The sequence below is a fragment of the Phyllobates terribilis genome, unplaced genomic scaffold (genome assembly GCF_046119375.1).
Source record: "Phyllobates terribilis strain yellow unplaced genomic scaffold, ASM4611937v1 Scaffold_12__6_contigs__length_324123572, whole genome shotgun sequence".
Lineage (NCBI taxonomy): Eukaryota > Metazoa > Chordata > Amphibia > Anura > Dendrobatidae > Phyllobates > Phyllobates terribilis.
In genome coordinates, this window is record NW_027362772.1 from 196,051,710 (window position 1) to 196,123,798 (window position 72,089).

The window sequence follows — 72,089 nt, forward strand, 5'->3', positions numbered from 1 at the left end:
AGAATGGTACCAGAATGTCCTCCAAGAGCAACTTCTTCCAACCGTCCAAGAGCAGTTTAGCGCCCAACAATGCCTTTTCCAGCATGATGGAGCACCTTGCCATAAAGCAAAGGTGATAACTAAATGGCTCATGGAACAAAACATAGAGATTTTGTGTCCATGGCCTGGAAACTCCCCAGATCTTAATCCCATTGATAACTTGTGGTCAATCATCAAGAGACGGGTGGACAAACAAAAACCAACAAATTATGGCAAAATGCAAGCATTGATTATGCAAGAATGGACTGCTATCAGTCAGGATTTGGTCCAAAAGTTGATTGAGAGCATGCCAGGGAGAATTACAGAGGTCTTGAAGAAGAAGGGGCAACACTGCAAATATCGATTTGCTGCATTAACTCATTCTAACTGTCAATATAACCTATTCTTACTCATAATATGATTGCAATTATATTTCTGTATGTGATATAAACATCAGACAAACACTAATAAAAACCAGAGGCCAGCAGATCATGTGAAAATATAATTTTGGTGTCATTCTCAAAACTTTTGGCCATGACTGTACATAGGAATCATGGGGCCCCATAGCCGAAGTTCTTATTGGCCCCACCCCCTCCCACAAAAAAATGTAAATAATTGTCGGGGTTACAAAAGAGAAGATCTCACAACTTTGCATTCTTTACACAGTAATTTTACTCCTGCTGAAGTCCTAGATCCCTCTTTCATTGCCCCATAAAGTGTGATGCCAACAAAAGTGCCCCCCAAACACAGTATGATACCCACATGGTGAATTCCTCCACATGCGCAGTATAATGACCCTACTGTACCCCACCTCAAATCCCAAGGCATAGTATGCGGACCCCAACACAGTATGATCCTCCAACTGTGACCCCCTAGAGCTAGAGAGGATGGTACATAATAAGGGAGGGTGTTACACATAATAAAAGAGGAAACTATATAACTAGGGATGGCGCTATACATAATAAGTGAGTACACTATATACTAAGGGAGTATGCTATACTTAATAAGTGAGTACACTATATACTAAGGGAGTATGCTATACATAATAAGTGAGTACACTATATACTAAGGGAGTATGCTCTACATAATACGGCTACATTCCTGCATCTGTGTGCAGTGTCGGTGTGCTGCCCGCTTTTACAGACGCAGTGAGCATGTCCTATTCTAATCCTCAAAATCGGATCAGAACAGGACATTCTCTGACCCTCACAGATCTCATTCTCAGATCCGTGATTTTCATGGATGGGTGAATGGCTCTAAAAAACTCTACGAGTCCGTGGACCATCCGATAAAAAAATCTGGCAGCACACAGACATTTCACTCAAATGTGAGAATGCAGCCTAAGGGATTTTACATGTAACATTATCACTCCAAGTCACACAATACAGACACAGAATAATATTTACATCCAGGCACTTACTGCTGACGTCTCATCTGAGCAGAGTCGGTTTCTGCTGCTTCTTCTCCATCTGGTCAGACCTTCATGTCAACATCTCCCAGCCACGAATCGTCTTGTCATGATGATCTCCAGCCTAGAAAATAACAAGGTCACATATATTGCATACATACATGTGTCTCAACCACACTGTGCCCCTGAATACAGATATGTACCACCCCCCATTAATATACAGTTAGGTCCATATATATTTGGACAGAGACAACATTTTTCTAATTTTGGTTCTAGACATTACCACAATGAATTTTAAACAAAACAATTCAGATGTAGTTGAAGTTCAGACTTTCAGCTTTCATTTGAGGGTATCCACATTAAAATTGGTTGAAGGGTTTAGGAGTTTCAGCTCCTTAACATGTGCCACCCTGTTTTTAAAAAATGTTGTCTCTGTCCAAATATATATGGACCTAACTGTACTTGGAACTACAGAACATGAGAAGGACTTAGGTATTCTGGCTATAAAAAAGGTAAGCAGCAGTTCTCAAAGTCAGACAGCAATTGCAAAAGCAAGCAAGATTTTAGGTTGTATAAGAAAAGAAAATTCTGAGATCTCAATGTATTGTTATTAGAGATGAGCGAACATTTCAATGTTCTGTTTCCGTTCGCCGAATTTGCAATATTTGCCGATTAATTCGTAGAACATATCTGAGCACCATTGCATTCAATGGGAGGCAAAACCAAATGCATACACAACACCTTCAAACAGGCCCAAAAGCTGCCAAAACAGATCAAATTAGGAGCAGACACCAGGAAAGTGGTCTCAATTGACCACAGTACAAATGTTATAATGGCACAGCAGCAATCAGCCATGGGCCATACATGAGGTATCAGGGTCTGGGCCACAGTTTTGAATTGAACTTCAAATTAAGATGAGGTTGGTGAAGGATGGGTGTAGGTCTGCTGTGCTGAGAGCCCTGATACAACATGCAACAGCTCAACCTGGTTTTCTGCTCAGCCACACTCAGAAGGCAGAAATCAGTTTCATAGATTAGTATTGGTACAAAAATGTAAGGATAGTAACATAGGTAGTTGAATGAAAGTAAGTGGAAGCATGCCAGCCTGGGAGGCCTACTGCTATAGGCAACACACATGAAGGAGTTCCAATCACGAGTCTCCCAATTTCCAAAAATTAGAGGCTGACACCACCAAAGTGGCATCAATTTCAGAAGCATAGAAATAGTATAATTAGGACCGACACCTCTTCCGCTACAGCCAACCCAGCAGATGGACACCCAACCAGGAGTGTTCTCATTTCCAAAAAATATTGTTAACATCTGCAGCAGCAACAGCAGGCACAGAAGCCACGCTAGAGATATCACAAACTGCAATTACGCAAGATCAATGCAGCACACTAAAAACTACACACTAAAAACTACAACATCGCCTAGTCTGTACAGTCTGCAATTGGGGTGCAAAAGTCATTGGAGATCCATGACTTGTTCATCTTGATGAAAGTTTGGCGGTCTACACTTTCAGGGGACAGCCAGCTGTGCTTATCCGTCAGAACACCACTAGCAGGGCTGAAGACACGTTCTGAGACAACGCTGGCTGGCGAGCATGATAAAACCTCCAAGGTGTGACAGGTGAGCTCAGGCCACTCTTCCATTTTTGAGGACCAAAATGTAAAAGGGTCCAAACCCTCTCTGATGGTATTGATATTGAGCTCTAGATACTCCTGCACCATCCTCTCCAGTCGTTCACCACGTGTCAGACTTGTACTCTTTTGTGCTGGTGCACAAGCTGATCTAAAAAATGTGTGAAAGGATTCACAGAAATTGCTTTTGCCACTTACACTGCTGCTGCAGCTAATGTTTTGGCGTTGACGAATTGAAGTGCCGGACGTTGGAAGTCTAGAGCTGCGATGCAAACTGTGTGCCCCACTGCTGTCTTGGGGAAACCCCTCTTAAGGTTGTGTAAAAGCGTATTTCGATACTCCAGCATTCACGGGTCCCTTTCCCGGGATGGAAGCATCTGGCAAAATTTACTCTTATAACATGGATCTAACAGAGTGGCAACCCAGTAGTCAGCACTATTTCGACTCCTAACTATACGGGGATTATGTTGCAAATAGTGCAGCAAGAAGGTACTCATCATATGTTGAGCTCTTCCATGAGGTCCAAGCCCATGCTGTGTTGGTGGCTGGGTAACACTGATGCTTGTTTCCTCCTGCAACCACGAACAACAGAGAGGGGATGATTATCCCCTTTATCTCCTGACTGTTGCTCGCCCATCACCTCTTCCTCCTCCATTTGTTGCTCGGCCCCTGCACCTTCACTATTAGTTTGTCTGCTATCACCAGCCCCCTTCGATCGCGGTAATCCACCCTCCCTTGGCACACGGTTTTGTGATGAAGTCTGGAACTTTGAGATATTATCCTTTCCGCATACTCCTCTGCTTTCTTCTCTTCCTCTGGGACCACCACCTCCTTCCGCAGGCTATTCAAAGTCTGCTCCAGCATGAAGATGACCAGAATAGTGATGCTGATGATGGCATCGTCAACACTAACCATCTTAGTAGCCATTTCAAAACTATGCACAAGGGTGCAAAGGTCCTTAATCTGTGCCTACTTCGTAAATGTGATATGCCCCACGTCCGTACTGCCCAGGCTATACATCATGACATACTGCGTCAGGGCTCATTGCTGCTACCACAGTCGCTGCAACATGTGCAAAGTGGAATTCCACAGTATCAGCACATCGCATATCAACCAGTTAACTGGCATGGACAAAGACCTCTATATCGATGCAAATAGATGACCTGAGGGATGCGAACAGCGGAAGTGAGCACACACCTTCCATGCTTTCTGCAGCTGCGCATCCAGGCCAGGATTCTGATGGAGAAATCGCTGTATCACCAGGATGAGGAAGTGAGCCATGCAAGGCACGTGTGTGAGGTTGCCTCAGCGTAGGGCCGCCACCAGGTTTACACCGTTATTGCTCATCGCCTTCCCTGGCTCCAGATGCAGTGGAGACAGCCAATGCTCAAACTCAGTGTGGATAGCTGTCCACAACTCTTCACCTGTGTGACTGCGATCTCCAAGGCATATTAAGTCTAAGACTGCTTGATTGTGGTGAGCCATGGCTGTGAAGTACGGAGGTGGTGGGGATTCGCTCTGCACTGTTGTAAGGTGTGTCTCATTAAGGCAGAGGTTGAGGGCACAGGTGGAGGCCCTAGAGAAGGTGGAGCAAGCAGAATCAGTGGAGGAAGTGTGAAATACAGAGGTTTGTCCTGCAAGCATTAGGGATTCCAAGACTTGTAGAGCAGACCCTTCCCCGCCTGCCTCCACAGCCACCAAAATCACCCAGTGCCCAGTCAGTGAGATTTAATGCCCATGGCCATGCTTACTCGTCGAGGTGTCTGTGGGGAAATGCACCCTGGCAGACATAGATTTAGTCAAGGAACGGGTGATGTAGTCTGCGACATGCTGGTGTAGCACATGTAGCACAGGCACAGCTTTCTTAGAGAAGTAATGGTGACTGGGCAACTGGTACTGGGGGACTGCGATGACCATCAGCTTTCGGAAACCATATGTATCTACCAGGTGAAAAGGCAGCATTTCTGTGGCCAATAGATTGAAGATGGTGGAGTTCAACCTCTTAGCTTTGTCATGTGTAGGAGGAAACAATCTTTTACGTGACCACAACTGCGAGATCAAGGGCTGGCTGCAGTGCTAAAAGAGGGCACAGTACGGTGAACCGGACAAACTGCTGGACCGTGAGTGAGGTGCAGGGGGAGCTGTTACAGTGGATTGAGAAAGATGCGGTGTGCTCGTTCTCTGAGATCGGTCAAAAACAGCAGGAATGTCTGTTTCCGTTACAGCTGACGGGCTCTCACTCAGCGCGACTGGAGCGGGTAAACAACCGGAGGTTCTGCGGTCAGAGACCGGCATGACAATACCTGGCACGGAAACAGAGGAGGAGGAAGAAGCAGTAGATGCGGTTGATGGGACGGCTGATGGTTGTTGAGGTCTGCTCGTCCTCATTTTATCGCAGTGAGATTGCCAGAGTAACGCATGTTGATTGCGCATGTGAAGGTTCAAGCATGTGGGTACCTGAGTCTCATCAGGATCACCTCCCCCCTGGGAGTTAAAGTCTGGTGACGAGGATCAGGATGCTGCTCAGACCCTACTTCGTCCTTCCCCAGATCTATCCTAAAAAAAATGAGTCTGTGAATCTTTGGAGCAGACTTCTGATGTCCATGGCATAGAATGTGTGAACAGCTCTTCAGACTCACCCATCTGTGGTTCTCTACAGTTAGTTGGAGAGTTATGACGCGGGGGGGGAGGGTAATTGTGATGCCACCTCTGTGGCCTTTACTGTGTGTGATGTTGAGGTGGAGGAAGAGGAGGAGAGACTACTTGATGCAGTGCTTGCCATTCACTGAAGCACCTGCTCTTTCTGGCCCTTATCAACAAGGCTTATTGCTGTGCAGCTGGCAAAGAAAGGGAGTGGAGTAGCCTGTCCAGTAACAGAAGTTGTCAACTGTATTTGGATAGGACGTGACGGTGTTGGTTTCACTAACATTACCACCTACCCCACGTATACCTTGAACACCAAGCCTATTCACCCTTCCACCACGACCTCGCTTTTTCCCACTCATATTGCTCAGATAGTGTGGTAGGAGCATGCTGCTGGCAACAAAAAATTAGTTGTTTTACTCTGCACCAACTCTGCACACAGCTGAATTTCAGCACCACAAAATGACAAGGTGAGATATGGCGTGCTGTATCACGTTAGGAACAGAAAAAAAATCTGTTTTTTTTACTCTGCACCAGCTCTGCACACAGCTGAATTTCAGCGCCACAAAATTACAAGGTGAGATACGGCGTGCTGTATGACGTTAAGAACATAAAAAAATTGATTTTTAATGGTGTACTTGTGCATGGAGTACAATAGAAGCAGTGCACAACAGAGTTCTATGAAATGAGACCTCACCAAAAAAAATGCTGGAAGGTCGATTTCACAGCCACACAGGACACTAGCTATGTAAACTATCTGACTTAGAAGCAACCGCCTAGCTAGCAAGCTAAAATCTCTCAGTATCCAGGACCAGACCAGGATCATCCACTCTGATCGATTAAAGTCACAAAATGGCACTAAAATAACATGTCTGTTCTTTATAGAGGGACATGTGATTTCAGCAGCCAACGGCACAAGCCCTTGTGTCTGGACATTGTGGATGGTTCCTGTGCCCTAACTGGCTAGCCGCGATTAGCACACAAGGTTAGGGGGGAAAAAAATGGATTACAAGCATGCCGCTCCTCTTACCTCTCCCCACCCCCTCCCATCATCAAACAACCCCCCCCCTCCCATCATTAAACACCCCCCCCCTCTCATCTTACACCACCACTATTCTAGGCAAAGTGATAAAAATACTTTAGTGGCAACTAAATAATTTCCCGCACTTTAAACAAATTTTTCCGATTTTAAGAAAAAATGTGTCATATTCGTGCCTAATTTGAAATTGGCGATCATTTTTTGAACATATTCGCCCATCTCTATAATTGTTATCCCTCTATAAATAACTTTTAAGGCCAGATTTTAATACAGAAAGCAGCAGTATAAATATACTCCATAAATCTGAACACAGGCGCAAGAGCCAGCAGTCAACCAATTGAAGCAGTGATGATGGAATACCAAATGTACTTATTGTTGTAGTCCCATGAAAGTACGATGCATATCAAGGTAAAAAGACCACCTTATAAAGAAAATAGAAGTGAAATACCGTATTTTTTGGACTATAAGACGCACTTTTTTCCTCCAAAATTTTGAACCTACAGGTGCTTCACAAAATTTTAAAACATTGGACCGTGAAAATGAAAAATTATGTTTTCCCCAAAAAATGTTGCTTTAGCCCCAAATGTTTCATTTTCATAAGGGTAACAAGAGAAAATGGACCACCCAATTTGTTGTGCAATTTCTCCCGAGTACGTCGATACCTCATATGTTGGGGAAAACAACTGTTTAAGCACACGAGCGAGCTCCAAAAAAAAAGAGTGCCGTTTTGGGAAGAAGTAATCCCCCACAAATGACCCCATTTTGGAATTCACAATCTTCAAGGAATTCATCTAAGGGTGTGGTGAACATATCGAATTCATAGGTGCTTCACAGAATTTTATACCATTGGGATGTGAAAATGAAAAATTATGTTGTTGTTTTTTTAACACAAAAATGCTTTAGCTCCAAATCTTTAATTCTCACTAAGAATAATAGGGAGAAATGGACCCAAATATTTATAAAGCAATATCTTCTGAATTTAGCAATACCCTTTATGTGGTCCTACACTTTTGTTTGGGCGTACGGCAGGGCTCAGAAGAGTGAGAGCGCCATTTGGCTTTTATCGAGCAGAGTTTCCCGGAGTAGTTTGTGGGCACCATTTGCCCACCCCAAGCTTCCAAAACAGCAGAAATCTCCAAAAAGTGACACCATTTTGCAAATTAACTCATTGAAATTATATAGGGGTGTAGTGACTATTTTGACCTCAATGGCGTTCTCCAGAAAATAGTGTGCAATTGATGTTGCAGTGAGAAAATTCCAAATATGCCATTTTAGTGGCCAATACATAATGCCCGGCTTGTGCAGCATAGATTGTTAAAAGGGTTGTCAGGACCTAACCATTGACAACTCATCTCTATATAAGATTGGTGGGGGTCCGACACTCTCAGAATCACCTAAACCTCCTTTGTCAGCGGCTTGAACTAAGGCTCTCTACTAATTCGCTTCCCTCTTACTAAACTCTCACCTCTCCAATCCGTCCTGAATGCAGAAGCCTGGATCATATTCCTTTCCAACCACTACACCGATGCCTCTACCATGTCAGTTGTTGCACTGGTTGCCCATCAGCTAGAATTCAATATAAACTTATCACTCACATCCACAAAACGACCCACAGTTCAGCATGTCTCCTCCCTCGTCTCAGTCTACCACCTTACCCGTGCCCTCCGTTCTGCTAATGGCCTAAGACTAACATCCTCAATAATCTGAATTTCCCACTTCCGTCTCCAAGACTTCTCTTGTACTGCTCAAATTCTTTGGAATGCACTACCCAAGACAATTTGATTAATTGCCAATACCCATAGTTTTAAGAGTGCCATAGAAACTCATTTCTTTAGACTGGCCTATCCCCTCACTTATCTAACTATTCCTGTTTTGCCCATACAAAAATTTCTTCAAAGTAAGGACCCTCGTAGCATCGGTTCACACACTCTACATGCACTTAATATAGCCCTCTGTATCTGTACTGTAGATACTGGCTGGTGACCAGTTCATGCAGCATTATGTGAATACCCTATTTATTATATTGATGGCTGGACCATACAATACAAACATTTTTTTACCATTTACCTTTCCTGTCTCCCCTATCTCCTCATAGATTTTAAAGAGGTTGTCCACTACTATAAAGATTGCCCATATCGATTCAAACGGTGGAATTTTTTGTAATTACCATCTGTTGTGATTATTGCCTGTGAGCGGCGCTATTGCTGACCACTCAGCAGGAATCACATGACCCTGGTTGCAGCCGGCACTGACATCCGCTGATGTCACGTCAAGTTCAGACTGCACCCATGCGTGACCCAGTGACGCGCTCCCCCGATTGATGGGCTGTGGGAGGGATTTCGCCGCACATCACAGCCCAGCATCCACCGCACACTTTCGCTCTCCTCTGCATTCATTGGGAAAGTGTGCACTGGATGCTGGGCTGTGACATGCCCTCACTCCTTGTGGTATCTGATTATTTACAGAATTAACATGTCTTTATTGTCTGTACAAATCCTCTCTAAAATGTAAAGTGCTGTGGAATATGTTGGAGCTATAGAAATAAAAACTATTATTATAAGGCTAGGTCCACACTGCTCTTATGGACATCGTTGGATGCATACACTCGAGAGGAATGTGCCCATCAGTGTGCACTGTCAGGAAGGATCCAGGAGCATCCGTCCACCATAGGGCCCCACTGTAAAGAGACGTATATCACATGGTATAGATATCTTTGTAGTGTTCCTCTGGATAGGAAAGTGCAATTTGCTAAGCTTTCCTATACAATTACATAAGTGTATGCCGGCTAGACGGAGGCCGAGAGAACTCACTTACAGCCAGTCTCTGGTGAATGGTCAGGCATGGTGACGTTACAGAAAAGTTTCCAGACGTATACTGTAGGCTAGGTGCACAGACAGGGTGAAACTAGCCTAAGCGATGTAGGGCTATATACAGCAACCCCATACACTGCTTGGCGGCCACTGTCTGGGTTTTGCAGTACATTCACTTCAAAGTGTAACCAAGCTCAATACTCGTGTACTAAGCAATGTACGGGGCTGCTGTGTTTTGCCCATACATCGCTTAGGTCCGGCCGATACTGGAGCAGTTTTCATCTGAGTGTACTGGTATCGGACTCTTACTGATTTCATATTAAAGAACTAGCCAGCTGATAACCAATGATTAGCTCCGGAGAACCCATTTGAGTGCTTTCTCCCCTCTGCAGTAATCTAATACATGTTAACGTTAAGTGTGGTTTGGGCACGCTGCGGGGCTCAGAAGAGGGGGCCATATGGCTTTCCAATCTTGAATTTTACTGGCTTTATTACTTGCCATCCATGTTGCTTTTTCAACAGCTCTGAATTACTAGGAACATGGACAACTTCTATTTTTCAGTTGACAGACAACAGATCTGAGTAGGGTCTTGTTTTTTGGGGGATGAGATGAAATTTTTTATTGGGGCCATTTGGAGGCATATAATATTTTTTTATTTGATTTTTACTCCAATTTTTGAGAAACAGAATGAACAAATAAAAAGCAATTCAAGGTGTTGTTTTAAAGTATTGTAATTTACTGAGATAATGACTTTTGCTTTTCATTGGCTGTAAGCCATAATCATCAACATTAACCCCTTTACAGCCTGGGACGTATTAGTAAGCACCAGGCTGTAACCCCCGGTTCAGTGAGGGCTCCGGCGCCGAGACCGCACTTAACCGGGCACATGTCAGCTGATTATTACAGCTGACATGTGCCCGCAACAGCCGCCGGTGGAATCACGATCCACCCGCGGCTGTTAACATGTTCAATCGCTGACAGCGGCATTTAACATCGCCGCGCCGGAAGCGCGTCACTTACCCCGCGGGTCACCGATGCGTGGGCATGACAACCCTGGGTCTGCAGCAGACTCCAGTGGTTGTCATGTACTGCTCGCTATGAGCGTCACCTAGTGGTCGGCGCTCATAGCACAGGAGCATTTCTACTACATAGAGGTGATCTGCTGATCACCTCTATGTAGCAGAGACGATCAGACAAGTGCTGTCTCTAGTCTCCTATGGAGACTATACAAGCAAGTAAAAGTGAAAAAAAAAGTTTTAAAAAATATTTAAAATATATAAAAGTTTAAATCACCCCCCTTTCGCCCCATTCAAAATAAAATAATAAAAAAAAAAAAAACACATACACAGATTTGGTATCGCCACGCTCAGAATCGCCCGATCTATTAATATAAAAAAAATTAATCTGATTGGTAAACGGCGTAACGAGTAAAAAATTCTTAACGCCAGAATTACGTTTTTTGGTCGCCGCAACATTGCAATAAAATGCAATAACGGGCGATCAATACATAGGATCTACCCCAAAATGGTATCAATAAAAACTTCAGCTCGGCGCGCAAAAAATAAGCTCTCACCCGGCCCCAGATCCCGAAAAATGGAGACGCTACAGTTCTTGGAAAATGGCACCATTTTTTTTTTTTTTTTTTTTTAGCAAACTTTGGAATTTTTTTTCACCACTTAAATAAAAAAGAACCTATACATGTTTGGTGTCTACGAACTCGTAATGACGTGGAGAATAATAATGGCAGGTCAGTTTTAGCATTCAGTGAACGTGGTAAAAAAAAAAAAAAAAACATCTGTGGTATTGCACTTTTTTTGCAATTTCACCGCACTTGGAATTTTTTTCCCGTTTTCCCGTACATGATATGGTAAAACCAGTAATGTCGTTCAAAAGTACAACTCGTCCTGCAAAAAAATAAGCCCTCACACGGCCATATTGACCAAAAAATAAAAACGCTATGGCTCTGGGAACAAGGGGAGCAAAAAACAAAAATGCAAAAAACGGAAAATCCTAGGGTTGCGAAGGGGTTAACAGAAATAAACACTTGAAATAGATCACTGTAATGACTATATAATATATGAGTTTCACTTTTTGTATTGAAGAACTGAAATAAATTAACTTTTTGATGATATTCTAATTTAGTGAGAAGCACTTGTAGCAGCTCTGCAAATCTGCTCTATGGAAACAATGACTTTCTCAGCTCAGGGAACAGATACCGCTCTAGTGGAGTGAGCCGTGAGCTTCTGCGGAGGTGGCAGGCCCTGGATCTGGTATGCTTCAGTAATCGTTCTCTTGATCCAGTTGGCGATCATGGATTTCAACGTCTTCTTCCTTTTATTCTGGTCTCTTCTACATTTCTACGTTTCTTGGAGACAATGAAGGACCAGTGTCCGAATGTCCAGAGTGTAGAATTCTTCTTCTTTGTCTTTTGTCGAATTCTGACAGAAGGAGGGAAGAATTATCTCTTGAGATCTGTGGAACTCCGAGACCACCTTGGGAAGAAATGATGGGCCCAGACAAAGAATGAGTCCGTATGGTTCGCTAACTGAGAGAGACTGTAGTTCACCCACCCTTCTGGCTGTAGTTATAGTTACAAGGAAGGCTGTCTTTCAGGAGAGTCTGTCCAGCCTTATAGATAAGGGCTCAAATGGTGGAAGTGTCAGCCCTTTAAGGACAATATTAAGGTCCCAGGAAAGGACTAGGTTGGCTATTCTAGGATGAAGGTGAGAAGCTGCCGTTATAAATCTCTTCACCTGCAGGCCAGGCTCTGGTCAAAATAGGAACTCAATGCTGCCACTTGGACCTTGAGAGTTCTGGGTTTGAGACCCTTTTCTAGGCCATCCTGCAGAAAACCCAAGATCTGTGCAATGTTCGGTTGACGTAGGTCTGGATGTTCAGACGCACTCCATAATATAAAGGTCTTCCATAATTTAGGATATATCGTGTTCATTACTGGTTTCCTACTTTTTTGAAGATTTCTAATGAATATCTAAAAGACCCTTGGTTTTCATAATTGAGAATTCAGAAGCCAGGTGTAGCCTCTCGGGGTCTGGATGATGAATTGGCCCTTGGTAAAATAGGTTTCTGATTGGAGGAAGGATTAGGGGACCATCTATAGTCAGGCTAGTTAAAGTGCAAAACCACTTGGCCCTTTCGGGTCTTATTTTTTGCAGGGTTCTTGGTAGGATTGGAACTGTAGGGAGCCAGCTTGAATTTCCATTGGTGGGCAAATGCGTCCACACCTAGACACACATGGCTGGATTTAGGGAAAAGAACTGAGCTACTTTCACTTTCTGATATCCTGTGAAAAGAACTACCTGTTGGTGACCCCATCTTTTGGTTTGTATCTGGAACACTTCGGGATTTAAACTCCATTCTCCTAGGTGAACCTCTGCTGAGGAAATCAGCCTGGACGTTGACCGAACCTTTTATGTGGAGGGCTGAAAAGGAGAGGTGTTCTACAGTCCAGGAGACTATTCTTGCAGAGATTGATTTTAGGTCCTCATGTCTCATGCTTTCTTGGTGACAGAGGTGGGCTACCGTAGTCATGTTGTCTGAGTAGATCTTTACTTAGGAATCTTGGATCAGAGATACTGCCGATTAGAGCTCTTCCTTTCCAGCCTTCAGCTCTCTGAAGTTGAAGGATCGTTGGCTGACCTTTCTTGACCATAGTCCCTGGTATAAATCCTGGGAGACCATGGTTCCCCATCCCTTTCTGCTGGCATCTACTATCATACGGTCCTGGACCCAGGGGACTCCTCTGTTCAGGTTCATTGGGCTGAGCCAGCAGGCTAGAGAGGCTTTTACACGAGGTGGTACTGGAAGCTTCTTGTTTAGGAATTTATTTTAATTTTTTTTGTTATTTTACTCACTTATACAGCCCCATTAATTCCACGGCGCTTCACAGACAATATTGCCACTGTCCCCATTAGGGCTCACAATCTAGATTCCCTATCAGTATATCTTTGGAGTGTGAGAGAAAATCGGAGAACCCAGAGGAAACCCACGCAAAAAAGGGAGAACATACAAACTCCTTGCAGATGTTGTCCTTGGTGGGATTTGAACCCAGGGCCCCAGCACTAACCACTGAGCAACTGTGCTGGGGATCCAATCCAATTTGCCTGAATGTGGGTCTGTAATGTTTTGGTATGTGCCTGGGCCCAAGTCACTATCTGAACACAGGATGTAAAGGACTCAAGGACTGACATGGCACACCTTACTGACACCTGTAACATCCCTGGTGGCATGCTGGCATGGCTTACCACCTCCCACCATGCAAGACCACCATCTTACCTATCAGTCCTGGCTGCACACTTTGCTCCAGTATCTGCTGTGTGCATGTCTCTTGTCTGATTGCTTAGGGCGGCGGCGCAGTTACTGCCCGATTCTTATAATTACTGTGTGCGCACTCCTAATGCGTCCCCAGTCTATTGTTGTGAGTCACTGGATACTTAAACCCCTCCACCCAGTAGGAGGTGCCTGAGCAGCACTTTCTTTCAGTGTGTTCTGTGCAAATGAGTTGCCAGGTCCTGTCCTGTATCTTGTCTGTTTCCGCCACCCTGGGGGCTATATACCCAGGCCTGCTACCTGTATCTGTGACTTTTACTCTGTTTCCGCCACCCTGGGGGCTGAGTTCTCAGGTTCGTTCCTGTATCTTGTTCCTGGTTCAGTTCCTGTCTGAACAGTATCCTAGCCTGTTACTTGTTTGTCTCTATGTCCGTATCTTCCCTTTTCCTGCAGTGTATGAACCTGCACCTAACTCCAACTCGTTGTCTCTGTACTTCTGTTTGAGTTTAGTGTCCACTCACTACTTTATTGTAAGTACCTTGTGTGTATTTGCTCTGCTCTGCTTGTCTAAAGCACTTGCGGGTTTTGCTCTGCTCTGCTTGTCTACCGCACCTGCGGGTTTTGCTCTGCTCTGCTTGTCTACTACACCTGCGGCTTTTTTTCTGCTCTGCTTGTCTACTGCACTTGCGGGTTTTGCTCTGCTCTGCTTGTCTACCGCACCTGCGGGTTTTGCTCTGCTCTGCTTGTCTACTGCACCTGCGTCTTTTTTTCTGCTCTGCTCGTCTACCGCACCTGCGGGTTTTGCTCTGCTCTGCTTGTCTACTGCACCTGCGTCTTTTTTTCTGCTCTGCTCGTCTACCGCACCTGCGGGTTTTGCTCTGCTCTGCTTGTCTACCGCACCTGCGGGTTTTGCGCTGGTCTGCTTGTCTACCGCATCTGCAGGTTTTGCTCTGCTCTGCTTGTCTATCGCACCTGCGGGTTTTGCTCTGCTCTGCTTGTTTACAACACCTGCAGGTTTTGCTCTGCTCTGCTCGATTACCGCACCTGCGGGTTTTGCTCTGCTCTGCTCGATTACCGCACCTGCGGGTTTTGCTCTGCTCTGCTTGTCTACCGCACCTGCGGGTTTTGCTCTGCTCTGGTTGTCTGCCGCACCTGCGGGTTTTGCTCTGCTCTGCTTGTCTACCGCACCTGCGGGTTTTGCTCTGCTTGTCTACCGCACCTGCGGGTTTTGCTCTGCTCTGCTTGTCTACCGCACCTGTTGGTTTTGCTCTGCTCTGCTTGTCTATCGCACTTGCGGGTTTGGCTCTGCTTGTCTACCGCACCTGCGGGTTTTGCTCTGCTTGTCTACCGCACCTGTGGGTTTTGCTCTGCTCTGCTTGTCTACCGCACCTGCGGGTTTTGCTCTGCTTGTCTACCGCACCTGCGGCTCTGTTCCTGTATCCCAGTCTGTACTGGTCCCTATCCTGCCTGCGTTCCTACCTGCCAGTACCCACCTGTCTGCATACCAGCCGTCCCTGCCAGTACCCACCTGTCTGCATACCAGCCGAGCCTGCCAGTACCCACCTGTCTGTATGCCAGCCTAACCTGCCTGTTCCTGCATTCCCCAGTGTGGGTCAACAGCTGTGACCGGGGTCTGACCTGGAGTAGCACCTGGTCCCTCTGCTCGGTTCCTCCCTGGTTCATGGAGTCGACTGAGCCGCCGTGCGACCTTGGTCGGACAGAGTTGATAGTTAGCCACGCCCCTCCAGGCACTCCTCGGTTCATGGTCCAGTGGGATCACTAACCATGCTCACGCCAGTCAGTCCGGGCGTGTGCGTAACAGTTTGCTCAGGCCATGGTCCCCATTGAGCCCCACGGCACTTCGCTCTCGGAGACATTTGAATTCTTGTCTGGCGAATACGTGCACCGAGGAAAAATTTTTTCTCAAGCTGAGGTCCAGGCGATTTACGCACCAGTCCAAATGGAGCTATCAGCACTCGTTCCTGCGGATCCACCACGGTACTACGGGGATCCAAAACAAAGCCGTGCGTTTGTGGAGCAAAGTATGCTGCATTTCAAATTCTATGCTCACTATTTTCCCACTGATCGGGTTAAAGTAGAATTTATGATGTCCTACTTAGCGAGTGATGCCTTGAATTGGATCACCCCCCCTATGGGAAGCATGGGATCCTATCGTCTCTGACCTGCAGGCCTTCCTGGTGGCCTTTCTAATGGTCTTCGATGACCCTAACCCTGAGGCTTCTGCTAAAGCTTCCCTTCCCAATATCCTGGAGCAGTCCCAATGGGTGATGCGTGTAGGTAGCCCACCAGTCCTCCAGCCTGAAGAGACTGCTGCCCACACAGAATCCACACAGGATGACAATGCTCGACAGAATTTTTCTCTTCCCAACCTCAAGAGGCAGTCCAGACGTGCTAGGCGTAGAGGTAAACCGGCACGCCAGGTTCTGTCCTCCCAAATACCTCCTGTTCCCCAGCCTGTAGAGGCAGCTACCCGCACAGAATTCATGAAGGATAACCATGTTCATCAGGCAAAGCAGAGGCCGGAACTCAGTCACAAAATCGGATTGCGGTCCCGCTGCGGTTGTTTGGGACACCCTGACGGTCTTTGTCCAGCGAATGTTGGACAATCCCAAGACATTAGGCCTGTAGGAGAGGCTGCCCTTGGCGTTAGTGTTTCCTCTCCACAGATGACAGTGACTGTCTCCGTGACAAGTGAAGGCCTCGGATTAACCGGAAGTTTCGGGCGTATAGCCTTGAAGAGTCGGTGTATGATTCCCATCTGACAACTCCAGAATCCGGTTTGGGCATTGTCAGCGGACGGACGAGCCCTACTTAGAAACAGTCAAAATATGTCTGTACAAATTAAGCTCCAGATTGGAGCATTACACATGAAGTTCACATACCAGGTGCTGTCTGGTTTACCCACAGGTCGTCCAGAGCCGAGAGATCTAGTGTCCGCTCAGGTCTGGAGATCCTGCATGGTGTTTCCTGGGGGACTGCTGAGGTACAAGGGGTGTCCAGTCCCCATATCTTCAGGACAGTCAGCAGTGTTTTCTTCTTCACCAGATCTGCTAGTCGCTGACTCGCGGTGTGCTGAAGCCTCCGAAGGAAGGGAAGCGGAGGCATTATCCCCACACAGTCTCGACGATTGTACCAATGATCTGGCTTCAGGTACCGTCCCGCCTCGCAGATGTGTCATCTCAGAAACCAGACTGAAGTTGGTCCCTAAGCAAGGATCCTCCATCTCTAATAAATCTGGCAATAAGTCCATCAAGGCGGTGGCTACCTCCAAGTCTCTGCACCCCTCCAACCAGGCGGAGGACTTCCAGTTGTCTCTTGAATCTTCTGGGGTGCTACCGGATAACAAATGGAGACTTTTCTGCACCCTGTACCTGGTACTTCGCCCACTTCATCCAGTAAGCTTGGCAAAGTGTACGTCAAGGCGGTGGTCACACCAGAGTCTCTGCATCCCTCCAACCCGGTGGAGGTTCTCCAGTTGTCCCGTGAATCCTTTGGGGTGCTACCCGATATTAACAAATGGAGACTTTCCTGGGTCCTGTTCCTGGTACTTCACTCACTTCATCTGTTGCTGAGGATGGCTCGATGGAAGGAAGCATCCTAGTCACCAAGATGGTGAGACCAGTTTCGTTCTCTCTAGTGGACAGAAGAGGTAATCTTCCTGAAGAGAAGGATCGATCTCCAAATTCTCTGCAGAAAATCCTTGCAGGCTTGAAGAAGAGGGTGCGTAAAGGTGGGGGTACTGTAACATCCCTGGCGGCGTGCTGGCATTGCTTACCACCTCCCACCATGCAAGACCACCATCTTACCTATCAGTCCTGGCTGCACACTTTGCTCCAGCATCTGCTGTGTGCATGTCTCTTGTCTGATTGCTTAGGGCGGCGGCGCAGTTACTGCCTGATTCTTATAGTTACTGTGTGCGCACTCCTAATGCGTCCCCAGTCTATTGTTGTGAGTCACTGGATACTTAAACCCCTCCACCCAGTAGGAGGTGCCTGAGCAGCACTTTCTTTCAGTGTTCTGTGCAAAATGAGTTGCCAGGTCCTGTCCTGTATCTTGTCCGTTTCCGCCACCCTGGGGGCCGAGTTCCCTGGTTCATTCCTGTATCTTGTTCCTGGTTCAGTTCCTGTCTGAACAGTATCCTAGCCTGTTACTTGTTTGTCTCTATGTCCGTATCTTCCCTTTTCCTGCAGTGTCTAAACCTGTACCTAACTCCAACTCGTTGTCTCTGTACTTCTGTTTGAGTTTAGTGTCCACTCGCTACTTCATTGGAAGTACCTTGTGTGTATTTGCTCTGCTTGTCTACCGCACTTGCGGGTTTTGTTCTGCTCTGCTTGTCTACCGCACTTGCGGGTTTTGCTCTGCTTGCCTATCACTTGCGGGTTTTGCTCTGCTCTGCTTGTCTACCGCACCTGCGGGTTTTGCTCTGCTTGTCTACCGCACCTGTGGCTGTTCCTGTATCCCAGTCTGTACTGGTCCCTATCCTGCCTACATACCAGCCGTGCCTGCCAGTATCCACCTGTCTGCATACCAGCCTAACCTGCCTGTTCCTGCATTCCCCAGTGTGGGTCAACAGCTGTGACCGGGGTCTGACATGGAGTAGCACCTGGTCCCTCTGCTCGGTTCCTCTGGTTCACGGAGTTGACTGAACCGCCGTGCGACCTTGGTCAGACCGAGTTGATACTTAGCCACGCCCCTCCAGGCACTCCTCAGTTCATGGTCCAGTGGGATCATTAACCATGCTCACGCCAGTCCATCCGGGCGTGTGCGTAACACCCAATTTTCTGCTTTGCAGTATGCTTATCCTTGATCTTTGGATAAGAAAAAAGTCTGGTTGTGGGAATCCAACAGAACCCCCAGGAACGCCTTTGTTGTGCAGGAAACCACATCCCGATTGTTTTGTGGTTCACTTACCAGCCCTGAGATGTCAGGATCTGGGCTGTTGTCAGCAGATGTTCTTGGAGTAACGGTATTGAGGGGGCCACCAGCAGGAAGTCATCGAGGTATTGAATTATGGAAATATCCTGACCTCTGATGTACACCAGGACTTCTGCCATAATTTGTGAAAATCTGTGGTGCAGATGATATTCCGAACGGGAGAACATTGAACTGGTAGTGCACGGTTTGTTCTCGCTGGACAATCATGAACCTCAGGAACTTCTGATAGGTCGGGTGAATAGGGACGTGATAGTATGCATCCTGTAAATTGATCGTAGCCAAGACAAAGCCGTGGTCTATCAGAGGAACTGTTCATCTGACGTATTACATTTCAAGTTGCTTACGATCCGATGAGATCCGCTTGGATTTCTTATCAGAAAGAGCATGGAGTGATGTCCCTCGTTTCTTTCCCTTTCTGGGACTAGGGAGATTACCCCGAGGGTGAGCCAGATCGGAGCTTCTCTCCTCGAGAGGAGGAGGGGGAAGTGCTGGGCTGGAGAGCTCAGAGGCGTCCAGCCCAAAGAACCCCTCTGACCCTGGAGGGGAGTCCAGAGTCCTCTATGGAGATGGGAGCACTATTCGGGGAAGAAAGGAAAGCCCACTCAGTCCCCTGCTGCCCAGCTATTTTGACCTTCCCCAGGTGCAGCGCACCATCGGATGACCTCTTCATCCCTGATAGGTACAGGAAAAAAAAAAAAAAAAAAACACTGAAGGGAGGAAGGGGGAGGGACTATTTGACTTTTGTTTCCTGTCCGTATTAGGGTGGGGTTACATCCTCCCATGTGCCATCATTGGGTGTTATTAGAGAAAGTGACATTTGTCGTTTTTTTTCCAGTGTTCACCAAACGAGTTAAATAATGAGTTTTATAGATTGGTTTAATTGTCACACATACGGTGATACCAAATGTGTACAGTATTTTCACGTGAAAAACATTGTTCCATTTTTTTTTTTTTTCATACTTTCACTTTTTTTAAAAAAACTATTATTTCTTTACTTAGTCCCAGTATGAGACATCAACTTCCCCTGGTCCAATTGCTGATCTAATACTCTGCAGTGTTTTTGCATTGCAGGGCATTAAATGTGTCAAATACAGGAAGGAGGCGTGTCAAGTCCTGCTCTCCTGCGTGACCCCACGGCGATCTTTCAGCCTGGGCTCACCGCTGTGCCGATTGGAGCAGTGAGCTTCCTTCCTCTGCAAGCATATTAATGCCGCTGTCGCTATTGACAGCAGCATCAGAGGGGTTAAACGCGCACAATTAGCACAAATTGTGGGCATTACTGCAGGGTGTCAACGATGATATTTCGCTGACGCCCGTTGGATGACCGAACAGCCTCTGTATGTCCGCTGGTGTGTTTGTTGACCAATACATGTAATGCGGTGTGCTGGAACGCAGTTCCCACTCTGCCGTACAAGTACAGCTGGATGTCGTGAAGGGGTTAACACAAGACTTATTTCTCCCGGACCTTACAAAAAGGACCAGGGGGCATTCAATACATGTGGAAGAAAGGCAAATGCTTTTCTTATAACATATGGCACCATAAGCTCTAAATACTTTTGCGATACATAAGCCATAATGGATTGAAGAAGGTTGAACTTCATCCCTGTCTTTTTCAGCCTTTGCTACAATGTATGAATGTTAAAATCAAAAAAGTTGGTGTCCACCAGTAAGGTGGACCCCAACTGTGAGCTTAACTAGGCTTCAACTGAACTGTGGAAGAGAGACTTCAACTTAGCTGCATTGGGCTTCTGGGTCATTCATGCAACTTATCCATCCAGCATTCCCAAACAGATTTTAATTGGAGCCAAGATGGATCCCATCTCTTGTCATCGCCTGATGACTTTGGAATGCTACCAAGATATCTTTTGCCCCCTCACTTCTCCTGCCTGAGTCCTGACCACAGCAGTTAAGACATCAGGTCATACTAAAAAAATTAATCGGCTCCTGGAATAGAATTCTTGCCGTTCTTGTTCCCAGGTGTAAATACACCAAGTTCCGGCACCATCCATAGTAGTGATTTCCTTGTAGTGAATAATCAGACCTTTTTGAGTGCATCTATAGCCTTAACGGTAAAAGGCCACACTGGCAGATAAAATGATGGACACTGAGCAGCAAAGAAATAACCCCACCCACATCGGTGGTTTCCCCTCACCTAATAAGTCAGGTTTCTAAATGGAAGGTATGTTCTCACTTTCCATTATGGCCAAAGAAGACGAGCCAGCCAAGGTTCTAACATTCCCTTATAAAGAACCTCTTCCTCTAACCAGTTTACAAAAGTGTTCAACAGGAAAAAAAATACAATAGTAAAATGGATACTAGTGTGTGTTCAGTTCTTTTATTAAACAGTTTGCAGGAAACTTTATACAGTCTTAGCAGCCCGGGTACGTTTCTTCTTCACCACGACTGGCTTCTGACTCTTTAAGATGGCGCTTGCACGACGAAGTGCAGCCTAAGGAGAATCACAAAAAAGATTACTGACTGCAAACCCAGAACAATGGGCTGACCTCACAAATTAATTCTAACTGATAGGAAAGGCATAACATTCGCTGGGAGACTAAAGGTTTTCTTGTAAACGTTCCTGCCCTGTGGCCGCAGCTTCACCTCATGCACAATGTCAAAATGAGCAGGAGAAAGGGACTTAAAGCACACCTGTCAGCAGTAAACTTACTACAAACTTGGGGACACTCAATGCAGGAATGAATGTGTCGCATGGAATTGTGTCATTCTACATCAACTAAGGAATGTTGTCGTCGGGACCTGTGGGGTCATCACAGCCATGGACAAGACCTCAATCACAGGACAATAAACATTTCACACTCCTCATCTATGAACTGCTCCAATATTTACAGCCACATTTGTTTATCTCTCTCCCATACTCAAAGTTCTGCTTCATGTCACTTATCTCATCTATTGCATTATTTCTGTGTCCTATTGTCCATAAATGTGACTTCAGATTTCATGTTGTACTATGCCTGATGAAGAGACCAGAGTAGTCTCGAAAGCTTGCAATTTGTTACCTTTTAATGGCTAACTGAAAAGATGGTATCAACCACTGAGGACTCTCAAATCTTAATATTTTTCTATCTACTGGCTAACATGGTACAAAGATATACATGTTCCCTGTATCAACAAAGGTATCATTTTACTCAGTGTAATGGCACCCACCTGACAGTCTATGTGGTTTACTAAGCACAATCCTGCTGGGAGGTGCACCTTAAGAACCCCCTTAAAGTAATAGTCAAGATGACATAATAGCAAGCAACGTGATTCACCCACCATGCGGAGATCTTTCCTGTACTTATTCTTGCCGATAATATGGCGCACACTACTAAGTGTGGCACGCGAGTTCTTGTTGATGGTGATTTTTTCATATGATGTAGCAGGTTTGCGTTGCCCTATAAAAAAAAAATAAATAGCGGACTTAAAAAGGGGTATTCCCATCTCCAAGATCCTATTACAATATGTAGTAGGTGTAATAAAAGTATTAGCAAATATCTCCAATTAGAAATGTAGTAAAGTTTTTCTGATTCGCTCTTTCCTCATGTGCAGGCATTGCAGGACCTTAGGTATCCATTGCTACGATGACTAGCAACTAGCTAACTAACCGTCATTAAATCAGTGGTCGTAACCATGGATACCTAAGGTCCTGCAATGCCCTGCAAATGAGGAAAGATAGCAAATCAGAAAAACTATATTACATTTCTAATTGAAGGTACATGCTATTATTATACCTACTACATATTGTAATAGGATCTTGGAGCTGGAAATACCAGTTTAAGTTAGAAATATATAAAGTAGATTTACATAACACAACAGTAGATGGAATAATTACAGGAGACACTAAAATTATGGTCACCTAGTGGGACAGCAGGGTCTCGAGCAGGATTTTAGTGCAGATCAGTAATAGTCATGTAAATACTAACATCACAAATACACCCACTACCTCATACACTGATCCCCACCAGCCCAGCAGTAACTTACCTGCACGCTTCTTCAGGACGACAATAATACCCTTTCCATCAGAAGCAGGCTCAATGCCAACTGTTTTTCTGTGGATAAGTCCATTGTAACGAAAAGAATTTTTGGACTTCAGATTGTTGGGCTCCTATACAACAAGCCAAGAAGGGTAAGAGAATAGGGGAGAGTTTGAGTGAATCATTTTAAAACTAATAGAAATTTACACAGCGAGTTGCTGAGAATCACCAACTAGGAGTTAAGCCTTTGACAGATTATAGAAATTTTAATGCCTAAAACGACTTGTATCAGTCACAGATCCTGCACACAAACAGGATGGGTATATTTAGTGCCCAGGATGGGATCTAATGTTCTTGTGATATTGCGGCTTTCATGCAAAGTAGATGTGATTCCATGACAACTCAAGACCACTGTGCGTTTAGACGCTACTGAAATGTAATTTTTTTTTCTCAATAAGCTTTGTGGCCTTAAAAAAAAAAAAAAAAAAAAAAAAAAGTGAAAAACTGCATATGGGCTCAAAGAAAAAAAAATTGCTTCAAAACTGAACAAAAATATGCAGCAAAAATGCAATAATCAGATTACAATTGCGTATTTGGTTCAGACAGGCTGCAGAAAAAAAAATGTAGTTTTGTACGTGGTAACGTGGTCTAAAATGATGAATATCACCTTAAGCCACCCAACCCCTACGCAGAGGACCATACTATTGCTCACTTTAGGGCATGGGTGAAGGTGCATGAAGCCTTACCAAATTAATACAAAGGCTTTTTTCTCTGCTGTATTTCACATTTAAAAAACAAAGTGGCATGCGATAACACAAGGCTATTCTGCCCCAAAAAGCACTGCTTCAACAGATTGCTCCCTAATCCCCCATGGAAGTCTATGAAGTCTGGCTAGATCATTTTTCACCGTCTATAGGCTTCGAAGAGACTGGTACAAATGGGTCAGAAACATCAGTCTCCTCCCAATTGGCTCAGCTTCAGGGCAGCAAAAGCAGACCTGTCAACAGATTTCACAATACAAACTGAATAAATACAATAGAACTCACAGACTTGACCCCCCCCATGCATTTTCTTTAAAAATTCATGCAAAAGGGGTTGTCCACTACTAGGACAACCCAGTCTTTATCTAAATGTTTGGCCCCGATAAAATAAAAAAAAAAGCTTATACTCACCTCCTGGCACCGTTGCAGCAGTGTCTGCACTCGTGGTCCCGGGCATCCCGTGCGGTTGTTGAGACACAGGAGCCCAGCGCTCAATTAGATCTGGCGTTACTGTCTCCGCCTTCTGTTGAATTGAACATGACGAGGAAGTCCAGGCTGCGACTGATCACAGACTTCCTTTTCATGTCCAATTAATATGAAGGCGGAGATGGTGACGCCAGCGCTGATTGAGCGTCGGGCTCATGTGTCACACAACCGCACAGGAGTCTCGGGAAAGCGAGTGCCGACATTGCTGGAACAGAGCGAGCACGGGAGGCGAGTCTATCCTTTATTATTTTATCGGGGCCAAGCGAGGGGTAGCAGGCGTTGTCCAAGTAGTGGACAACTTCTTTAAGGAATTTCAGGAATATGCAGTCAATCTAACATCAAATCTCACACCAAGTAACCAACCTAGGATCATCAGATTTAAGCTCCATTTAATAAGGTGCCAATAGAACGTCTGTGAGTCCCATATAAAGTACAGACCAAAAGTTTGGACACACCTCATTTAAAGTTTCTGTATTTTCATTACTTTGAAAATTGTACATTCACACTGACGGCATCAAAACTATGAATTAACACATGTGGAATTATATACTTAACAAAAAAGTGTGAAACAACTGAAAATATGTCTTATATTCTAGGTTCTTCAAAGTAGCCACCTTTTGCTTTGATGACTGCTTCGCACACTCTTGGCATTCTCTTGATGAGCTTCAAGAGGTAGTCACCGGATATGGTCTTCCAACAATCTTCAAGCAGTTCCCAGAGATGCTTAGCACTGGTTGGCCCTTTTGCCTTCACTCTGCGGTCCAGCTCACCCCAAACCATCTCAATTGGGTTCAGGTCTGGCGACTATGGAGGCCAGGTTATCTGGCATAGCACCCCATCACTCTCTTTGTTGGTCAAATAGCCCTTACACAGCCTGGAGGTGTGTTTGGGGTCATTGTCCTGTTGAAAAATAAATGATGGTCCAACTAAATGCAAACCGGATGGAATAGCATGCCGCTGCAAGATGCTGTGGTAGCCATGCTGGTTCAGTATGCCTTCAATTTTGAATAAATCCCCAACAGTGTCACCAGCAAAGCACCCCCACACCATCACACCTCCTCCTCCATGCTTCACGGTGGGAACCAGGCATGTAGAGTCCATCCGTTCACCTTTTCTGCGTCGCACAAAGACATGGTGGTTGGAACCAAAGATCTCAAATTTGGACTCATCAGACCAAAGCACAGATTTCCAATGGTCTAATGTCCATTCCTTGTGTTCTTTAGCCCAAACAAGTCTCTTCTGCTTGTTCCCTATCCTTAGCAGTGGTTTCCTAGCAGCTATTTTACCATGAAGGGCTGCTGAACAAAGTCTCCTCTTAGCAGTTGTTGAAGAGATGTGTCTGCTGCTAGAACTCAGTGTGGCATTGACCTGGTCTCTAATCTGAGCTGCTGTTAACCTGCAATTTCTGAGGCTGGTGACTCGGATAAACTTATCCTCAGAAGCAGAGGTGACTCTTGGTCTTCCTTTCCTGGGGCGTGCCTCATGTGAGCCAGTTTCTTTGTAACGCTTGATGGTTTTTGCAACTGCACTTGGGGACACATTCAAAGTTTGCCCAATTTTTCGTACTGACTCACCTTAATTTCTTAAAGTAATGATGGCCACTCGTTTTTCTTTACTTAGAATTTGTATTATGGCAAGAAAAAAGTAGCTAACAGTCTATTCAGTAGGACTATCAGCTGTGTATCCACTAGACTTCTGTACAACACAACTGATGGTCCCAACCCCATTTATAAGGCAAGAAATCCCACTTATTAAAAATGAGAGGGCACACCTGTGAAGTGAAGACCATTTCCGGTGACTACCTCTTGAAGCTCATCAAGAGAATGCTAAGAGTGTGCAAAGCTGTCATCAAAGCAAAAGGTGGCTACTTTGAAGAGCCTAGAATATAAGACATTTTCAGTTGTTTCACACTTTTTTGTTAAGTATATAATTCCACATGTGTTAATTCATAGTTTTGATGCCTTCAGTGTGAATGGACAATTTTCAAAGTCATGAAAATACAGAAAAATCTTTAAATGAGGCGTGTCCAAACTTTTGGTCTGTACTGTATATACTATCCTTAAAGGGAATCTGTCACCACATTTGACCTATCTAACCTATTAATCTGGGCATACAGGTTATAGACTGCTGAGGAGAGTGATCCCTGTGTGTTTCATATCAGATGCCTTGTTGTGGATAAATATCATTTATGAATGAGCTCTTCCAGGCTGTGGGGAGGACGCTGCCTCCAGAGATTATTGTACATGGAGGAGGAGTTACCAGTGTGATGTGTAATGCCCGCTCTCTGCTCTCCTGATCTCACTTTAGAGCTGTGTGTGATTATACCTGACACATCTGCAGGTTCCTCTCAGCTTCCATCTAACAGGCAGACAGGGGGTGGTATTGTTACAATACAGCAGAGCTGTGACAAGCAAAACAAACATGTGTTTGCAAGAGGAAAAATTTAAATTCTCCTGTTCTGTGTAAGGCCCACGATGCAGATTTTACATGCGTTTTTCCTGCCAGGTAGAAGCGTTTTTGCACACGGGTTATCAAGTGCTTTTCCAAGCGATTGTAGCATCACTTGGAAAAGTGCTTGACAACTTGGTCACACTATATAAATCCATGCAAACGGCATGGATTTATATAGTGTGACCAAGTAATAGTTATATAAAAAAAAAAAAAAAAAAAAAAAAGATTATACTTACCTTCCGATGGCCCCTGGTCTCCTTCTCCACTCCGTCCGGTCTCCCCGGTGTCTTGCGGTGGTGTGAAGGACCTGTGATTACGTCATTGAGTCATGTGACAGGTCATGCGACCGCCGATGTCAGCGGGTCTCCTCTTCTCCAGACCCGGGTACCATCCGCACATTGAATCGCTTCATATCTGCATGTGCACATGTAGTCATGCGGATATGAAGTGTTTCAATGCAAGTCAATGGCGGCAATTACGCTGCGTGTCCGCAAAATTAGTGGACATGCTGCGTATTTTTCTGCAATGATAATCCGCAGCGGACATTTCCGCAGCATGTGCACAGCACATGTGGATTATCATTGGGGACCATGGGGCACGTATTACCAAGCGTTTTCGCTGTGGAAATTCCGCGGCAAAAACGCTTGAAAAAACGCATAGTGGGCACACAGCCTTAGTTACTTGTCTCACACTGGTAACTCCCCCTCCATGAAGGCAGAGTTATCTTCCAGGCAGCATCTTCCCCGCAGCCTGGAAGAAGTCAGTTTTTTTTTTTTTTTTTTTTAAACGTGCATTCCTCTGGAATAAGACATCGGATCACAGATATCAGGGTATCACTGTATTCAGCTTCCTATGACCTACATGCCCATATAGATGGTTAAGGAGGGCTCATCCTACTGACAGATGCCCTTCAAATTCCATGAACAGTACATGTACACACTAAAGCTATGGGGGTTGTTCACAAGTGGGGTTTTTTTGTGGACCAAGTGAGCCACAAAAAAAAAAAAAAAAAAAAACATGGAGATGCGGTTTTTGACTCACTGTCAGCAAACTGATGGAGTTGTGAGCTGTCCGTGATTAGCATTGTAGTGGATATAAGACGCTTTGTCATACATTTTAATTTATTCATATGTAAAAATCACTGATCTTTAAGTATGAAACACCAATGGCAAAAACTGACTTAACACCGATGAAAAGCGGAAAATGTTTTTACAAGGAAAAGTATGAACATCTGAATTAGGGCTAATGTATATAGCAGGTATTAGAAAATTGGGTGTCAGATCCCCCTTTAGTCCTGGTTAGACAATGACTTGGGACAGTTTCCCTTCAGACTGGTACTGGTGCATGCTGGGTCATCAGCCCCCTCTCATACTCACAGTGCTGTACACTTGCTTGTTTCTCTTAATTAGGAAACTAGAGCAGTTCCTTATAACCATCCACTGCAAGTGAGCCGACATTGTTAAGCACCTGCAACACACAAACATTAGTTTAATGTCAATATGCATTTTATGATATTGAGTGAGCATTTGTGATTCCTTCATGAAACAGCTAAAGAAAATTAGGGTTGATTAAAGTAAAAACGCTGTCAAAAAGCTCAAAGACATCCCAGAGTGTCTTGTTAGCTTTTGCATTTCCTGTATGTTATACGCCAGAAGAACGGACAGGTCACGCATTAACCCTCCGGTATCTGTGAAAGCTTAGTGTTTAAAAGACGTTGAAAAGCCTGAACATGTGAACAGTGAGCAGTTTTCCCATACAAATTAATAGGACTGTTCTTTTGAGTGTTTTGTTAGTTTAACTATTTAAAATGCAGATTTTTTTATTGTCACTAGTTTAATTAAACCAATATCTGGAATAAATGTCACAGTAGCGACGTTTTCTGGTTACTTTATCGACTGTGGCCCCTCACCAAAATAAAAAATACAGTTTTGTAGCATTTTGTCCCCACGTGAAAATGTATTCCATGCAGGTTTTTATGAATTCAATAAAATGGGTAAAAAAAAAAAAAAAAAAGTCTTCCAGAAGTTTATTTATTTCATACTATACTGTAAAATGCTACATGTAAACATTCCCCAACAGGTCTAACAAATGCTATACCCTTTCAAAGCAAAAATAACCACCCTTTTAGGGCGTACACACAAGTGTAGAAAACGCAACAGGGGCGTTAGGAAGACAAATACACCCTCACACCACATCCTGCTGTCAGACACCGCTGCTTTATGGATCATGCAGTGTGTGACAGAATAGGAGGCCGAGCAGACAAAGCGACCAGCCACACTAACCACCCCGATAACAGTGGGACGTCCCCCCCAGACCGCCTGCTCCAGGGTCCCCCGACCACTCCGCTACAGCACAAAGCTGAAGGCTGCAGCTGACGGTGACCAGGTCAGAGTGCGGGTGTGCCATGCTGCACATTGCGTCAGGATACATCAGGCCATATTCACACGGTCAGTATTTGATCAGTATTTGTAGCCAAAACCAGTAGAGGAACAGTCAGAGGAAAAGTCTAATAGAAACACGTCACCACTTCTGTACTTATCACCCACTCCTGGTTTTGGCTACAAATAGTGATGGAAAATCAGGGCTGTGGAGTCAGTGTCCATTTTGGTGGAGTCGGTATCAGTATAAAATGGATCGACTCCAACTCCTAAAATATATAATAAATTGGGTACAGTAGTTCAATGCAGTTTGTGGGGAATATTTTTTTCATAAGAATTTGGGTAAGTTATGAAATGTCCTATAAATGTCTGTCCTATTCCTGATCTAAGGGTCTGGACTTTTAGCTGAGATGAATCTGTGCTACAGTAAATGTATCACATAAACATGAGCCATGTATGAGGGAGTCGGAGTGGTGGAGATTGAGGAGTCGGAGAGGAAGGTTTGGCTTACCGACAGTCCTGGGTAAAATACTGAGCGTGTGACCGTGGCCTTATACACGGACGGGATACAGCAAGTGCCGCACACGTCCTGCTGCAATCACAGGCCATAGTGACAATCGCATCAGGTAATATCGCGATCAGCTCCGACACAGAACTGTCCCGACTCCATACCAGGCCGAGGCCTGACTGACCGCCGCTGGAGCAGGCCGGCATCCCAGCGCACACCGTGCACCGCCGGCGGGTGAGAGACTAGGAGCGGCCGAGGCCTGACTGACCGCCGCTGGAGCAGGCCGGCATCCCAGCGCACACCGTGCACCGCCGGCGGGTGAGAGACTAGGAGCGGCCGAGGCCTGACTGACCGCCGCTGGAGCAGGCCGGCATCCCAGCGCACACCGTGCACCGCCGGCGGGTGAGAGACTAGGAGCGGCCGAGCTGCGCGGCAGAGTGCGAGCGCGTCACTGACACTAAGCAGCAGCGCGGCGGGGACTAACCCGAGCCTCGTACATGCCGCCTCAGCGTCTGCAGCCACATAGGAGACAACGAGAGACCGCGCCACCGACCCCGGGAGCCACACAGCGCGGGCGCGGGGAACCTCCGGCACCGTCTTCCCCACGAATAAGGCAGCTTATCGCCGGTATCACAGCAGCCGCCGCACCACATTACCTCTCTCCGCTGAGCCACAGGAAGGAAAGGAAGAAGGAGGGGTGGAGTCGTGGCTTATTTCCTGTCCATAAGAAACTCTCCCTCTTTGGGTGTTACGTCATTGTGGAGCACAGAGTGTACGTACGTTTGATAAGGCCTCGCCGCAAGCCTGTACAATGGTATGATCTGCTAGTAGGTCCTCCCCGCAGCCTGTACAATGGTATGATCTGCTAGTAGGTCCTCCCCGCAGCCTGTACAATGATATGATCTGCTACTAGGTCCTCCCCGCAGCCTGTACAATGGTATGATCTGCAAGTAGGCGCTCCCCACAGCCTGTACAATGGTATGATCTGCTACTAGGTCCTCCCCGCAGCCTGTACAATGGTATGATTTACTAGGTCCTCGATGATTACACAATGGTATGAGTCTCTAATCAGTCCTCCCCGCACACTATACGATGGTATGAGCCTCTAATAAGTCCTCCCTGCACACTGTACAATGGTATGAGTCTTTAATAAGTCCTCCCCGCACACTGTACAATGGTATGAGCTTCTAATAAGTCCTCCCCGCACACTGTACAATGGTATGATTCTTTAATAAGTCCTCCCCGCCAACTGTACAATGGTATGAGCTTCTAATAAGTCCTCCCCGCACACTGTACAATGGTATGAGCTTCTAATAAGTCCTCCCCACCAACTGTGCAATGGTATGAGCCTCTAATAAGTCCTCTCCGCCAACTGTACAATGGTATGAGCTTCTAATAAGTCCTCCCCACACACTGTACAATGGTATGAGCTTCTAATAAGTCCTCCCCGCCAACTGTGCAATGGTATGAGCCTCTAATAAATCCTCCCCCCCCAACTGTACAATGGTATGAGCTTCTAATAAGTCCTCCCCACACACTGTACAATGGTATGAGCTTCTAATAAGTCCTCCCCGCCAACTGTGCAATGGTATGAGCCTCTAATAAATCCTCCCCGCCAACTGTACAATGGTATGAGCTTCTAATAAGTCCTCCCCACACACTGTACAATGGTATGAGCCTCTAATAAGTCCTCCTCGCCAACTGTACAATGGTATGAGGCTCTAATAAGTCCTCCCCGCACACTATACGATGGTATGAGCCTCTAATAAGTCTTCCCTGCACACTGTACGATGGTATGAGCCTCTAATAAGTCCTCCCTGCACACTATATGAAGGTATGAGCCTCTAATTAGTCCTCCCTGCCAACTGTACAATGGTATGAGCCTCTAATAAGTCCTCCCTGCACACTGTACAATGGTATGAGTCTTTAATAAGTCCTCCCCGCATACTGTACAATGGTATGAGCTTCTAATAAGTCCTCCCCGCCAACTGGACAATGGTATGAGCCTTTAATAAGTCCTCCTCGCACACTGTACAATGGTATGAGCCTCTAATAAGTCCTTCCTGCACACTATACGATGGTATGAGCCTCAAATAAGTCCTCCCCGCCAACTGTACAATGGTATGAGCCTCTAATAAGTCCTCCCCGCACACTATACGATGGTATGAGCCTTTAATAAGTCCTCCCCGCCAACTGTAAAATGGTATGAGCCTTTAATAAGTCCTCCCCGCCAACTGTACAATGGTATGAACCTTTAATAAGTCCTCTCCACCAACTGTACAATGGTATGAGCCTCTAATACGTCCTCCCTGCACACTATACGATGGTATGAGCCTCAAATAAGTCCTCCCCGCCAACTGTACAATGGTATGAGTCTCTAATAAGTCCTCCCCGCCAACAGTACAATGGTATGGGCCTTTAATAAGTCCTCCCCGTCAACTGTACAATGGTATGAGCCTTTAATAAGTCCTCCCCGCCAACTGTACAATGGTATGAGCCTTTAATAAGTCCCTCCCGCCAAGTGTACAATGGTATGAGCCTTTAATAAGTCCTCCCCGCCAATTGTACAATGGTATGAGCCTCTAATACGTCCTCCCTGCACACTATACGATGGTATGAGCCTCAAATAAGTCCTCCCCGCCTACTGTACAATGGTATGAGCCTCTAATAAGTCCTCCCCGCCAACTGTACAATGGTATGAGCCTTTAATAAGTCCTCCCCACCAACTGTACAATGGTATGAGCCTTTAATAAGTCCTCCCCGTCAACTGTACAATGGTATGAGCCTTTAATAAGTCCTCCCCGCCAACTGTACAATGGTATGAGCCTTTAATAAGTCCTCCCCGCCAATTGTACAATGGTATGAGCCTCTAATACGTCCTCCCTGCCAACTGTACAATGGTATGAGCCTTTAATAAGTCCTCCCCACATACTGTACAATGGTATGAGCCTTTAATAAGTCCTCCCCGCCAACTGTACAATGGTATGGTTTTATATTAAAGCGGTTGTTGGAAGTACTTATCTACTTGTTACTGGAACAGCATAAAAAAAATCCCAAAAAAACAATACCTGAATTGCTGATTTGTTCCTTCTGCCTCCCAAAGATCGCAGTATGACTCTGCTCACATTTATCCTGCACTCTGCACTGAGCACTTACACCGGGCTTTCAGTGAAATACGTGATTCAGACGGAACCCCCAGCGGAAGATTCTCTATAATGAGGCAGATGGAGACACTGTGGACGACATCTGGCCTATGGTACGTAGGTGCCCGTCTTTTTATTACGCGTGCATAAAAGTGCGGTCGACCACAATTTTGTGCGTTTCTGAAAAGAAGGACCACTGAACAGAGGCCAGATGGAGTCCAGAGTAACTCTGCTGCCTCATTATAGTGAACAGATCCCTTGTGGATTTCATCTGTATCACGTCACTCGGAGCTTTAGATGGAAACCCCGATATAAGTGCTCAGCGTAGAACACAAGATAAACGTGATCCAAAATGTTATGTAAAATGTTCCCAATAAAATCTTCAACTCCATTCACAAAAAAGTCCCCACTCAGGTCCGTCATCTGTTATCGTAAATATAGGGGGCTTCCACGTTACTGGTAGCACAAAGGATCTGGAAAAACTAAATGGCTCCTCGCCCTCCAATAGAAATCCAGCGACTTCTGCACTCCCAAATCCAAATGTCTCCCTCCCTTCTGATCTCTAGTGTGTCTAAACCGCAGTTAGCCTCCACATGTTTTACATTCCTGTAACAATGAGATCCTGCATTAATTTATGGGTGCATGTCTCAAGAAGAACAAGCTGGGCATAATGTACTGGTCACTACAACGTACTGGTCACTACAGCGTACTGGTCACTACAACGGCAGTTTGCAATCTTTATTTAGCAACAACCACTGCGGCTTGTTTCTGGAAAACACCCATTGAGTCAAAATCGTCGCCTGCACCTGTAGATAAATTAACAAAGGGGTATTCACAGAAGCACTCCGTCTCTCCCAAGTCTTGCTGTGTGCCTAAGCAGCACTATACAGCCACATATGGGGTATTTCTACTTTCATCAGAAATTGTGGGACACATTTTGTTGCCATTTTTACCCATTTCCCAGTGTGAAAATGTAAAATATGGGTCTAAACCAAAATTTTCTTGATAAAAATGTAATTATTTTTTCTTCACTGCCCAATGATATACAATTCAGTGACACACCTGTGGTGTCAATATGATCACTGCACCCCTAGATTAATTCATTGAGAGGTTTAGTTTGTAAAACGGGGTCTATTTTGGGGGGTTCGGCTGATTTGGCACCTAAGGGGCTCTGCAATGTGAAATGGCATCCTCAAATCAGTCCAGTAAAACCTGAACTCCAATATGGCGCTTTTTCCCTTCTGAACTTTGCACTGTGCCTCAAAAGTAGTTTTCGACCACATATGGGGTATCTGCGTACTCAGGAGAAATTGCACAACAAATTTTGTGGTCCATTTTCTCCTGTTACCCTTGTGAAAATGCAAAATTTTGTGCTAAAAACATTCTTGCGGGAACAATGTTTTTTTTTTTTATTTTCACGGCTCAATGTTATAAACTTCTGTGAAACACCTGGAGGTTCAAGGTGCTCACCACACATCTAGATAAGTTCCCTGACGGGTCTAGTTTCTAGAATGGTGACACTTGTGGGGGTTTCCACTTTTTAGGCACGTCAGGGGCTCTCCAAACGCGACATTGCGTCTGCTAATTATTCCAGCAAATTTTACATTCAAAAACTCAAATGGCGCTCCTTTACTTCCAAGCCCTGCCGTGCAGTCAAACAGTAGTTTTCCTCCACATATTGGGTATCTGCGTACTCAGGAGAAATTGCACAACTAAATTGTATGGTGCAGTTTTTCCTGTTACCCTATTGAAAATGCAAAATGTGGGGCCAAAAAAACATTTTGTGGAGAAATGTGATTTCTTTATTTTTACGGCTCAACGTTATAAACTTCTGTGAAGCACCTGGGGGTTCAACGTGCTCACCACACATCTAGATAAGTTCTCTGAAGGGTCTAGTTTCCAAAATGTGTCATGTAGACCCCTCAAAGTCACTTCAAATGTGATGTTGTCCCTAAAAAAAATGGTTTTGTAAATTTTGTTGGAAAAATTAGAAATCGCTGGTCATCTTTTAACCCTTATAACTTCCTAACAAAAAGAAAATCATGTTTCCAAAATTGGGCTGATGTAAATTAGACATGTGAGAAATGTTATTTCTGAACTATTTTGTGTGACATGACTCTCTGATTTAAGGGCATAAAAATTAAAAGATTGCAAATTGCAACATTTTCACAATTTTTGCCAAATTTACAATTTTTTCAGAAATAACGTAAGTCATATCAAAGAAATTTTACAACTATAATGAAGTACAATATGTCACGAAAAAACAGTCTCAGAATCACCAGGATCGGTTGAAGCATTGCAGACATATTACCTCATAAAGTGACACTGGTCAGAATTTAAAAAAATGGCCTGGTCAGGAAGGTGAAAACAGGCTTCGGGGTGAAGGGTTAAAAGCCATCCCACCAACGTCAAGGTGTACTCATATTCGGGATGGTCCTAACCTCTAATATTAAAACCTTTCTGTCTTGTGTTTTGTCTGATAGTTACCATTTGCATAACAGGTAATTCGTACGTACATGCATCAGTGAGCGCCTCCTGTGCAGATTCACTTGGGGGCAGTAGTTTTTGTATGAGTACATTACTGTCTTGGATTACTGCATACCTGATGACAAAGTGTCCTTGTTCCTCGTTCCACCAATTGGAGCCATCTACAAAATACTTAGCATCAGGGTTAGTTAAAGAAACATCACTAACAGTTGACAGACCTTGTGTTTCAGCAAGCATCAATTCTTTACAGTTATGTAAAGCCGCTTGGTGAATAGGACAAACTTTGTGGTACATGCTACAAGTTTTGCATTCCTCACATCCTTCCATCTCTACATGAGCAGGGCCCTGGCTACACTGTCAAGCCTGACAGAGTAGTATGTGACTAGACCCTGCTTACAACCATGAAGTTTTGTAAGCACCCCAGTAGCAAAGCCATCACACTTGTGACAAAACAAGGTGAATAGTTTGGTATAATCTGGGATTCCCAATGTGGGTGACTTAGTCAGGATTGCCTTGTGGTCATAAAATGATGCCAAGGCTTCGGGAGTAAGACAATAATTGACAAGACCAATGAATGCCCTTAGGGATCTGGGTGAGTGAGGAATCTTGTGTTGATGTATCGCAGCAATTCTCTCCTGGGTCAAGTGTTTGACACTGGGGGGGGAGATGCAATGACCAAGGAAGGTGACTGTAAAGAGGCAGAGTTGAAGTTTGTCTTTAGAAGCCTTGGACAAGAAAATGAGCAAAGACCAAGTCTCTTCAGCACTAACTGATGGATCACTACTACAGCAAAGCAACAGATCATGAATATACTGCAGTAGGACAGTCGAGGAATGCTTACGAATCCAAGATTGAAGGACAGTCTGCATAGAGATGGAAAAGATGTCAGGGGAGTTTGCAACCCCCTGAGGCAGTACAACCCAGGTGTACTGTTTACCCCCGGAAAGAAAAGGCAAAATATTGCCATGAATCTTCTGCGAGGGGGACAGAAAAGAAGGCATTTGCCAAGTCTATTACAGTAAAGCATTCAACAGAGGATGGTATTTGGTTCAGCAGAGTGTGAGGATTGGGCACCTGTGGGGTATTAATAACAGTGATAGCATTCACCGCTCTTAGGTCATAGACCATACGATAAGTAGGTGATTCCCCATTTTGCACTTTCTTCTTAACAGGAAACAGAGATGTATTGTAGGGGTTTTTGATGAGCACCAACAGATGCTTGTCAAAAATCTCCCGAAATTGCTCACCTATGATCTGCTCTTCGGTAGAGTTCAAAGGGTACTGGTTTAGCATCAGGTTTTAATTGGATGTGGACAGGCTGCACTGGTAATCTGCCAACATCAGTTTTTTACTGTGCTCACAGGTGGGAGGGAACCCAAGACAGCTACTCAGCTTCCACTCACCCGTTGGCCACCAGGAGCGAACAAGATCACTCCAAGTGGCTTTGTAATCTGTCTGGACTCCTCGTACCTTTCTTAGGAAGGTACCCAGAGCTTTCTTGGGGTCTGGTAAGGTATTAGACATGGCCAGAAGTTCACTGGGTGTCCATTGTTTGTAGACACTGAAAAAGGTGAAGTTCACAGGGGCTGCAGCAGCCTGTGAGTCATCCACTGCAGTTCACGGAGCTTGTGTCGGGGTAGCCATAGGGTTAGACACGTGCACCATAAGGACCATTGGGTACACCCCACCGGTGTATGGGCATGTGGCTTTGGACCTCCACATGTGCTACAACAGTCCCTCTAATTAAGGTTCTGCTGTCCACACCTTGGGCAGGTCCACCCATCTGGCCCAGCAAAAGGTGGAGGGGCTGTGAGACCACTGGTCCTGGGTGTGGGATATACCCTTTCTTTGTCTGCTCCATCAATTCTGGGATGCCCTTGTATATTATATACAGGGCTCCATCTGGTGTCTCTTTTTCCTTGTGCTCTATATTAGTGAGTTAACTTGCACAAGTATGCCATGTCTGTGCCATAGTCAGTAGTCAATTTTCTTCCAGCCATCCTTTATGGTTGGCTAGAAATCTTTTCCATATCCTCTCATTTAACGTACCATGTCTTCCTGCTCCCACTCTCTAAAGCAATAACTTGCTACCTTTAGTAGCAGAACTTCCCTTCACGTTTCCGACAATGTCAAGGGCAGTGACCTATGGTTCAGGATCATTCCCGGAGGACACTTTGCTTTATTTAGCCCCTACCCAATAGGCGCCTAGGCACCCATCCAACTATACAACCATTTGTACAGTATGTTATGGAGCGTCAGGATCCCTACACTGGAGACTGAGGATCCCTACGCTGGAGATCCAAGGGTAGACACCTCTACAAGTGACCCAATTTTGGAAACTAGTCCCCTCAAGGAATTCATTTAGGGTTGCACTGAGCATTTTTAGCCTATAGGTGATTCACAAAACCTTATAACTTCCAGTTGTGAGAACAAAAATTATTTTTTTTCAACTAAAATACTGTTTTAGCACCAAATTTATAATTTACACGAGGTGTAATAGAAAATTGACCCCATAATTTGTTATGCAATTTTTACCAAACACAGTAATACCCCATATGTGGTTGAACCCTACTGTTTGAACACACAGCAGGAGTTGGATGGGAAGGAGTGCTACTTGGCTTTTAAAACGCACATTTAGTTTTAATAGATTGTAGGCTTCATTAGCTGAGCCCCTGAGGAGCCAAAACAGCAGAACACCTCCCAGGTGACTCGATATTGGAACCTTCACTACCTAAGGAGTGTGTCTGTTTGAGGTTGCTGACAGGTGTCTTTTATACTGATAGCAAGTTCAAACAGGTGCCAGTACTACGGGTAATGAGTGGAGGACAGAGGAGCCTCTTAAAGAAGAAGTTACAGGTCTGTGAGAGCCAGAAATCTTGCTTGTTTGTAATTGACCAAATACTTATGACCAAAATTTGAAAAAAAATTCTTTCCAAATCAGACAATGTGATTTCAGGATTTGTTTTCTCATTTTGTCTCTCATAGTTGAGGTCTACCTATGATGTCAATTACAGGCCTCTCTCATCTTTTTAACTTGCACAATTGGTGGCTGAATAAATACTTTTTTTCCAACTGTAATTGGTATCGCCGCATCCTGAACAACCTGGACTTATGTTAACCCAGCTGCGAACCGAAGGACTTTCTGTTTACCTGAATAAAAGCTGTTTATGTTGGACTTGCTTGGGTCACTGCCTCAGTTACTGCACGGTGTGAACACCGCCACCTTACAGCTTGGTGGAGAATGCGGGCATTGTGATTGAGGTATACCCCACCGGCAGCTGCATGACCACAATCTGGCCTGCCATCTTTCAGCCCCACCCCATGGACAAAATGGAGGAGCTGTTAAAGCAGCTCATACTCACCTAGCAGCAGCAGCTGCCGTCTCAGTGGCAACAGCAGGAGCAGGACCAGAGTCTCCAACGGTAACAGCAGGAGCAGCACCTGAGTCTCCAGCAGCAACAGCAGGAGCAGCACCTGAATCTCCAGCGGCAACAGCAGGAGCGGGAGCAGCAGCATAATCAGCAGCAGCTACTGTATCAGCAACAGCGAAAACAAATGAACTGTTGCTGCAACAGATTGCTGCCCTGCAGGAAACGGCCACAACACCGATTCCAGAACGTTGAGAGGCCCGGGACAAGGTTCGCTCAGTGTTGAGAAGATGGGACCGGAGGACGACTTGGAAGCCTTCCTGACCATCTACGAACGCACAGCAGAGCGGGAAAACCTACCAGCTGGCCAGTGGGCGGAAGTGGTGGCTCCGTTTTTGGTCGGCGATGCCCAGAAGGCCTACTTCGACCTCATTCGGGAGGACACCCAGGACTACCAGAGGCTCAAAGGTGAGATCCTTGCCCGGCTGGGGGTCAATACATACGTGAGGGCTCAGCGTGTGTTTTCATGGGCCTTTTTGGAGACCCGACCTGCCCGGTCTCAGGCTTATGACCTTTTGCAGCTGGTCAAGAGGTGACTCCAGCCCAGATGGTGGAGAGGGTGGTGGTCGACCGGCTGGTGAGGACTCTGCCGGCCGCTATCCAACGTTGGGTGGGGCAAGGGGACCCCGGCAACCTCGACCAGGTGGTCAGCCTGATCGAGCGCTACTCGGCCACGCAGGACTTTATCCGGGCCTCTTCCCCCTCGCGACTGTCACACCGATCCCTGCCAACCTAGGAACTGGAACCGGGAAGGGGGTCTCGTCCCTCTGCTGAGGACAGTCAGCACTATATCCGTGCTGAAGGGGTACCCCAGAGTGAGAGTAGCAGGAGACTGGTTCCCTCCCAAACGGTCATAAGAACTAACAGTACCCCCACCATTAGGTGCTGGTGGTGTCAGGGGCCGGGACATGTGGTTCCTAACTGCCCCCTGACTATGGAGCCCATGGACTGCTGGTATAGCCGCCGGGTCTCAATGTATGCTCAGACCGTCTGCACTATGAGGGGCCGACCCCTTGGACAGTAAACCCCAACTGTGCCAAGTACTGGTTAATGGGTACCCCACGGAGGCCCTCCTAGTCTCGGGGAGCCTAGTGACTTTGGTACATGGGTCGCTGGTGGCAGGAGACAACCCCAGTGGACGGACAGTCGGGGTTGTGTGTATCCATGGGGACCTCCGAGAGTACCCAACCGCAGAGGTAGTTTTGTCCACGCCATGTGGCGACATAAAACATATGGTGGGGGTGGTAAAAACTTCCCTATGGGACTGTGTTGGGAAGAGACTTGCCCCTGTTCTGGACTCTGTGGAAAAACAAAATCCTCTCTTTCCCACGGTAAAATTTATTACAGGCGCTGTACCCGACGAACCCGAGTCAGTGATACCTGCTGTAGGGGTGTCCAACCTAGGGACAGAGTGTGACCCCGATAGGTCTCCCCTAGAGGTGCTGACAGGAGAGGTTGAGGAGACCCCATCGATCCCCGAGCTGGAAGTGTCCCAGGGCACGTTTGGGACAGCTCAGCTACAGGATCCCACCCTGACTCGGGCGTGGGAAAGGGTGTTAGAGGCAAATGGCGTAGCTCAACAGTCCGGTGCAGATACTGTATTTTCACGCATGGTAGTCAACAGTGAGTTGCTCTATAGGGTAGACAAAATCAGGGACGAGGTCGTGGAACAGTTAGTGGTACCTCAGTCGTACCGTCGGGCGGTTCTGGAGATGGCACACACACACCTGCTGGGTGGACACTTAGGGGTTAAAAAGATGCAAGAACGTATCTTGCAGCAGTTCTTTTGGCCTGGGATTTACGCGGAGGTCCAAAGGTACTGCGAATCCTGCCCCGAATGTAAACTGACCACACCCACCACCAGTTTCCGTAGCCCATTGGTACCTCTGCCAGTGATAGAGGTACCTTTTGAGCGGATTGCAATGGACTTGGTAGCGCCCATTGTAAAATCCGCTCGTGGCCACCAACATATATTTGTGGTCGTCGACTATGCTACCCGGTACCCGGAAGCTGTACCGCTAAGCCACACCTCGGCGAAACTGATTGCATGGGAGCTGTTTGCCATGTTCTGTTGCCTTGGGCTACCTAAGTAGATCCTGACGGAACAAGGGTCCCCTTTGATGTCCAAGGTAATGAGGGAACTGTGCAAACTGCTAAAAATAAAACAATTGCACACCGCGGTGTACCACCCTCAAACTGACGGGCTAGTAGAATGGTTCAATAAAACCCTGAAATCCATATTAAAAAAGGGGGTTTCTAAGGACAGAAGGGATTGGGACATGTTGCTACCCTATTTGATGTTTGCCGTCAGTGAGGTACCCCAGGCTTCCACAGGGTTCTCTCCCTTTGAATTATTGTACGGCAGACACCCTAGGGGTCTGTTGGACGTAGCCAAAGAGACATGGGAACAACAGGAGTATAATTGAACACGCGGCTAGTATGCAGGACCGGATCGCGGCGGTCATGCCCATCATGAAAGAACATCTGTTAGATGCCCAGGCAGCACAGAAGCGTACATATAATAAAAGAGCCACAGTCAGGTCTTTTAACAAGGGCGATCGGGTGTTAGTACTGGTACCCACATCCGAGAGTAAGCTCATGGCCAAGTGGCAAGGGCCATATGAGGTTCGAGAAAAGGTGGGGGAGGTAAATTACCGGGTGTATCAGCCCGGAAGGAGGAAACCGGAGCAGCTTTATCATGTAAACCTGCTAAAACCTTGGAAAGATCGAGAGTGTTTAGTTACAGATGTCAGTTCGGGCATGCCGCCAGAGAATTCTCTACCTTCAGCCAGGGATGCGTCCGGGGGAGATGTCAGGATAAGTGATGCTCTCACTAAACAGCAGCGAAGGGAGGCTCTCTCGCTGGTGCAGCAGAATACTGACGTGTTCTCAGAGCTACCGGGTAAGCGTACGAATGAGACCATACCGGGTACCCGAAGCCCGGAGGCAAGCCATCACAGCTGAGGTAAAACAAATGCTTCAGTTAGGCGTCATCGAGGAATCACGGAGTGAGTGGGCTAGCCCCATCGTACTGATTCCGAAACCAGACGGATTGTTGCACTTCTGTAACGATTTCTGGAAATTAAAAGACGTGTCGAAATTTGACCTATGTCCAATGCCCAGGGTGGATGAGCTGATTGAGAGACTGGGGCAGGCCCAGTACTTTACCGCGCTCAATCTCACAAAGGGTTACTGGCAGGTACCTCTCACGGAATCTGTGAAGGAAAAGACCGCCTTCATAACTCCGGAGGGTCTATATCACTATGTTGTCTTACCTTTTGGGTTACATGGGGCCCGGGCTACATTCCAGAGGTTGATGGACATAGTGCTAAAGCCTCATCAGGAGTACGCATATCTAGATGATATTATCATCTTTAGCACCGACTTGAACACGCACCTATCTCAGGTACAAGAGGTGCTGGATTCTCTCAGAGCCGCGGGGTTAACGGCAAACCCAAAAAAATGTGCGATAGGGCTAGAGGAAGCTCGATATTTGGGGTATATGATTGACCGAGGAGTTATCAAGCCCCAAATCAATAAAGTTGAGGCCATAAAAAACTGGCCTAAACCGTCAAGTACAAAGCAGGTGAGGGCGTTCCTTGGCATCCTTGGGTATTACCGCCGGTTTATACCTAATTTTGCTGGGAGAACGGCGGCCCTGACCGATCTCTTGAAAGGAAAAAATCGTTAATGGTTCGGTGGAACCCTCGGGCAGAAGAAGCCTTTCAGTCCATGAAGTTGGCCCTGTGTGGACAGCCGTTCCTCATCAGCCCCAACTTCAAGGAAACCTTCATTGTACAGACAGATGCCTCGGAGGTAGGCCTAGGGGCGGTATTGTCACAAAAAGTGAATGGTGAAGAGCACCCGGTCACCTACTTGAGTAGAAAACTTATCCCAGCAGAGAAAAACTATAGCATGGTGGAGAAAGAGTGTTTGGCTATTAAGTGGGCCTTGGAATCGCTACGTTATTGTTATGCACACGCCCGGACTGACTGGCGTGTGCGTGTTTAGTGATCCCACTGGACCATGAACCGGAGAGTGCCTGGAGGGGCGTAACTAAGTATCTACCCGATCCGACCAAGGTCGCACGACGGCTAACGATGCCAGTGCACCAGGGAGGAACCGAGCAGAGGGACCAGGTGCTACACCAGGTCAGACCCCGGACACGGCTGTTGACCCACACCGGAGAATACAGGAACAGTCAGGTTAGGCTGGCACACTGACTGGTGGATATAGACAGGCACGGCAGGTATGCAGACAGGCGGGCACTGGAAAGCACGACTGGTATGCAGGCAGGGGGTACTGGCAAGCACGGCTGGAGTGCCGACAGGGTGGCACTAGCAGGTTGGAGCACAGACTGGATAAGGTCCCGGGACTCAGGAACAGAACCGCAGATGCGGTAGAGACCGCCGGAGCGGTGAACAGGAGCAGAGCAGGGCGAGGCCGCCGGAGCTATGAGCAAGAGCAGAGCAGGGCGAGGCTGCCTGGAGTGGTGAGCAAAGGCAGAGCAGGCAAGAACCGCCGGAGCGGTGAGCAAGGCCGAGCAGGCAAGAACCGCCGGAGCAGTGAGCAAGGCAGAGCAGGCATGAACCGCCGGAGCGGTGAGCAAAGGCAGAACAGGCAAGAACCGCCGAAGCAGTGAGCAAAGGCAGAGCAGGCAAGAACCGCCGGAGCAGTGAGCAAAGGCAGAGCAGAGGGGACAGGGCTCTGTTCACACGGAACAGACTGGAAGGGAAAGGCAGAACAAGATACACGCAATGAAGTAGCGAGTGGACTCTAAACTCACAAACGGAAGTACAGCGACAACGAGTAGGAGTTAGGTGCAGGTTCAGACTCTGCAGAAAAAGGGAAGGTACAGACATAGAGAAAGACAAGTAACAGGTTAGGAGAGTGTTCAGACAGGAACTGAGTGTTCAGACAGAAACTGACACTGCAGCGAGATACAGGAGGGAGTCTGGGTATGTGGCCCCCAGAAAAAGCGGAACGAACAGGCAAGGAGCATGTTCAGACTGGCCTGGAAATACAACCTCCAGGAAGGCGGACAGACAGGCAAGAAAACACAGACAACAGGTCTAGGTATGCGGCCCCTAGAAGGCGGGACAAACAGGCTAGGAGACAGTTCAGACAGGAACTGCTACTGAAAGAGATACAGAAGCCAGTCTGGGAATACAGTCCCCAGAGTGGTGGAAATAGACAAGAACAGAACAGGACCTGGCACATTCAGAGTCAAGGAGCACACTGAATGATAGCGTTGCTCAGGCATCAGCTTCCAGGTGAAGCTGGTTTAAATATCCAGTGACTGACAGCAATAGGCTGAGGATGCATTAGGGGTGTGCCCACAGCAGCTACAAGAAACAGGAAGTGACCGGGCCGCCGCCCTAAGCAGTCAGAACAGAGACAAACAGACTGCATGGAAAGAAGCCAGGCTAGCAGACTGGACTGGTGATCAAGTTTGTGATCTTGCATAGTGAGAGATGGTGCACCATGCAAGCCCGCCACCAGGTATGTTACACTTATTATTTACTTGGGCGTCAGTTCTGCTTGGTGATGGACCACTCACCCTTGGTATGGATGAGGAACGCCAAGGAGAGGAATGCGCAAGTTACCAAGTGGTTTCTGTCACTGCAAAATTTCAGTTTCTCTGTAGAATATCGCCCTGGGAAGTCACAGGCAAACGCGGATGCCCTGTCCCGGCACCCTGTATGGTGACAAATGTTCAACCCCACAAGTTTGAACAGAGGGGATATGTGAGGCGGTGACGGGGATCATATACGAGGGACGGTATATATCCCCCAGAATTTGTACAGAGAACTATTAAACCCATTGAAGTGCATTGCAGTCACAGACACACCTGTGGCTGTCTGGCTAAGGCAGATTAGTAAAACCCGGCAGGGCCTTCATTTCTTGGAGGAGGCTACAGGAAGGCAGTGGGGCGGCCTCCTTCCTCCAACCCGGATTTTCCAGTGGCTCTTGCCACAGGTCCTTTAAAAACCCTGCATTAAGGATTAGGAGTGTTCAGTGTTGGGACCTTCTACGAGTATAGCAGGAAAGCTCGGTGGGCCTGTGTGTAGCTGAACCCATGCCTGGGAAGGCTTTGCACCCGTCAGTCTCTAAGCGGCCCAGCGCGGCCGTTGCCCACGGCAACCGTTATTTATGGACTTATGTTAACCCGGCTGCGAACCGGAGGACTTTCTGCTTACCCATAAGTTGCTGAATAAAAGCTGTTTATGTTGGACTTGCTTGAGTCACTGCCTCAGTTACTGCACGGTGTGAACACCGCCGCCGTACAATATATATACAGCTCTGGCAAAAATTAAGAGACCACTGCACAGTTTTCTAAAAATCACCATCTCTAGATGTCTGACAGCCATTCCATTCCAGTGTCAGTCGAATTCCAACCAACGTACACCTCATTCTACTTAATGTGCTTCTGATTAGGTGATCACCAGAACCAAATCTTATGTAACGAGGGAAAGTATAAAAAACACTGCTGTGGTCTTCACAATCCTCTTGCAATAGGACAAGCTGGATGGCAAAACAAGTGCTAGGAAAAGCCCAAAAGTAATTTGAATGAGAAAATAGCTTGTAACCATGCCAAAGGAGTTGAAAAGAAAAGTCTTGAGTGAGGAAAAGAAGGGCTCAATTCTGGCTTTACTAGCAGAGGGATACAGTGAGCGGCATGTTGCCTCCATCCTTAACATTTCGAAGATGGAAGTCCATTACAACAAGGTCAAGCACCAGACATTGGAGACAACAAAGCTACAGACTGGCAGAGGGCAAAAGCAACTCTTCACTGACCGGGGTGACCGTCATCTTATTCGAATGTCACTCAGCAACCGCAGGATGACATCAAATGACCTACAAAAGGAATGGCAAATGGCAGCTGGGGTGAAGTGCACAGCTAAAACAGTTTGTAACAGGCTCTTAGAGGCAGGCCTCAAGTCATGTAAAGCTAGAAAAAAGCCTTTCATCAATGAAAAGCAAAGGAGAGCCAGGCTGAAGTTTGCCACAGACCATAAGGATTGGACCATAGAGGACTGTAGTAAGGTAATCTTCTCTGATGAGTCTAATTTTCAGCTTTGCCCAACACCTGGTCGTCTAATGGTTAGACGGAAACCTGGAGAGGCATACAAGCCACAGTGTCTTGCACCCACTGTGAAATTTGGTGGAGGATCGGTGATGATCTGGGGATGCTTCAGCAAGGCTGGAATTGGGCAGATTAATCTTTGCAAAGGACGTACAATTCAAGTCGCATACAAGATTATCCTTGAAAAACACTTGCTTCCTTCTGCTCAGGCAATGTTCCCCAACTCTGAGGACTGTTTTTTCCAGCAGGACAATGCCCCATGCCACACAGCTAGGTTAATCAATGTGTGGATGAAGGAGCACCACATCAAGACCCTGTCATGGCCAGCCCAATCTCCAAACCTGAACCCCATTGAAAACCTCTGGAATGTAATCAAGAGGAAGATGGATGGTCACAAGCTATCAAACAAAGAAGAACTGCTTAAATATTTGTGCCAGGAGTGGCATAAGGTCACCCAAAAGCAGTGTGAAAGACTGGTGGAAAGCATGCCAAGACGCATGAAAGCTGTGATTAAAAATCATGGTTATTCCACCAAATATTGATTCCTGAACTCTTCCTGAGTTAAAACATGAGTATTGTTGTTTCTAAATGATTAAGAACTTGTTTTCTTTGCAGTATTTGAGGTCTGAAAGCACTGTTTCTTTTTTATTATTTTGACGATTTCTCATTTCCTGCAAATAAATACAAAATTTTTAGCTTTGAATTTCGGAGACATGTTATCAATAGTTTATAGAATAAAACAACTATGTACATGTTACTCAAAAATATACCTATAAAGAGAAAAATCAGAGAAAATGAGAATTTTGCAGTAGTCTCTTAATTTTTGCCAGAGCTGTATATCGATATATATATATCTATATATATATCTATATATATATATATCTATATATATATATATATGTATATATATATATATATATATAGATATATATATATATAGATATAGATATATATACACATATATACACTGCTCAAAAAAATAAAGGGAACACTCAAATAACACATCCTAGATCTGAATGAATGAAATAATCTCATTGAATACTTTGTTCTGTACAAAGTTGAATGTGCTGACAACAAAATCACACAAAAATCATCAATGGAAATCAAATTTATTAACCAATGGAGGCCAGGATTTGGAGTCACCCCCAAAATTAAAGTGGAAAAACACACTACAGGCTGATCCAACTTTGATGTAATGTCCTTAAAACAAGTCAAAATGAGGCTCAGTATTGTGTGTGGCCTCCACGTGCCTGTATTACCTCCCTACAATGCCTGAGCATGGTCCTGATGAGGTTGCGGATGGTCTCCTGTGGGATCTCCTCCCAGACCTGGACTAAAGCATCCGCCAACTCATGGACAGTCTGTGGTGCAACGTGACGTTGGTGGATGGAGCGAGACATGATGTCCCAGATGTGCTCAATCGGATTCAGGTCTGGGGAACGGGCGGGCCAGTCCATAGCTTCAATGCCTTCATCTTGCATGAACTGCTGAAACACTCCAGCCACATGAGGTCTGGCATTGTCCTGCATTAGGAGGAACCCAGGGCCAACCGCACCAGCATATGGTCTCACAAGGGGTCTGAGGATCTCATCTCGATACCTAATGGCAGTCAGGCTACCTCTGGTGAGCACATGGAGGGCTGTGCGGCCCTCCAAAGAAATGCCACCCCACACCATTACTGACCCACTGCCAAACCGGTCATGCTGAAGGATGTTGCAGGCAGCAGATCACTCTCCACAGCATCTCCATACTCTGTCATGTCTGTCACATGTGCTCAGTGTGAACCTGCTTTCATCTGTGAAGAGCACAGAGCGCCAGTGGCTACTTTGCCAATCCTGGTGTTCTGTGGCAAATGACAAGCCTCCTGCACGGTGTTGGGCTGTGAGCACAACCCCCATCTGTGGACGTCAGGCCCTCATACCACTCTCATGGAGTCAGTTTCTAACCATTTGTGCAGACACATGCACATTTGTGGCCTGCTGGAGGTCATTTTGCAGGGCATTGGCAGTGCTTCTCCTGTTCCTCCTTGCACAAAGGAGGAGGTAACGGTCCTGCTGCTGGGTTGTTGCCCTCCTATGGCTTCCTCCACATCTCCTGGTATCTGCTCCATGCTCTGGACACTGTGCGCACAGACACAGCTACCCTTCTTGCCACATCTCGCACTGATGTGCCATCCTGGATGAACTGCGCTACCTGAGCAACTTCTGTGGATTGTACTGTAGACACCGCCTCATGCTACTGTACCTCTAGGGGTGAGAGCAATGGCAAAATGAAAAAGTGACCAAAACAACAGCCAAAAAGGATGAGAACAGGAAAATTGTCTGTGGTCACCACCTGCAGAACCGCTCCTTTATAGGGGGTATCTTTCTAATTACCTATCATTTCTACCAGTTGTCTGTTCCATTTGCACAACAGCAGGAGAAATTGATTCACAATCAGTGTTGCTTCATAACTGGACAGGTAGATTTCACAGAAGTGTTATTGACTTGGAGTTACATTGTGTTGTTTAAGTGTTCCCTTTATTTTTTTGAGCAGTGTATATGACTCGCCCCCTGGGCCGTGGGGCACTCGGAACCGGACTTCAGGGCAATGCTGGGGGTAGTAGTGGCGACCCGGTTCCGTGGCTCAGGGTGGTCAGACCAGTGGTAGTCTGCTATGTGCTGTAGGTGATGTCCGACTACGCCACCCGTGGATTGCGGTCAGGGCTAACCGCCGCTGCAGTGCAGACCGCTGGGGCTGATATAAATGTGCAGCACTGAATAGTTCAACTCCCCACGGGAGGAGTATGGCCCCAGGGCTGAATATATAATGGATGATGGAGGGGATGATTCCGACCGCGATAGCCAGGAAACGGAGGCCTCTTAAACAGTTCAGGGTCTTTATTAGAACAGGTAATGTGACCCAGAAACAGGCCCGGCTAGGAGGGGGGGGCCTGGATGTCTGAGAACAAGTGGGAGGCTGGCCCTGGTCAGGGTGAGGGTGTAGGCCTACCGTGCTCTCTGTGCTCCTTCTGACTATTTCCCTCCTTGTAGTGTAACAGCCCACGTTCCCGAGCTCACCGTGTCCTCTCGCCCGTATGGCTTGCAACTTGGGTCCCTTTCTACTCCCGGCCTGGTCTGGCTTTGCTGGTCCCTTCTGCTGTGGCGGAGCCTCGGGGCTTCTTAGGCCAAGGAACATACAGTCCCCTGCGGACTGGTTATCTGCTGTAGGACGTGGAATCCTCACAGCCTCAGACACCAAAGTCTGGTAGATTAGTCTCTTCGTCTGCCAGGACAGGCGCACTTCGCCTCTTGTCCCTGGCTCGTGGCTCTCCTACTGCCACACGTCCTCTTAGGCTGCAACACAACTGTCTCTCCCTGCTCTGGGACACTTCTCTATCCAGAGACAGGTTGTCCAGTTCTCCCTAACCCTGCCCCCAGCTCCAGCTTTTATAGGGGCAGCCTGCTCCCCCTACTGGCCTGGGACAGGAGGTGCTGCATGCTAATGGTCCTTGACTAGAGGACCTCCCCCTTGCTCTCAGACACAGCTTTATTATATTTGTGGCATCCAGGCCAGGGTGACACATTCCCCCCTAGTAAAATTTAGTACTCCAGGACTAAACAAAAAAACAAGAATAATATGCATGACCATAAAATATTAGTAGACAAACGATGCACAGGTTGAGTTCTTAAGGTCACAGTGTGGTCTGTGACCGGGTGTCCATATCACCAACACAACGGGGAGCCTTAACCAGGTGGGGGTCTGTCCTAGCCCCAAGTCCTTTACAGTCTTAGTTCATTCCTTGGTCAGGCTCCGAACGCAGACCATACAAAGTCCCAGTTATTAAAAGTCCATAACCTTTGAGTCCGTACGGTAGCTGTAAGAAACTGAAGCACACAATTACCAATCATGCATGTAACTTTGCAAACATTTCAACACTTGGCAACAGGTTTATTTACAGTTTTAGTGCACCCTATATTCTCCAGCGAGCGGGTATCTGCCCCTTTGTGCTCCTGGTTGACCTCCTTAATCTACAGTCTGGTGGTGGACCGACCTGGCTTTCCCCACTACCGTTAGGGGTACAACTACCAGCTTGGTGTACAGGGCAGGCAGCTGTCTGCGGGTCCTTTGGCTTACCGCAGGCATGGCAGGCTCACTGTCAGCAGAGGGTTGATTCTCCTGGGCTGCTGGTACAGGCTCTTCTGCCTCTGGAACTGCTTGCTCTTCTTCACCTTCTGGCTCTGGTGTAGGTTGTTGCTGAGCCGGTTGCCGGAAATGCAGGACGGGTACCACTATGGCATCGTTTATTTGAGTCCAGGACTGAGGAAACTCTCCGAGAACGGTGCTGATCATTTCTTCCTTGTCCTCTGCGGCTTCAACATCACTTTGATCCTCTTCTGCACTACGGAGTTGCTCGGGGCACCTTTTTAGGTGGTCTCTGGAGACGGTACTAGTGGTTTCTCCTCCATCCCTGGTGATCACGCACACCTTCGAGTTGTCGTGGTCAGACTGCAGTATGGTGTAGGGTTCCCTTTCCCACTGGTCGTCCAACTTATGTAGCCTTCTCTTTCGCTTCAGGACCTGCTCACCAGGTTCTAGGGGAACAGCAGGGGCGTGTTGGTTGAAGAGTCTTTCTTGCCTTTCTCTCACCTGGGCCAGGCTCTTCTCCACACTCTCCTGTACCTTCTTGTACTGCAGTCGCCTTTCCGTATCCCAGTCCGCATCCGGGGAGGTGTCCTCAAGTGTTAGGACTCCCATCTCCAGGTCCATGGGCAGCTTACCTGGTCTGGCTCGCATCAGGTAAGCCGGGGTGCAGTTTGTAGCATTCACCGCGATATGGTTGTATAAGTCTATCAGGTCCGGCAGTTTTTTTGGCCACAGGCTGCGTTCCTCCAGGGGCAACGTCTTCAGGAGATCAATGACTATATTGTTCATTTTCTCACACATCCCGTTGGTTTGTGGGTGGTAAGGCGTTGTACGAATCTTCTTACAGCCATAGAGGTTGCAGAACTCTTGGAAGATTTCGGCTTCGAACGCTGGACCTGTTCCGGATACCCGTGTGGATGGCAGAAGTATTGCTGGAAGGCTCTGGCCGCCGTTTGGGCTGTCAAGTCTTTCATCGGGACCACCACTAGAAAACGGGAATAGTGGTCCACGATTGTCAGGGCGTAGATGTATCCTGACCGGCTTGGAGCCAATTTGACGTGGTCCAGAGCTACCAGCTCAAGAGGCTGCTGGGTGACGATGGGCTTCAAGGGTGTCTTCTGGCTGGTGCGGTCTTTTCTCCTTAAGTTACAAGGGCCACAGTCCCTGCACCACTTCTCTACAGCCCCTCTCATGCCGACCCAAAAGAACCGTCCTCTTAGCAGGAACTCCAGTTTCTTCCAACCAAAGTGCCCCGCTCTGTCATGGTAAGCCCCCAGGACCATAGCTGCATCCCTCTTTGGGACCACGACTTGCCAGGTCAGCTCGTGTGTCCGGTGGTTGACAAGTCTTCTGCACAGCTTACCTTCATAGAGGAACAGCTTGCTCTTCTCTTTCCATAGCTGCTTGGCTTCCTCTGGAGCATCCGGATCTAAGCGGGCATCTTCCTGGGTCAGCAGATCTTTCACCTGGCGGATTGCAGGGTCACTATCTTGGGTCTCGGCCCAGCTGTGGTGAGGTAGGTGATTGATCATAACAGTTGTTAAATCTTCCTCTTTCACACGGTGGGAGTATTGAGCGGCCCCATACCGGTGAAACGCGGGGAGTTCTACCTCCTCCAGCTCTTCTGGGTCTTCGTCAACTTCAGGTAAGTGAGGCATTCTCTACAGGGCGTCAGCGTTGGCATTGGTTTTGCCTGCCCGATACTTGATCACGAAGTCATAATTGGAGAGACGGGCCATCCACCGCTGTTCCAGGGCACCAAGTCTTGCACTGTCTAGGTGTGTTAACAGGTTGTTGTCCGTGTACACAGTGAACTTTTTCGGAGGCCAGGTAATGCTTGAAGCGTTCCGTTACGGCCCACACCACCGCCAAGAATTCTAGCTTGAAGGAGCTGTAATTCTCCGGGTTCCTCTCGGTGGGCCTCAGCTTCCGGCTGGCGTACGCGATCACCCTTTCTCTGCCCTGTTGGTTTTGTGACAGTACGGCTCCCAGTCCCACATTACTGGCGTCTGTGTGGAGAATAAAAGGCTGGCCATAATCAGGGTAGGCCAGGATCTCATCCCCTGTGAGGGCCCTCTTCAACTGGCGGAAGGACTCCTCTTCCGGTTTATCCCACTTGAAGGGTGGCTTTTGGCTTCTGGACTTAGACTGTCCTATCAGGAGGTCCTGCATAGGAGCTGCCATCTTAGTGAACCCAGGGATGAACCTTCGGTAGTAGCCTACCAACCCGAGGAACTGCCTCACCTCTTTGATGTTCGAGGGGCTTGGCCAGCTCTTGATTGCCATGACCTTGTCAGGGTCGGGGGCTACTCCTTCCGCACTTACCACGTGCTCTAGGTACTGGACCTTCAGTTTCAACAGGTGACACTTCGATGGTTTCACCTTCAGGCCATAGCCTGCCAGGGCTTCGAACACCTCGGCCAGGTGCTTTAGATGGTCCTCGTAAGTCTTCGAATAGACGATCAAGTCGTCCTGGTAAAGGAGGACCGTCTTGAAGTTTCGGTGCCCTAGACAGCATTCCATCAGCCTCTGGAAGGTCCCTGGTGCGTTGCAGAGCCCGAAGGGCATACAGTTGAACTCGCTCAGTCCCATCGGGGTGGTGAAGGCAGTCTTCTCCTTGTCAGCCTCTGCCACAGGAACCTGCCAGTACCCGCTAGTAAGGTCCAAAGTAGAAAAGAAGTTAGCTGATTTTAGTGCGGCTAAAGACTCCTCTATTCTAGGCAGCGGATATGCGTCTTTGTGGGTGATACGGTTGATTTGTCTATAGTCCACGCACATTCTCATGGTGCCGTCTTTCTTTTTTACCAGAACCAGGGGGGCTGCCCAGGGGCTACAGCTATCTCTAATGACCCCAGCCCCTTTCATTTCTCTTAGCATGCCCTTGGCGTTCTGATAATGTGCAGGGGGTACAGGCCTGTGTCTCTCTTTTATTGGTGGGTGGCTCCCCGTGGGGATGTGGTGTTCTATCCCTTTTACTCTGCCGAAGTCTAGCGGGTGCTTACTAAAAATTCTCTCGTACTCCTGGACCACCCGGCAGACTCCTTGTTTTTGGTGCAGGGGAGTGGAGTCAGCACCCACATGGAGTTTCTGGCACCAGTCCTCCTTTTGTTTCTGGGAGCCATTACCCTCCGCCTGTGGAGATGGAGGCAAAGGCTCCATGGCCCTGATAGCTTTGTGTTCGACAGCAAACAGTTTGGCAAGTGTAGCGTACCTGGGTAAGTGTACCTCCCTCTCCCCAATGTTGAGAATGCGAATGGGCACCCTCCCATGACGGACATCAACCACCCCCCGGGCTGTCAAAATGGTGGGCCTGCTTGCTGTCTGAGAACACGGGTTCTACCATGGCTTGGTAGTCTCTACCTCTCAACCCGATTGCAGTCCGACACCAGATCATCATTTCACTTTTGGGAGGCATGGAAATGGGGAATGGGTTACTCATTCTTACGCTACCGATCTCACCACCAGACTGTTCTTCCTGCTGCCGTCTCATCAGGGTTTTTATCTCTTTGTTGAGGACTCTCTGTTGGCTGGAACTAGCATTCACCGCCACCTGTTGTAGAATTACAATTACCTCTGAAAGACAATTTTCAATCACGTTAGTACCCACAGTTATTTTAGGGTGACTTTCACGACGGTCAATGTCCACAATAATCACTCCCTGTGCCGGCAGTTCAACTTTACCAATCTTAATGGTCATCTCTTTCAACCCCATCTGCGGCACGGGCAAGCCATTACTGGCGATGATGCTCAAGTCACTGTCTGGATACCGTGTTATATCAGCATCAGTCCAATACTGCTTAAAAAGTACATAAGGGATAGTGGTTACTTGCGACCCGGTATCCAGCAAGGCGCTCATGGGGATACCGTCCAGCACCATGGGTAAAACCGGGCGCCCCCCAACGTACTTATTACGCCAATTGTAAGGGCCTGGTGATCTTATGCCTGGGGGTTGGCCCTCTGCCCCAGGTTGGACCCGTTTAAATTACAGTACCTGGAAATGTGTCCGGGCTGGTTGCATCGACGGCAAATGGGCTGTCTATCCTCTGCGTAGCGGTCTGTAGGCCTCCCTCGGAATGACGGGGTCCTCCTCTGTCGATGCCACGGGACATCCTCCGGACTTGAAGCCAACTCGATGAGTCTTGACGGGTCCACTTGTAACGCCTTGACGGTCCTGGTCAACGCCGCGACGCTCCTGGTCAGCTCCTGGACTTGGTGGTGCAGATCTTTCGACGGGGCTTGGTTCAGGGCCTGTGCATTGGCCCCCACAGACTCCATAGAGAAGGGCGCCGCCTCCTGGTGGTAGGTGAGAGCAGGGCGCCGGGGGTTTATAGCGCCACTTGTTGCGGGCTCACAGAGCACCCTTATGGCCCTGTCCTTGAATTGGGCAAAGGTCAGGTCAGGGTTCTGAAAGAACATGAGGCGCAGCTGGGTCCTGTGGGCGCTAGACAGCAGACCTTCTATGAACTGTTCTGTTAGTAGCTTATCCGTATCCTGCACACTGCCAGGGTCAGCTTTTTTCATGGCCCTCAAGGCTTCCTGCAAATTTAGGGCATAGTCTCTAATGCTGTCCTGTGCCCGCTGCTTACATCCATAGAACCGCATTTTAATTTCAGCGGAGGTACGGGTATCAAAGGTACCTCGCAGCCGGGCCAGAATTTCCTTTACAGTCCTTTTCTCCTCAGCGGGCCATGACTTTACCTCCCGCTGGGCTGCGCCAGTTAGCTGCCCTGTCAGTATGCTAATCTTCTGTTCCTCTGTCAGGGGGTAAACTTGGAACAAACTGTACAGCCTTTCCTTAAAGTCAGTTAGGGCATGGGGCTCCCCTGAATACTTGGGCAGCCAGGCCGCTCCAGGGATGTAAGGCAGGGAAAATGGCATCACCGCTGCTGCAGCGGCGCTGGTGGTAGAAGGTCCCTCCGCGTCCGTCATCTTCCTCCCCCCTAGTTAAGTGTGGCCTACCTTCCGACGATCCTCTTCTGTAAGCCGCGGCTCCGCTGGTGCTGCTCCGGACGAAGACCTTGCGTCGCGTCTTGGTGACGTCAGCGTCGCTCTCTCTCCCTTCCAGGACCTTGCGCAGCGTCGGTGCGTGGGGCGGAGCTTCGGGTCTCGCGCGGTTTGGACGTCCACGCCCCTCTTCTTCCCGCGCGGCGTCCTGAAGATGGCGTCCGATGGCGGGAAAACGGCTGAAGATGGCGGGAACCGACGGAAGATGGCGGGAGACGGCTGGAAATGGCGGGAAACGGCTCCGGATGGCGGGAAACCTCTTTTCAGGTGCGTGTATAGTCTTTTTCAGGCACTCAATACCCGTTTGTGGTGGGTTGGTTACTATCCTGCCGACTACGCCAAAGCTGACTCACCCCCTGGGCCGTGGGGCACTCGGAACCGGACTTCAGGGCAATGCTGGGGGTAGTAGTGGCGACCCGTTTCCGTGGCTCAGGGTGGTCAGACCAGTGGTAGTCTGCTATGTGCTGTAGGTGATGTCCGACTACGCCACCCGTGGATTGCGGTCAGGGCTAACCGCCACTGCAGTGCAGACCGCTGGGGCTGATATAAATGTGCAGCACTGAATAGTTCAACTCCCCACGGGAGGAGTATGGCCCCAGGGCAGAATATATAATGGATGATGGAGGGGATGATTCCGACCGCGATAGCCAGGAAACGGAGGCCTCTTAAACAGTTCAGGGTCTTTATTAGAACAGGTAATATGACCCAGAAACAGGCCCGGCTAGGAGGGGGGGCCTGGATGTCTGAGAACAAGTGGGAGGCTGGCCCTGGTCAGGGTGAGGGTGTAGGCCTACCGTGCTCGCTGTGCTCCTTCTGGCTATTTCCCTCCTTGTAGTGTAACAGCCCATGTTCCCCAGCTCACCGTGTCCTCTCGCCCATATGGCTTGCAACTTGGGTCCCTTTCTACTCCCGGCCTGGTACGGCTTTGCTGGTCCCTTCTGCTGTGGCGGAGCCTCCGGGCTTCTTAGGCCAAGGAACATACAGTCCCCTGCGGACTGGTTATCTGCTGTAGGACGTGGAATCCTCACAGCCTCAGACACCAAAGTCTGGTAGATTAGTCTCTTCGTCTGCCAGGACAGGCGCACTTCACCTCTTGTCCCTGGCTCGTGGCTCTCCTACTGCCACACCTCCTCTTAGGCTGCAACACAACTGTCTCTCCCTGCTCTGGGACACTTCTCTATCCAGAGACAGGTTGTCCAGTTCTCCCTAACCCTGCCCCCAGCTCCAGCTTTTATAGGGGCAGCCTGCTCCCCTTACTGGCCTGGGACAGGAGGTGCTGCATGCTAATGGTCCTTGACTAGAGGACCTCTCCCTTGCTCTCAGACACAGCTTTATTATATTTGTGGCATCCAGGCCAGGGTGACACATATATATATTCAATAAGAGAAGAAGGCAGCACTCCAAAAAATTGTTGAAAAAAGTGGGGACTTTATTTGTCCATAAATGTGGCAACGTTTTGGCTTTACACAGCCTTTTTCATGCAATGAATAGTGGCTAGTGAGACATTTAAATAGTAACAAATCAGCATATTGCAATAATTAATTACTCATCATAATTTACACAGATAAGGTGATAAAATACAGTGAATTCCATTATAAACATGATTTGTGCATGTCATACATGGTAAAAACCAATTCATAAAGATACAAGTGTTCCATTATTTTTCCATCATGATTACATCAGATAAAGTGCTTTAGTGCATTATTGGTGTGATTAGGACACCTGTGTACAATCAAAATCGGAGATTGACTCACCCATATATAACATATTTAATATGTGATTACATCTAACATCGCCGTAACAGGGCATCCGGAAGTAACGTTCTGCGCATGTCTGTGTGCGTCATGTAAGTCTAGCCAATCATAGGGGCACAGAGAGCGCAGGGCTCACAGGAATATCCGCACATGCGCGGTAAACATCTATAAGATGGGAAAACATGCCCTTGCTTGATATTACGAGACGAAGTGCTGAAATGCAATGGAGTACTGACATATATCATAGAGCTAATCCTTTATTGAGCTAAGCTCTTTATATCCCATGTGTTTATCCTCTAATGCATACTCAATGCAAAGAGGGGAATACGGAACAGACCAGTTCTAGTGCTTACATTCTCAATGTCCTACTACTAAGCTCCTGTTCACTCTACAGCAGATGGGTCAAAAATAGCGGTGTCACAACAGGACAAATCCCCCCTGTGTGGCAGACTCTCCCCCGGGACAACACACGGACAGAGAAATCGCATTCTAATAGACTGTAGCCTATAGCTCCACCCCAGATTTATGAACAAGTTTATTCCTATATACAGTAAAAAGGCACTCACATGCAAATATATGATTGGCTAAACTGACTTGTATTTTAAATTCAAGCATTTCAATAAAAAAATACATTAAATAAATCTTTCTATATGTACATAGATGAGTCTGCTTCTCCGTAAGTGTCAGTGACCTGTGAAGACAGTAATAAAAAAAATAATATGAAACATACAACCACTTTGCAACTGCATTTAACTGCATTGGGTGAATATTATAAAGCTAAGAAAATATTTTGTGGCCTAAGATCAAATATACGACCCAATCTTTTTTTTTTGGGGATACTCAATTTTGTACTCGATTTTGTATGATTTCTAACAAATATGCTTTGGACAAGATCCTTTTTAACATTGAATTATTACAAAACAAAGTCAGAACTTTGCAGGATGGAGTCCAAAATTCAAACACATATTGGACCTGATGAATGGACTATTTTTCATGACACAGTTTTGATTAGGATTGAGAAATTACGGGTGAACTTGGAAGGTACCAAATGTCAGAAGTGGAATAGAGATATTGAGGATTATAAAATTCGAAATATCTACTCCTGGCAGAGAGAGGGTGTTGCTAACACATGGCGGAAACGAGGTCTTAATTCATACATAAAAAAAATGTCTTTTGTTGCTTATAACCTGTGTTCACTTTCTACCGGTGCCACCTCTTATAGAAATGGACAAACCAACACAGGACTACAACGACGGAAAAGGAGAGGGGCAAGCGCCACTATCGACAACAAAAAAGGGAAATCCAGGAAAAGCAAATCGCAAGTGACACATCAAATGAGCACGATGAGGAGGGAACCACGTTAGTGGTAAATGTCTCTCAAAAGACGTTAACAGACTCTCAAATATCTGTTTTAAACAAAGGCTTAACTTTTTGTCATGGATCACACATTAATTGGTTCCAGATGGAGATAGACTTGGAGTATTTTTTTAGATCCTTGAAACTGAAGGAATGGTTTTGTAACAAGACTGTATTGCCAAAGATTTCTAATATTGAATTTAGCTTTCAGGCAATATCCCTTCCAAAGAGAAGCCATTTTACACCACCAACTAATTCGGCGGTTATTGATGCGTTTATTGCAGCTGTGAAACAAGATGTTGAGACATTTAAAAATACACCAGGTAACAAAAACTTTAGTTATCTTAACCTTACAAGGGATGAATTCAGAGCCTTAACCCCTTGGCAACCCTGGGATTTTCCGTTTTTGCATTTTCTGTTTTTGCTCCCCTTGTTCCCAGAGCCATAGCGTTTTTGTTTTTTCATCAATATGGCCGTATGAGGGCTTATTTTTTGCGGGATGAGTTGTACTTTTGAACGACATTACTGGTTTTACCATATCATGTACGGGAAAACAGGAAAAAATTCCAAGTGCGGTGAAATTGCAAAAAAAGTGCAATACCACAGATTTTTTTTTGATTTTTTTTACCACGTTCACTGAATGCTAAAACTGACCTGCCATTATTATTCTCCATGTCCTTATGAGTTCGTAGACACCAAACATGTATAGGTTCTTTTTTATTTAAGTGGTGAAAAAAATATTCCAAAGTTTGCTAAAAAAAAAAAAAATGGCGCCAAATTCCAAAACCCGTAGCGTCTCCATTTTTAGGGATCTGGGGCCGGGTAATGGCTTATTTTCTATGCGCCGAGCTGAAGTTTTTATTGATACTATTTTGGGGTAGATCCAATGTTTTGATCGCCCGTTATTGCATTTTATTGCAATGTTGCGGCAACCAAAAAACCTAATTCTGGCGTTTAGAATTTTTTTCTCGTTATGCCGTTTACCGATCGGATTAATTATTTTTTTATATTGATAGATCGGGCGATTCTGAACGCGGCGATATCAAATATGTGTATGTGGTTTTTTTTATTATTATTTTATTTTGAATGGGGCGAAAGGAGGGTGATTTAAACTTTTATATTTTTTTAAATTTTTTAATATTTTTAAAAACTTTTTTTTACACTTTTTGCTTTCTTCAGTAGTCTCCATAGAAGACTAGAAGCAGCAATTACCTGATCGCCTCTGCTATATAGAGGTGATGAACAGATCACCGCTATGTAGCAGAAATGCTCCTGTGCTATGAGCGCCGACCACTAGGTGGCGCTCATAGCAATCTTTTCATGACTACCACTGGGGTCTGCTGCCAACCCAGGGTTGTCATGCCCATGCATCGGTGACCCACAGTCACGTGATGGGGTCACCGATGGGCGGGGTAAGTGACGCGCTTCCAGCACGGCGATGTTAAATGCCGCTGTCAGAGATTGAAAGCGGCATTTAACATGTTAACAGCCGCGGGTGGATCGCGATTCCACCCGAGGCTGTTGCGGGCACATGTCAGCTGTAAGAATCAGCTGACATGTGCCCGGTTCAGTGTGGGCTCAGCGCCGGAGCCCGCGCTGAACAGGGGGTGACAGCCTGGTGCGTACTATTACGTACCAGGCTGTAAAGGGGTTAAAAGAAGTTGTCCATGACGACGATATTATTATCAAACCCGCTGATAAAGGCGGTGCAGTCGTTGTCATGGACAAGGTATCCTATGTAGAGAAGATAAAAAAAACAGCTGGGTGACACAGAGTTTTATCAAAAACGAAGGGGTGACCCTAAATTTGAAATATTAACCGCTTCCCGACTGCCCACTGTACATAAACGTCGGTGCTGCCTGGGCTCTGCAGCGCCAACATTTATGAACGGTCGGTGGTCCCGCAGCCCTCAGGACCCCCAGGCTCCTGCAAGTGCTGCGGTTGCGGTTCAGAGTGACAGCTCTGACAGGGGACATCATCGGGATCTGATTGGATCAGGTCCCAATGATGTTAACCCTTTGCTATCTTCTATATGCTGCGATCTATAGTGATTGCAGCATATAGAAGATAGTGAGAGGAGAGGGGGTCGTCCACTTACCTCTCCGACGGCCCCCTGATGTCTTCCAGGACCTGCCGTTGTTATGGCAGCTGGAGGTCACATGACCGCCTCCAGATCTGCCATATATGGTGTCCTGCTAGGCTCAGCCTGCAGCTGAAGTCTAGCAGGAGACAGACAGTGTGAAACTGTCAGCAAAGTTCTCATGCAATGCAATACATGTCTATTGCATTGCATGAGAACAGTGATTAGAAAAATAAAAATTTATGTCCCATACAGGACTAAGTAAAAATGTAAAAAAAAAAAGTCTAAAAAATGTTTTCAAACTGTTAAAAAAAATCACAAAATAAATAAAAATAAATAAATAAAATATTAAATCAATAAATCCGTATATTTATGCAAAAACAAAAAAAGTACACATATTTGGTATCGCCACGTCCGAAACAACCCGATCTATAAAACTGTCACACTAATTAACTCCTTCTGTGCACACCGTAATAAAAATAAATAAAAAACGGAGCAAAAAACTATGCTTTTTCATCATATCGCCAAACAAAAAGTGGAAAAAAATGCGATCAAAAAGCAAAATGGAAATAAAAATAGTACCGCTGAAAACGTCATCTTGTTCCGTAAAAAAAAATCCGCCATACAGCTCCATCAGCCGAAAAATAAAAAAGTTATAGCTCTCAGACTAAAGCGATGCAAAAAAATATTTTTTTCTATAAAATTGTTTTATTGTGTAAAAGTGCCAAAACATAAAAAAAATATACAGTAAGTGTAGTATCGCTGTAAACGCACTGACCCGAAGAATAACGCTTTTACCACACGCAGAACGGCATAAAAAAAACCTGAATTCCTGAATTGTTGGTTTTTGTTAATTTTACCTCCCAAAAAACGGAATAGAAAGCGATCAAAAAATGTCACGTACCCAAAAATGGTACCAATAGAAATGTCAACTCGTCCCGCAAAAAACAAGCCGTCACATGACTCTGTCGGCCGAAACATGGAAAAATTCTAGTTCTCAAAATATGGCGATGCAAAAACTAGATTTTGCAAAAAAAAGCGTCTCTTAGTGTGTGACAGCTGTCAGTCATAGAAACCCGATATAAATCTGATATCTCTGTAATCGCACCGACCCGAAGAATAAAGTAATCTCATCACTTATACTGCACGAGGAACGGCGTAAAAAATAAATAAAACCAATTCTTCACCTGCTACTGATTTGTTTATTATGTCTCCCAAAGATCGCAGTAAAGCTCTGCTCACATTTATCCTGCGCTCTGCGCTGAGCACTTACGCCAGAGTTTCCGTGTAAATCTCTGAAATATGTGATTCAGACGGAACCCATGACGGAAGATTCCCTGTAATGAGGCAGATATACAGTTATATGAAAAAGTTTGGGCACCCCTATTAATCTTAACCTTAATGTTTTCTTAAAATTGGTGTTTTTGCAACAGCTATTTCAGTCTGATATATGTAATAACTGTTGGACACAGTAATGTTTCTGCCTTGAAATGAGGTTTATTGTACTAACAGAAAATGTGCAATCTGCATTCAAACAAAATTTGACAGGTGCATAAGTATGGGCACCGTTATCATTTTCTTGTTTTAAATACTCCTACCTACTTTTTACTGACTTACTAAAGCACTTTTTTTGGTTTTGTAACCTCATTGAGCTTTGAACTTCATAGCCAGGTGTATGCAATCATGAGAAAAGCTACTTAAAGTGGCCACTTGCAAGTTGTTCTCCTGTTTGAATCTCCTCTGAAGAGTGGCATCATGGGCTCCTCAAAACAACTGTCAAATGATCTGAAAACAAAGATTATTCAACATAGTTGTTCAGGGGAAGGATTCAAAAAGCTGTCTCAGAGATTTAACCTGTCAGTTTCCACTGTGAGGAACATAGTAAGGAAATGGAAGAACACAGGGACAGTTCTTGTTAAGGCCAGAAGTGGCAGGCCAAGAAAAACATCAGAAAGGCAGAGAAGAAGAATGGTGAGATCAGTCAAGGACAATCCTCAGACCACCTCCAGAGAGCTGCAGCATCAACTTGCTGCAAATGGTGTCACTGTGCATCGGTCAACTATGCAACACACTTTGCACAAGGAGAAGCTGTAAGGGAGAGTGATGCGAAAGAAGCCGTTTCTGCAAGCACGCCACAAACAGAGTCTTCTGAGGTATGCAAAAGCACATTTGGAGAAGCCAATTTCTTTTTGGAAGAAGGTCCTGTGGACTGATGAAACCAAGGTTGAGTTGTTTGGTCATACAAAAAGGCGTTATGCATGGCTTCAAAAAAAACACAGCATTCCAAGAAAAACACTTGCTACCCACAGTAAAATTTGGTGGAGGTTCCATCATGCTTTGGGGCTGTGTGGCCAAAGCCTGCACCTGGAATCTTGTTAAAGTTGAGGGACGCATGGATTCCACTCAGTATCAGCAGATTCTTGACAATAATGTTTAAGAATCAGTGATAAAGTTGAAGTTACGCAGGGGATGGATCTTTCAGCAAGACAATGATCCAAAACACCGCTCCAAATCTACTCAGGCATTCATGCAGAGGAACAATTACAATGTTCTGGAATGGCCATCCCAGTCCCCAGACCTGAATATCATTGAACATCTGTGGGATCATTTGAAGAGGGCTGTCCATGCTCGGCGACCATCAAACTTAACTGAACTGGAATTGTTTTGTAAAGAGGAATGGTCAAAAATACCTTCATCCAGGATCCAGAAACTCATTAAAAGCTACAGGAAGCGACTAGAGGCTGTTATTTTTGCAAAAGGAGGATCTACTAAATATTAATGTCACTTTTCTGGTGAGGTGCCCATACTTATGCACCTGTCAAATTTTGTTTGAATACAGATTGCACATTTTCTGTTAGTACAATAAACCTCATTTCAATGCAGAAACATTACTGTGTCCAACAGTTATTACATATATCAAACGGAAATAGCTGTTGCAAAAACACCAATTTTAACAAAACATTAAGCTTAAGATTAATAGGGGTGCCCAAACTTTTTCATATAACTGTAGGCCACTGTGGATGCCATCTGGCCTGTGATCCCACGGTGTCAGTTTTTTTAGGCGTGCATAAAAGTGCGGTTGGCCACAGTTTTGTGCACTTGTGAAAAAAAGGACACCGCTAAACAGAGGCCAGACGGAGTCCAGAGTAACTCTGCTGCCTCATTATAGTGAATGGATCCTGCTGGGGTTTCATCTGAATTACATCACTTGGAAATTTAGATGGAAACCCTGATGTAAGTGCTCAGCCTCGAGCGCCGGATAAATGTTACGTAAAATGTTCCCAATAAAAGCTTCAACTCAGTCCTCAAAAAAAGCTAGTCCCCACTCAGGTCCGTCATCTGTTAAAAATATAAGGGACTTCCAAGTTACTGGTAGCAGAAAGGCTCTGGAAAAGCGAAATGGCCCTTGCCCCCCAAAAGAAATTCAGAAAATTTTGTGCTCCCAAATCCAAATGCCTATTCTACAATAATTTGTTCTCCAATTGTCAAATAGCGCTCCGTCCCTCCCAGATCTTGCCGTATGGCTAAGCGGTACGATACAGCCACATATGGGGTATTGCCACTTTTAGAAGAAATTGTGTGACACATTTCGGCACCATTTTTACCCATTGCCCTGTGTGAAAATGTAAAATCTGAGGGTAAAACATTTTTTTGTGGTAAAAATGCAATTATGTTTTCTTCACTGCCCAATGGTATAAATTTAAAAATTAAAAAATACTCAGAGAGGTGTAGTTTACAAAATGGGGTCACTTGTGGGGGTTTCTGCTGTTTCGGCATGTCAGCGACTCTTCAAATGTGACATGGTGTCTGCAACCTATCCCAGCCAACATAGTTCTCCTTTCTCTTCCGAACCCTGCCGTACACCAAAGCAGTGGTTTTCCCCCACATATGGGGTATCGGCGTACTCAGGAGAAATTGCACAACAAATTTAAGGTGCAATTTCTCCTGTTATCCTTATGATAATGCAAAATTAGGGGATGAAAAACATTTTTTGTGGGAAAAATGTGAAAATTTTATTTTTACGGCTCAATATTATAAACTTCTGTGAAGCACCTGGGGGTGCAAGGTGCTCACCACACATCTAGATAAGTTCCCTAAGGGGTCTAGTTTCCAAAATTGTGTCACTTGTGGGAGGTTTCCACTGTTTAGGCACATCAGGAGCTCTCCAAACGCAACATGGCGTCTGCTAATTATTCAAACAAATTTTACATTCAAAAAGTCTAATGGCGCTCCTTCCCTTCCGAACCCTGCAGTGCGCCCAAACAGTGGTTTTCCCTCACATATTGGGTATCAGCGTGCTAATGAGAAATTGCACTACAAATTGTGTGTTCCATGTTTTCCTGTTACCCTTGTGAAAATAAAAAAATTGGGTCTAAAGTAACATTTTTGTGAAAAAAAGTTAAATGTTCATTGTTTTCTTCCACATTCCAAAAAGGCCCCTCAAAGTCACTTCAAATAAGATGTGGTCCCTTAAAAAATGTTTTTGTAAATTTTGTTGTAAAAATGAGAAATCGCTGGTCAACTTTTAACCCTTATAGCTTTCTAACAAAAAAAAATTTTGGTTCCAAAATTGTGCTGATGTAAAGTAGACATGTGGGAAATGTTATTTATTAACTATTTTGTGTGACCTATCTCTATGATTTAAGGGCATGAAATTTCAAAGTTTGAAAATTGCAAAATTTTCAAAATTTTTGCCAAATTTCTGATTTTCTCACAAATAAACGCAAGTGATATCAAAGAAATTTTACCACTATCATGAAGTACAATATGTCACAAAAAAACAGTCTGAGAATCAGGGGAATCAGTTGAAGCGTTCCAGAGTAATTGCTTCATAAAGTGACAGTGGTCAGAATTGAAAAAATTGGCCTGGTTACGAAGGCAAAAACAGGCTCTGGCGCAAAGTGGTTAAGGGAATTAAAAAAACATCTTGGTGGAAGCAAGGGAAGCAGGAATTATTGATCAGGATTTAGATGACTTTTTGTATGTGGAATATCCCAGAACTCCAGTAATATATATATACATAAGTCACTGATTAATTCGGTATTCAATAATGTAAACATTTTCTTGGATAAAGTGATTAACCCATTGGTAGGACAGTCTCAATCCTACATTAAGGATACTATGAATTCCTTCAAAAATTAAAATAAATTAATCTCATGGATAGGGTCATACTGGGCTCTTTTGATGTCATCTCTCTTTATACCACCATCGATCATGAACGTGGTATAGCCGCCGTAAAACGTAAATTATCATTGTTGAATCTCTTGGAAGATGGTGAAAAACTAATTGTCTCTCTCTTGAATATGGTCTTAAGAAGAAATTATTTTTTATTCGGTGATGAGTATTTTATGCAAAAACGGGGCACCGCTATGGGTGGCAATTTGGAGCCCGCCTCCACCAACATCGTAATGGCAATATTGGATGAAGACGTTATCTATGTGTCCCACCACTACCAGATACAGTAGGTCTCAAGTAGTGGCGATACACAGATGACGTTTTCCTCCTTTGGAAAGGTACAAGTCAGGACTTGATTGACTTTCATACTTACCTAAATCAAATTGATCCTACGATAAAATTCACATTAATCTATTCTCTGCTTGAAATACAGTTTCTTGATGTTTTGGTCACTCAGGTTGATTATAAATTGGAAACTTCTTTATATGTTAAGCCCACAGATAAAAATGATATATTATTATTAGTGTTGAGCGAGCACTAAAATGCTCGGGTGCTCGAAGCTCGGGCCGAGCTCGCCGTGATACTCCGGTGCTCGACCCGAGCAACGAGCCCAATGTTAGTCTATGGGAGACTCGAGCATTTTTGCGGTGGCACCCCCGGCAGTCTTTTAAAAGCCTAACAAGTGCCCAAAACGATAGTGACAGTGCTCAGATGACATAGGGACAGCATGGGGATCGCCCCAGGAAGCATTTCTGACCCCCAGGTCACTGCTGTCAACAACGTGGTCAGAGGTATTAAGCCACTTTTACAGGCTCACAATAAAACGAAAGTGAAACTTTTTTCGTGTGAAATATGTTAAGGAACATCCTTTCCAGGGAAAAGACTTGTGTATAAGTTAAAATAAATGACCAAAAACAAAAATACTCCTCCACACCTTCGGCTATGTTCACAAGCAGCATTTTTTATGCGTTTTTGCACTTTTGTATTGCTTTCAACTATGACAAATGCATTCACCGGGAAATGTCATTTTAACATTTTACAACCTTATCTGGCCATGTGCTGTGTGACACATGCATAAAGTGCTGAAAAGACATGGGAACAGCATGGGGAAGCCCCCTGGAAGCATCTCTGACTCCCAGGTCACTGTCTAAAAGTGTGCCCATCATAAGTGATCCTTGCCGCATCAGAAGATGCAGACTTGCAACTATCCCCATGCAAGTTCTAGTCCCAGGGCAGTGTTCAATTGTACCTCCCCCATTCCTTGCAATACAAGCGCAAGTATGCAGCCTGCCACCCACCCACCCCCAGGCTGCAATACCATACTGCTTGCTTGCTTGAACTTGAAATTGGGCCTTTTAGGCATGTGGAGGCGGAATCTGGCCACCACGTCATGGCTGTGTTGGCGGCCTGGAATTCATACTCAGTCCCCAGCCGCCTGGCGGCCGGGTGTCCATACTCAGTCCCCAGCCGCCCCGCGGCCGAGTGTCCACACGGTCCCCAGCCGCCTGGGGGCAGTCGGGTGTCCATAAACGGTCCCCAGCCGCCTCCATTTCTCCTTGGAACACCCCCCCACACACTTTTCTTAGCCCGGCCTGCTTTAGGCAGAATTGGACGAGCCCACCAGAGAACCAGACTCCTCAGGTGGGCCCTAACTTCTCCATCGGTGGAGTTGAGAGTGCCAAGGTGAGGAGCATGATGATGATGACAGAAGTTAGCATCTGCTATGTTTTCTTTTAATGCAAGTGTAAGTGTGCAGCCTGCCACCCACCCACCCCCAGACTGCAATTCCATACTGCTAGCTTGCACTTGAAATGGGGCCTTTTAGTTTAGAGGAGGCCGAAGCTGGCCACTACCTCATGGCTGCTTCGGCAGCGAGGTATCCATACTCAGTCCCCAGCCGCCCCTATTTGTCCTGGTGTGCCTTATACATAAGATTAAGCGCGTATACCAAAACATTACCTGTGCCCTCCCCAGTGCATTTAGTGGGAAGGAGAGCCTATTCTGCTGTAGTGTGTGCATGCCAAACCCCTGTTCATGGTACATGCGAAGATGCCTCCCACCTTGCACCTGTCGTTGCAGACTTGCAACTATCCCCATTCAAGTCCTTGTCCCAGGGCAGTGTTCAATTGTACCTCTCCCATTCCTTGCAATGCAAGCGCAAGTATGCAGCCTGCCACCCACCCACCCCCAGGCTGCAATACCATACTGCTTGCTTGCTTGCACTTTAAATTGGGCCTTTTAGGCATGTGGAGGCGGAATCTGGCCACCACGCCATGGCTGTGTCGGCGGCCTGGTATCCATACTCTGTCCCCAGCCACCCCTATTTGTACCGGTGTAACGGGTCCGGGAGGCGGAACCTCTGAGCTACTATACAAGGGGGCGGCCCTTGTAAGGGAGCGGGTGGCAGTCTCTGGGTGAACGGACAGGGAGTTACGGCAAGTGATCAGGGCAGTCTCTGGGTAAGGGGTAGGTACGACCTGTGATGGCAGAACCTCCGGGTAGGCTAGCAGGCAGATGGTAGACGTGTGCTCCCAGGTGAGCAAGCGAGAGTCTCTGGAATAGCAGGTGGTCACGGCACGTGACGGCGGAACCTCCGGGCTGGCAGGCAGGTAGGTAACGGAGAAGCGCTCCCAGGTGAGCGGGCAAGAGTCTCTGAGATAGCTGGTGGTCACAGCACGTGACAACGGAGCCTCCAGGCTGGCAAGCCGGCAGGTAGCGGAGAAGCGCTCCCAGGTGAGCGGGCAAGCTGGTCCATAGACAGACTGACCGGAGTTGTAAGGCAGACCGTCGGACCTCAGGCAAGCAGGCAGGTAGCTGATGTGCGCTCCCAGGTGAGCGGACAAGTTGGTCCTTAGACAGACTGACCGGAGTTGTAAGGCAGACCGTCGGACCTCAGGCAGGCAGGCAGGTAACAAGTATTCAGGCAGGAATCAGGCAGGTAACTAGCAGGAAACTGGCAGGAAACTGGCAGGTAACTGGCAGGTAACTGGCAACGGGACCTGAGGGCTGAAGCACAGGTGAGACACAGGTGCAAACAACATTGCTCGGGCACCTCCAATTTGGAGGAGGTGCCTTATATATGATGAAGTCCTCCGGCCATTGGCCGGGGACTCCTTAGGACGGCGCGCGCGGCCCCTTTAAGAGGAGGGGAGCGCGCGCGCGCGCGCCCTAAGCACAGGGGCCGGGAAGGAGCGCGCGCTGACAGCAGAGCGGGGAGAGGACGCCGGACACGGAGCAGAGCGGTGAGGGGAGCAGCGTCCCTGCCTAGCAGAGGGCAGGGACGCCAGCGCTACAGTACCCCCCCCTTTAGGCCCCCCCTTTTTTAGGCCAGACAGAAATTTAGCTAGGATGAGAGGGGCATGGATGTTCTCCCGGGGCTCCCACGTTCTCTCCTCAGGACCAAACCCCTTCCAATCTACCAGAAAAAAGGTCTTTCCTCTTACCCTTTTGGTGGCAAGAATGTTCTCTACCTCAAACTCGTCCTCAGCAGAAACCGGAGCAGGAGGCGTACCTGTAGACTTGGAAAAAGAGTTAAGCACCACAGGTTTGAGGAGAGACACATGGAAGGAGTTAGGGATCCGTAAGTTGGCCGGGAGTTTCAATTTATAGGCCACCGGGTTGATCTGACTGATGACCTCCAGTGGGCCGATGAACCGAGGCCCTAACTTATAGGAAGGGATCTTGAGCCGGACATATTTGGACGAGAGCCAGACTTTATCCCCAGGGCGGAATTGAGGAGGGTCCAGACGTTTTTTGTCAGCGTGTCTTTTCATACGCTCGGAAGACAGAAGGAGTGCGGACCGGGTACTCTCCCATATGGAGGAAAATTTGTTAACAAGAGATTCCGCAGCCGGATTGTCCGCCGAGGTGGAGACGGGAAACGGGATCCGAGGATGCTGACCGTAGACTACAAAAAACGGGGATTTGGAGGAAGACTCGCTCTCGTGATTGTTGTACGAGAATTCGGCCCATGGCAGGAGATCCACCCAGTCAGAATGGTGGGCATTATCGAAGTGCCGAAGGTAACTGGTCAGGTTCTGATTGATCCGCTCCACTTGACCATTAGACTGTGGGTGGTAAGCGGAGGAGAAGTCCAGGGTGACGTCCAGCAATTTACAAGTGGCTCTCCAGAAACGGGAAGTGAACTGTACCCCACGATCCGACACGATGTGACGGGGCAGGCCATGAAGACGGAAGATGTGGCGGATAAAGTCTTTAGCCAGCTCGGGTGCAGACGGAAGACCTGGCAGTGGAATGAAGTGAGCCATCTTGGAGAAGCGGTCAGCGACCACCCAAATGACCGTACAACCGGCAGAGACGGGTAGATCAGTAATGAAGTCCATCGCTATATGCTGCCAGGGGGCAGCAGGTATTGGCAGAGGTAGGAGGCGGCCGGCCGGCAGGTGTCTCGGAACTTTGTTGCGGGCGCAGGACACACAGGCAGAAACAAAGTCTATTACATCCTTGTGCAGGTTAGGCCACCAGTAGTGCCGGGTAATAAGCTGGAGGGTCTTTTTCTGACCGGCGTGGCCAGCTAGTTTAGACGAATGACCCCAGTGTAGGATCTTCTCCCGATCAGGTACAGGTACGAACGTCTTACCAGGAGGAAGACGATTTAGACTCACGGGAGCCACCTGCATTACTCTGGCGGGATCGATGATATGTTTCGGATCCTCCTCGAGATCAGACACCAGAAAGGACCGAGACAAGGCGTCCGCCTTGACGTTTTTGTCAGCCGGGCGAAAATGAAGGACAAAATCAAAACGAGCAAAAAACAAGGACCACCGGGCTTGGCGCGGGTTAAGTCTCTGGGCATGCTGGAGGTAAGCCAAGTTCTTGTGGTCAGTGTAAATTATTACCGGGTGAAGAGCCCCCTCGAGCAGGTAACGCCACTCCTCCAATGCCAGTTTGATGGCCAATAACTCTCGGTCTCCTATGGAATAGTTGCGCTCAGAGGAGGAGAAGAGTTTAGAGAAGAAGCCACAAGTTACCATCCTCCCGGAAGATGATTTTTGAGTAAGTACCGCTCCGGCTCCAGAGGAGGAGGCGTCAACCTCCAGGAAGAACTGTTTGTTGCCATCTGGGCGATGCAGCACCGAGGCGGAAGAGAAGGCCTGTTTAAGGGAAAGAAAGGCCTCCTCTGCTTCGGGTGGCCACTCTTTGGGATTAGTACCTTTACGGGTGAGCGCAGAAATTGGAGCCGTCCGGGAAGAGAAGTGTGGTATGAAGAGGCGGTAGTAGTTGGCGAAGCCCAGGAATCGCTGAATGGCCTTCAACCCCTCCGGTCGGGGCCATTTCTCGATGGCAGACAGTTTCTCAGGATCCATTTGTAGGCCGGTCTGAGAGATAATGTAGCCCAGAAACGGAAGCGAGGTCTGCTCAAAGAGGCACTTCTCAAATTTAGCGTAGAGATGGTTCTGCCTTAGCCTGAGCAGGACCTGACGAACGTCCCTCCGGTGAGTCTGGAGATCCGGAGAGAAGACCAAGATGTCGTCCAGGTACACTACTACGCAGGAGTAGAGAAGGTCCCGGAAGATGTCATTGACCAACTCTTGAAAGACGGCAGGAGCGTTACAGAGACCAAAGGGCATTACCAGGTATTCATAGTGGCCGTCCCGGGTGTTGAATGCCGTCTTCCATTCATCCCCCTGACGAATACGAACCAGGTTGTACGCCCCACGAAGGTCCAGTTTGGTGAAGATCCTAGCCCCCCTCAGGCGATCAAATAATTCTGGAATGAGCGGAAGGGGGTACTTATTCTTCACCGTGATCAGGTTTAGGCCTCTATAGTCTATACAGGGACGGAGAGAGCCGTCCTTCTTTTTGACGAAAAAGAAGCCTGCTCCCGCCGGGGAGGTAGATTTCCGGATGAATCCTCTGGCCAGATTCTCCTCAATATATTCGGACATTGACCGGGTCTCAGCAGCGGATAAAGGATAGATACGCCCACGGGGAGGAGTAGTACCGGGTAGCAGATCGATGGGACAGTCGTATGGTCTATGTGGTGGTAATGTCTCTGCCTCCTTTTTATTAAAGACATCTGCATAAGACCAATAAGGAATCGGAAGTCCAGGTAGATTAGCTGGGGTAGGAGAGGGACGGACGGGATGGACGGGAACCAGGCAGGTTTTATGACAGTCTTGTCCCCAGCGAAGGACCTCTCCGGTTTGCCAGTCTAGCACGGGTGCATGTCTCTGGAGCCAGGGCAGACCTAGCAAGAGGGCGTGAGAGAGTCCAGGCAGAACATGAAAGGAGATACTTTCAGAATGCAGCATTCCCACCTGCAGGGTAATGGATTCGGTGATGAGTTGAATGGGGCGAGGTAAGAGGCCCCCACCCACGGCAGCGACAGACAAGGGTACAGCCAGAGGTTTGGTGGGGATGCGGTATTTCTCAACCAGGGACTGTGAAATAAGGTTCCCGGCTGCTCCAGAGTCAAGTTGGGCTAGTTCGAAATAACGGTTCTCCCCGTAGATGATCGAAACTGACAACAGCAGGGATGGAGAGGATTTATTCTTGTCTAGGTGGACCTCTCTGAGCGAACCTAGACACAGGCGTTTCCCGACCTCTCCGGGCAGGCACGGATCCGGTGCTCCTTACTGCCACAGTAGAAGCAGCTCCCCTCGGCACGGCGTGAGTCCTGACGGGTTTTGACCATCTTGGTCTGGTCGACCTGCATAGGCTCAGGAGAGTGTACCTGGGGAGAGATGGAGGGAATGACGGGTTTCTGGAGAGTAGGAGCTAAACGTGGAATCCTTCTCTCACGGGTGACCTCTTTGGCACGCTCCTGGAACCGTAGGTCAATCCGGGTGGCAAGGGTTATTAGATCATCGAGAGAGGTAGGAATGTCCCGACCAGCAAGTTCATCTTTAATACGACCGGACAGACCCTCCCAGAAGACGGATACCAGAGCGTCGTTATCCCAGGCCAGCTCCGAGGCAAGGGTGCGGAACCGTATGGCATATTGGCCCACGGTGAGACCCTCCTGACGGAGGCGTAGCAGAGAGGATGCGGATGAGGTCTTCCGTCCGGGTTCGTCGAAGACTTTCCGGAAAGCCGAGAGAAAAGCAGGCAAGTTGGACACCAGGGGG

The 72,089-nt window shown here is 46.8% G+C and overlaps 1 protein-coding gene across 1 annotated transcript; it reads right to left on the reverse strand.

Moving 5' to 3' along the window:
* Positions 1 to 21,120: 21,120 nt before the first annotated feature.
* Positions 21,121 to 30,084, reverse strand: RPL28 (ribosomal protein L28). Its single transcript, XM_073656556.1, has 5 exons — positions 30,016 to 30,084; positions 27,850 to 27,940; positions 22,783 to 22,906; positions 22,078 to 22,196; positions 21,121 to 21,250 (listed from the first exon to the last, which is right to left on the reverse strand). Exons 2-5 carry the CDS (start codon positions 27,928 to 27,930, stop codon positions 21,161 to 21,163), a joined length of 414 nt encoding a protein of 137 aa, XP_073512657.1. The 5' UTR covers positions 27,931 to 27,940; positions 30,016 to 30,084; the 3' UTR covers positions 21,121 to 21,160.
* Between the last annotated feature and the right edge of the window lie 42,005 nt (positions 30,085 to 72,089).

Excerpts from the sequence above, each read along its gene's own strand:
- RPL28 (XM_073656556.1), bottom strand. The coding sequence starts at position 27,930 with ATGTCGGCTCACTTGCAGTGGATGGTTATAAGGAACTGCTCTAGTTTC. Across the intron at positions 22,197-22,782 it reads CGTCCTGAAGAAGCGTGCAG|GGCAACGCAAACCTGCTACA; the intron begins GTAAGTTACTGC and ends TTTTTTTTATAG. Across the intron at positions 21,251-22,077 it reads ACAGGAAAGATCTCCGCATG|GCTGCACTTCGTCGTGCAAG; the intron begins GTGGGTGAATCA and ends GATTCTCCTTAG.